Source organism: Carassius carassius, chromosome 41 (assembly GCF_963082965.1).
Source record: "Carassius carassius chromosome 41, fCarCar2.1, whole genome shotgun sequence".
NCBI lineage: Eukaryota > Metazoa > Chordata > Actinopteri > Cypriniformes > Cyprinidae > Carassius > Carassius carassius.
Genome location: NC_081795.1, coordinates 14,155,792 through 14,210,653, shown reverse-complemented (window position 1 = coordinate 14,210,653; position 54,862 = coordinate 14,155,792). Strand labels below are relative to the sequence as shown.

Genomic DNA, 54,862 nt, shown 5'->3' with positions numbered 1-54,862 from the left:
CCTTGACCCTTACGCACAGAGATTGTTCTTGATTCTCTGAATCTGAATTCTCTGTCCCAACTTTTTTGGAATGTGTAGCTCTCATGAAATCCAAAATGAGCTAATATTTGGCATGACATTTCAAAATGTCTCACTTTCAACATTTGATATGTTATCTATATTCTATTGTGAACATAATATAAGTTTATGAGATTTGTAAATTATTCCATTCCTTTTTTTACTCCCAATTTGTACAGTGTCCCAACTTTTTGGAATTGGGTTTGTATAAGTAATAAAGACTAGTACATGATTAACCACCATGTTGTGCTGAAAAACTAATACTGACAATAAAACAAACATACTCAAGATTTGTGGAAGCTGCACTTTATTTGAAAAAGAGTTCACTAATTGTTCTTACGTCTTTTAAATACATAAACAAAAAAATGATCTGTGAGGACAGCAGAAATTATTCAGTAAAACTCAGGTCAAGTCCGATTTGATTGTTGCTTTCATATTTCAAACAATCCTTAGCCAACCCCTAGACAAACTGCTGACATGGTATATGTATATATACACAAAAGCACCGATCAACAGTGCTAGATCCATCTCCCCAGTCAGCATTTCTTATATTTTACAATAAAAATTTACAGTGATGTCAATAAACCCGTCTGTGACCAATAGCTAGAGGAGCGTCCAGCTCCCGTTCAGTATTCCTGAACTTTTAGAGAGCAGGGTGCTTAACTAGACAAGAAGTCTGAAACATGAGGGCAACTCTTAACATTCAGATCAGGGGCAGCCAGATCTAACGGTCCGTGTGAAAATGATGGCATGCCATGCATAATGCAGAACACCTCCCTTCCCAAGTGCAACACTTCACAGTCACGGAGGAAGTGCTTTTCTGCTCCAACAAATATCTCATTGCAAAACCCCTAAACAGTATAACAAACCATTCACTAATGATCACCCTCCCAATAGCCTTGGGCTGCAAACATTTCATCTATGGGAAGTTGTTCTAGACATACGACTTAGAGAATAGTTAGCGCTCTATCATTTAACTTACAGGTGTATTTTTCACATAATATCTATTTTAAAAGTCTAAACCTTCATTATACAATCCAACACCCATGAATAATGTTGAATTATTATTTATATCCCCTCCCCCCGCCCCTCCAGATGTACTTCGTAAACTCTCCTGTTTTATTTTTAGGCATAAATCATAAATAAATACAAACGACACGCAAGAAAGGTCTACTGGTGAATACAATTAAAGTCCAAACTAAAAGATAAAATGTAAAACAAAGTTACTGTTACTATTTCATAACACATACTATATCAGATGCTGAGTCATACTGCGATTTAGCTCGACGTCCGCCACAAAACCTCTCATCAGAAGCTCCCAGTGGAAGGAAAGTACTATAGCTTCTCAGAACACAAGATATCCAAGTCTCTCAATGCCCTTTCCTACCTTAACAGATTATTAAATGTATGAGGAATCCCTTTATGGGTTGAACAGCAGCATCACTTGACATCTTAAACAAATTACGAAATGATTGCAGTATGCTCCCAGTCTTTCAACACGTCGTTTTGACGTCGAGTATGTTGTGGGATCGATCCTCTGAAGAGCATCCCGGTGCAGAGGACGGAGCTTAAAGGTTTGACATCAGGGAGCAACTTCATTTTGTGTTACATAAACTGCATCTGGAGAAAGCAACAAATAAATGTACAATTAAAAAGGTACTTTAAACAACAGTGTGTTAAGTGTACAAGAAAGCGTTCGCGACCCATGTTACAGTATTAATGAAACCAGTGTAGACGGGGACTGGGAACTGATTGGATTGTGAATAGTCTCTGTATGACAGGTTGGAGGAGAGGAGGGTTCGATGTTAACCGAAAAGGAAAGACATTCTGGAGGTGTTACAGAAAGTTGCAGGGTTTCTACTTCATGACTTTTCCAGTTTGAGGTTACTGGAAAAGTATTTAAAAAATCATTTTAAAATGAAAAAGTGATGAAATATTTTGAAATATCTGTGCATAACTAGAAAAAATAAATATATAATCCATATATAAATATATTATCAAGCCTGAATATCAATTTTAAAGGTGAATTCAGTCTTTTATTCCTACTGTTATTCTACATATAATTAAATCACAATTGTTGAAAAATAAATTTAAATGTTTAATATATACTTAAAATTAAACCTATTCAGAAAGAATAGCATCATTTATAGTATTTCAAGTATTTTATTTTTAACTATAGCTATAACTATAACTATAGTGATCTCAAGCTGAACTTAATTGGTAGAATAAACTTGGTAAAGATGATTTGGCTTTCTAAGTTTATTTATTTGTTTCAATGTATTCCACTGACACCACCAAAAACCTTTTTTAAGGAAATAAATTCCATAATTACATCTTTCATTTGGGCTGGAAAAACCCCCAGAATAAAAAGAACTCTATTGTTTTGCTCTAAAGGGGAAGGAGGGTTAAACCTCCCTAATATGGAATTGTATCAGATAGCAGCTCAGATGTTTTATATTGATCGTATTATTAATAATACTAATGAAGACCCATGGCTGGTTATCGAAAATCATCAACTACAACCAAATAGTTTACTATCCATCTTGTTCTCCAAGAAAAAAGTAAAGACTGATAACTTTGTTGTCAATAGTACATTAAATATGTGGAAAAAAACTAAGCAGATTTTAGGGATGGAGATCGGCACTCCAACACATATTAAGATTTGGAAAAATCCGTCTGTTAGAATTCAAGGTACTAAATTAATGTGGAAAACTTGGATGAATGGAGGTATCGAAACATTATCAGATATTATTAGCTTAAATAATATATCCTCATTTGATACACTGAAAGATAAATTTAAATTAAAAGATTCAGAGATATTTAAATATATGCAGTTAAAAAACTGGGTCAAAGAGAACTGTGATATAGTGAATGATGTTCCTGAAAAGATAAAGACCCTTTGGGAAGAAAGTAAGAAAAAGAAAAAATTTATAAGTGTTATGTATGATTATCTCAATAATGTCGTAATCAATTGTAATCTGCTAAGCAAGATATATGAAGGATGGGATAGAGATATAAAGGACTTCAATGCTAAAACAAAATGGAAGGAGTGCTTAAATTTAACATATAAAGTCACATCCAACGAAAATCTTAGATTGATTCAATATAAGTTAATGACTAGAATTTATTATAGTAGGGACAGAATTCATAAGTTTGATGCATCTTCCCCCCCCCACCTGCTTAAAATGCGGTAGTAGTGATTATCTCACTCATTCATTTTGGTACTGTGAAAAAATAAAGAAAACCTGGTTTGATATTGAGAGATGGCTCTCTAACATCTGTAAGCAGAGATTTGTATTTACACCAGAGGCTTGTTTATTTCAAAATGTAACAAAAATGAAATATCCTATGGGATGGCAATTAATATTCTCCTCTTTAGTCTATAAGAAACTGTTGTTACAAAATTGGAAAAACACAGATACCCCAGGTTTGGATAAATGGAAAAATGTAATGAAATATTATCTAAACATCGAGAAAACTCTGTCAGTGGACAAAAATAAACAAAAAGAGTTTAATTCGGTGTGGAAACCAATATTCGATGCCCTGTAATTAGCCCAACGCTAACTTAATTTATTTTGTATTTTATTTTTATTTGTTTGTAAATTTAACATGGCAATGTTAAGTTATTTTTTCCTTTTTTTTCTCTCTCTCTCTCAACAGTTCACCCAAGGAGCACCACCAGTGTAATTTGTGTGTGTGTGTGTGTGTGTGTGTGTGTGTGTGTGTGTGTGTGTGTGTAAATGAGACATCATTATTATTATTGTTATTACTTTGGTTTGTTAGCTTGTTTTGTTTATGTTTGTTCAAATTTTTTAAAAAAGGGAGGGGGGAAGAGGGAAAGAAAAGTGCTGTATGTATAAAGTGAAGGGGAATGTGTATTGTGAATTATTTATTTATTTATGTATTTATTTTTTTTATTTTTATTTTTTATTCCCCCCCTATTGCACAGAGGATATTGTTTAGTATTGGTTAATACTTGGATAGACTTGGATGGAAAACCAGGTTGACAAGGTTGTTTATTGTTTTGTCTCTTTGTCTTTCTTTGCTCATGCATAATAAAAACAATTATAAAAAAAAAAAAAGTATTTTATTTTTATAAAATATTTTAACATTTAAAATACTTGATAAAAAATGATGAAATATTTTAAAACATCTGTTTAACTAGGGGAAAAAAAATTCCCCACAGTTGTTATTATTATTAATTTAATTAATAGTAACATGAAATATGTTTAAAATAATGTAAAATAAGGAATATGTAAAAATGTATTAATTTTATGTTAATTAAACAAGATGAAACTGAACATGAGTGCATGCAAGACCATCGGTGAGCACAAACACATGTGGTACCTAGACAAAAGACGAAGCTCTACAAGAAATCCTTGAGAGAGAGCTGTGCAAAGGGGTCTTGTCCTGGGGCTCTGAGAGGACTCTGACTGGAAGGGCTAGAGGCAGCGGAGGGCTAATGCAGAGAGAACAACACAGAGAGAGAAAGGAAAGAGCTTGGAGTGACAGGGAGAAGCACATGTGGAGGGGGAAAGGAATGAGCTGCAGTTTGGGAGGGAGTTCTCCGTCTCATGGCCCATCAGAACTCAATGAACCATGATTACGAAGAGTGTTAATAGAAAGCTATATTAATCACAAGAACAACATAACGTACATTAAAGTTTTAAGGACTGTACCTGTGCGCTGGACACTGATCCGAATGGATTGGATGGCCTCATGACCGGCTGTGTGTACATCATTGTGGGCTGTGTCATCATGCTCACAGAGGGCATCTGTGGAGCCTACAAAAATACAGCCATGAAGAATCATTTTGGTCACAATTTCAATAACCTCAATACTAGGAGCTGGTTTCACAGCAGGGTTATCAAAGTGAACTACAGTAGGTGGACAGCCTAAAGGCCCTTTTTACCGAAAGGCCCTTTTTACATTTTCACCGGAGGAAGAGATAAACGCTTAGAAACGTCCATATAGCTAGCATGATGCCTTCTATTTCTAGATGACAAAGACAACGTTTACCAGTTCTACGACACTATAACAAAGGTTACCGGTACTTATCTGAACTAACGTCATGATCACTGCCACTAGATATAAAGAAAACGTTGTTTTTTTTTTTCACTCGGTGCTACTCAATGACAGTAAAAAAAATAAAAATAAAAAAATAATATATATATATATATACGTGTGTGTGTGTATCGTTATTGTGCACTGCTGCTCGTAGACTAGCTCCAGTGCTCATTGCTGCGATGCTAAATGATAGCAACTCGCCAGGACACTTCACCAACTCTCCACTCATTCTCTTCGGACCATGCATTTAATTAGCTTGGACGGACATCAGTTCTTGGCAATTCCTCATTTGCCCTCTCACGTCTGGCAGGTTCGAAATTACACAGCTGCAGGTCATCATGTTTGCTCTTGCCACCTCTTCCTCATCCCAGTCAGTCGCTATAACGTTAGTTCTGATGCTGCGTTCCAGGCAGGTTTTTGAGCTCGTAATCACTATTTCATACCACGACTAACGACTTTGTACCGTTCCAGGCAAGTTACGCCAAACTTTCTGAACACAAGGAATTGTAACTAGATTATTTATTTTATTGCAACGTTACATTGACCTAAAATCGTTTTTCAATGTGTACCACTTGCATAAACACTGCATCCGTAGGCAGTATTATCCGTAGGGGCTGTCATTGTTGTTTCACGTGCTGTGTGACCTCGGAAATCGGAGTACATCGATCTAGTACGAGACACGAGTTCACGGGTGGGAAGTCACGAGTTTGATTGCCGTTCCAGTGCACTTTCACAGGTTTAAGGTTGGAAAAACACGGGTTACGGGTTGCCTGGAACGCGGCATCATACTATACTGAGGCTACCTTTCCTCGACTTCTCCCCAACGTGACGTCATCGCAGAGTTGCGTAAAAAAACGTTAATACCAAAAACTTAAAAAATAGGTCTTTAAGACCATTATTCCATTTTAAAAATGATATACATATCTTGAGTGATTTATGTACCCATTAATCGAAAGTGGTGGTTAACCTGCAACATGGCCTTTAAAGGGAGCCTTCTTTACTTATGCATATGGCCTAAAAAAAAAAATCCAATTTATAATTTAAATCGATTTTAAAATCAATATTCAAATAACAAAGATATTTTTATTTTTATCAAAACAAGTTTTAATATAGGTATAAATTTATAACTGAGACAAAAACTGTAATGTTATTACTTTAATGCTGGAAAGAACTTTATTTTATTTTATTTTTTTTTATTATTTGTTTATACTAGCCCATCATGCATCTAACCATCCACTCAGCTTTAAGAGCTGTTCAGATTAAAACTGGCAGATCAGCAGTGAGTCAGTGTCATGGACGGAGGACAGAGCAAGTGGAAATATATTTTCTAGTCTATATTTCCATCTCGTTATGCCGCTGGTTTAGGTTTTTTTGTTCTTATATAACCTATTTGTAAATAGAGCAGTCACTGCCTGTGTCTACCCCGGACGCGAGAGTTGTCATCCGTGCCCCACTGCGCTAAAGGTAAACTTGATGACATCACACTACAGTGTCAAATCATCTGAACGCAGTGTCAGAACATTTCGTCATAAACAGAACGAGCATCGGTTCACTGATGGGGATCGTGTCCAGTGTATCCATCACTGGGGCCTGTTGTCTTTTGTCAGATCACGCCACTCGTGTCCGGTGTAGACCTGGCGTGTGTTTTTTAATGGGTTATGTTACAGCCCTGCTTGTTTTTAATGTTTTTATTAAATATTTGTATTGACTGCATGGTCATATCATCGTATTATTTACGGCAGCAGAGTCTGTGAGAGTAGCTAGAGCAGCAACAACTTCCTTCCGCGCTCAGAGCATCAGCTCCGTGCGCACTGATACCAGAAACACCGCTCCGCCTTCAGTATGTTTGAAAAGTTATGTTCATAACGTAGCCTATATAAAAAATATTAACAAAAAAATAAAAATAACAGGAGTTTTATTTTTTTTTAAATTGGCTTAGGCTATTGTGTGTAAACTTTTTTTTCCCTATCACATGCCAAACTAATAACATTGTAAGCATTACATCTGTAATTGCTGCTTTCTGCTGTGAAAATTTTGTTTGTGGGGAAAATAACAGTACATTTTTGTCAGTTATTTTTTCTAAACAGATCGATGAATTTCTTCAAGATTTCGAAATCAGATAACTTGCTGATAATGTAGTAGCACTGTAAGATTACATTTGTTTGAATGCATTATTGCGAAAGCGATTGCGTGTGAATGTGCTGTATCTGTTTAAATCATGCTTTAACCCGAAAATAATCAGTAAAAGAAACGGACAAAACTCCTTTAACATCCCGCTCGACTCTTGCAGTCATTATAACCTGATCAAGCCATAGCTAAATATGTTTAACATGAATTCTTGCTGAAATGCAGTTATATTACGGGCTGTTGGTATGAATTGTACTCGTGATGGAGGCTCTTGGAGCGAGTGAAAACCATGACGCTCAGACTCTTAATATACTCTCCTCGATCCAGTCAGAATCACACAGCTCCTCTCATCATCTGCTCGGCAGCGTGTCTCTGTCAGACGCGCGGGGAGGGTTGAGCCACTCGGAACTACGGTAGCCTGAGTGGAGCGTCGGTGGACGTTAAAAAGAAAACAGATTTTCATTCAAACAAACCGATGTAAATTACAAATTCGAATTAATCGATAAAATCGATTTATCACCCAGCCCTACTTGCTTTCATATAATTTAAGAAATAAAAAAAATGCAGCTGCATTTAAATGCAGGTGTGTAAAATATGTGCAAGATTTGCACTGCACGTGTGATGGTAGATGTGCAGCATTTATTCTTATTTGTTTTATCTTCATTACAAATCTTGTTTGGTTTTATTTTGGATAATTGCATGTAAAAAAAATAATTTACGTTGTAATGCATAGGGAAAATTTGAATTAATATTCATATTCAAGTGTTTGTGCAAAAATTATTAATGCGCATTAATGACAGGGCGCATTAATATTCAACATTCAACAATCTGTGAATGTTGCATTTCTCTGTCGGAGAGAGCCAGCACTGTGAATTTCATCTTGATAATTAAAATGTCACATTTTTCACATTAGGCTACTTCTGCATGTGCTTTGTAGCAAACTTAATGCATGTGAACTTCTAGAACTAGAAAAATCTTACGTGGGGGCAGACCATTTTTTAGTCTATAACCAAAACAACAGTCCTATATAAACCAGTTCAGCAAGTGAAAGCCTCATAAGACACTGTCCATATGAAAGAGCAAGAGATTCACACCTTTATCTCGACCCCCACAAGTCATACATAACTACCCCCAAAAACCCAAGCCCCTCCAGCTGAACTGAACTCGGTCTGTGTTTTGGCTCTGAGGAACGGTGTGATACTGGGCTGAAACATGCCTGCACTCAGCAGCACTACTCTTTGTATTCATTATTTTTTCGCAGCCCATATTATTATTTTCACAAGACCATAATGATAATAACAAATTATCAATTAATAATTAATCATTATTTTACGAAAATCATTGTTATTTGTGATTGTGGATGTTTGCGGAAGGCTTTAAGACCAAGCGGAATCCTCTGTTCCCGCCTCACAGCGAGCGGGGCTCCACTTCACTGTCTGCGGTTTGACTTTACTGAATCAGATTGAGGCGAATACAACTTATTGATAATTTAGCAAGGCAGGAAAACATTCTAACTGAAGGAAGACGTATTTCATTGAGCTAATGCTGTTAAAGAGAGAGAGAAACTAGTCTAGGGCTACTATTAAACTTGGAGCTCATTATATTGAAGTACAAATCCAAGAGTGTGCAAAGCAGTAATCAAAGCAAAAGGTGGCTACTTTGAAGAACCTAGAATGAAACATATTTTCAGTTGTTTCACACTTTTTTGTTATGTATATAATTCCATATATAATTCCACATGTGTTAATTCATAGTTTTGATGCCTTCAGTGTGACTCTACAATTTTCATAGTCATGAAAATAAGAAAACTCTTTGAATGAGAAGGTGTGTCCAAACTCTTGGTCTGTACTGTATATATATATATATATATTTACTGTTTTATAACAATAGCATGCATATGATCCTTTGTGTAAAGGTCTTCTTTAAATTTCTGATGAGTAGACTGTAGCCTAAGACTATCCTACATTTTGAAATGAACTCACTGTAAATGTTTTAATATTTTTTAAAGATGTTACAATGTTATATCATAATGTTATTGTTGTTTTACTGCCTCCTTTTATCTCATTTTACAATTACATTCATTTCGCAATCCGTCCCTTTGCGCCACCTGGCAGTAGTTACGTGAATGATTTTAACACGCGACTGAATTACAGTTACCGCCGTGGCACTGCGGCGCCGGTACGCACTGCGGTAATGCCCACTTAGGCTGTCTACTTACTGTAACACCATTAAAAAAAAAGAAAACCTTTTTATTTGAAATAAATGTTAACTAAAATAAAATACAAAAACGCATTAATAACTAAAAAGGAACGTACAAAACTAAAAACAAATTAAAAAACTAAAAAACCTGGAATAGTATCTCAGGGATACTTTAATAAAACAGTTTCCCAGAAGTACTAACCATGCCATATCCCATCATTCCTGTAGGTGTTGTAGCAGGGAAAGCCATGATGGATGGTGGCTATAAAACAAAGAAAAACTAATGAGACACAAATTCATATGGGATTATTTTCATTAAAACATTTAAAAAAAACCTTAAGGCACCTTGTTTTAGCAGTATCCCAGAATGCATTTCTGTTAGTTCACTTACTAAATGGCGGGCAAGGAAAGAACATTTATTTCCAATACTGAGAAGGACTGATTAAAACAGTTTAATATAATACAAATTAATTATTTTAACCAATATTTGTGTGTTGCATATTTATGATTTTTAAAGTAGAGCTGATAGCTTTGTAACATGCTAATTTAGAGTACTTAAAGACTAAAATAAACTACAGATTTGCAGTCTAGGGGAGTTAATGATGATTACCAAAAGTAAGAGCCAGTCTGCAGATTTTGTACAGAGTTGACAATTTTGCAGAAAATCGCATAGTGTATATTGGGCACAGAATTATATGATTTTTTTGTTTCAGAGCGACATTTGCATTTGTCCCTAGTCTCCTAGCAATGGGGTGCTCATTTAGTGAATAATGCCCAGTTTTCTTGGCAAGAGTGTGATGCCTAGTATTTTAAAATCTGTTCAGATTCATGTGGTCATGTAGTGTTTTCCAGCCTTAAGAGGTTAGGATGCTTCTTTAGAAGGTAGCTGTCTATCTAGGCAGCTCACTGGATTTTGGGAGCGATTTTATCAATATAAAGTACAGTTGTACCATAGAGACAGGATTCCATGTAGTAGATGGAGCAGTTTTGGGTTGCCAGTTCATTCCACCAGTTAATTTTTTCTCTCCTGGTTGGCTCCAGTGGATATCACTGTGAAAACAGTTGGCTAATATTAACACCAACCAGAATATGTATTTACTGAGCATCAAGGATATACTACTGAGCATCATAAAGGGCAACATTCTTACTTTTTAGCTGTACCGTTTCCAATGCCCAGATCTGTAAGAGAGAAAATATAAAAGAGAACACATTGTTGCATTCCACTACACTGCTTTTCCATTGCTTCTCTGTAAACATGCATTATGTTTTCTTCACTGAACTGGCCTGCACGTCACGTTTTTACATGCAAAAAGGCATTTTGTGTGAAACGGCCCCTAAAGATGTTCTGACAAACAAATTGACACTTACTTCCAACAAGGTTGGCCAAGGAAGAATCCAGGTCGTCTGACACCAGTTTTTCTGGGAGCTGATTGGAGGACTGATTTGAACCGGCCACAGTAGGTTTCAAAATCCCTGCTGTTACATTCACAAATAAGACAGGTGAGAATATTTATATAGCATAACTAACACAAAGTGGTTATTCAGAGTGCTGTCCATTAGCATTATAAAGCAAATAAAAAACATACAAACATAAAAGCCAAGTTTAAAATCATTTAATACTGTCAGTTTAGAAACTTCTGATTACATGTTGATCTACTTTTACACGTTTTCATTTGATTTTAGGGCTGCACGAGGCGCATTTAGTCAGTAAAGCCGGTTCTGTAATTAGCAGTAAATCTCCATCACCTGCTTTCAGGTGGAGCAGCATTTACAGACGTGGCCAAAAGTTTTGAGAATTACATAGATATTAGTTTTCAAAAAGTTTGCTGCTAAACTGCTTTTTAGATCTTGGTTTCAGTTGTTTCTGTGATGTACTGAAATATAATTACAAGCACTTCATACGTTTCAAAGGCTTTTATCGACAATTACATGACATTTATGCAAAGAGTCAGTATTTGCAGTGTTGGCCCTTCTTTTTCAGGACCTCTGCAATTCGACTGGGCATGCTCTCAATCAACTTCTGGGCCAAATCCTGACTGATAGCAACCCATTCTTTCATAATCACTTCTTGGAGTTTGTCAGAATTATTGGGTTTTTGTTTGTCCACTCGCCTCTTGACCACAAGTTCTCAATGGGATTAAGATCTGGGGAGTTTCCAGGCCATGGACCCAAAATTTCAACATTCTGGTCCCCGAGCCACTTAGTTATCACTTTTGCCTTATGGCACGGTGCTCCATCGTGCTGGAAAAACCAAACTGTTGTTGGATTGTTGGAAGAAGTTGCTGTTGGAGGGTGTTTTGGTACCATTCTTTTTTCATGGCTGTGTTTTTGGGCAGAATTGTGAGTGAGCCCACTCCCTTGGATGAGAAGCAACCCCACACATGGATGCTTTACTGTTGGCATGACACAGGACTGATGGTAGTGCTCACCTTTTCTTCTCCGGACAAGCCTTTTTCCAGATGCCCCAAACAATCGGAAAGGGGCTTCATCGGAGAATATGACTTTGCCCCAGTCCTCAGCAGTCCATTCACTATACTTTCTGCAGAAGATCAATCTGTCCCTGATGGTTTTTGTGGAGAGAAGTGGCTTCTTTGCTGCCCTTCTTGACACCAGGCCATCTTCCAAAAGTCTTGGCCTCACTGTGCGTGAAGATGCGCTCACACCTGCCTGCTGCCATTCTTGAGCAAGCTCTGCACTGGTGGCACTCCGATCCCGCAGCTGAATCCTCTTTAGGAGATGATCCTGGCGCTTGCTGGACTTTCTTGGACGCCCTGAAGCCTTCTTTACAAGAATTGAACCTCTTTCCTTGAAGTTCTTGATGACCCTATAAATTGTTGATTTAGGTGCAATCTTAGTAGCCACAATATCCTTGCCTGTGAAGCCATTTTTATGCAACGCAATAATGGTCACCATGGTTAACAATGGAAGAACAATGATTTCAAGCATCACCGTCCTTTTAACATGTCAAGTCTGCCATTCTAACCCAATCAGCCTGACATAATGATCTCCAGCCTTGTGCTCGTCAACATTCTCACCTGAGTTAACAAGAAGATTACTGAAATGATCTCAGCAGGTCTTTTAATGACAGCAATGAAATGCAGTGGAAAGGTTTTTTTGGGATTAAGTTAATTTTCATGGCAAAGAAGCACTATGCAATTCATCTGATCACTCTTCATAACATTCTGGAGTATATGCAAATTGCTATTATAAAAACTTAATCAGCAACTTTTCCAATTCCCAATATTTATTTAATTCTCAAAACTTTTGGCCACGACTGTACTACACAGAGCCATAGTTCTCTGACAAGCTATGCAAAATCGCATTCATAATCGCAGACATCAAAAAAATCATTTGCAATAATGACAACGGTTTGCGTTAAACTACTCAGTGAACTACGGCTCTGTGTAGTAAATGTTGCTCCATCTGAGAGCACTACCACATTTAATAACATGTTTTAACACCAAATTCACTTCATAACATCAGTCAAGTGTTTAAAATAAATCCTTCTGTGAGATGATTTGGCTTCTTAAACAGAATAATTAAGGCACACAATATTTCATTGTTTTCTGAGCTGTGACAAAGGCTCAAAAATGTCGATTAGCATTTGATTATAGATGTCAATTATAATAAGAAGAAATCAGATAAAACATATACTGCTGTAGTCATCTGGAGCGATAGGCGTGCCCTCTGGCCTTCGGATAGAGATTTACTGCTGATCACAGAACCAAGGTTCACTGAAAGATACACATGACAATCACAGCTTCTGCCTATTCACAATTCATTACCGTTGCGATTTAATTTCAATTAATTGTGCATCCCTATTTGATTTAGATTAAAATTCCTTACCATCAGTATCTAGGTTGTTGGATGAGGCAGCTTTAGTACCGAAAACAGACTCAAAGTCAACACACAGCTCCCCTGAGCTCTGTGCAGGAGGGATTTGTGGAGCTCCGTATCCTTCAAAAGGCACAAAAAGCCATTTAAACCCTATTACAACACTCACAATACAGACTAGGACGCTGTCTGAAGAATAAACAAGTTAAAACAATGCCAGTATCAAACGTACTAAGTTCATGTGCTGTCAATAAGTGGACTAGTTTAGTCACGTCAAAGTTAGTGGAGGGTAAACTACAGTCAGGCACAAGACATCCTGAAAAACGGCAAGAGCCCCTTCATGTTTACAAGACCTGCATTAAAGTGATAGTCCACCAAAAATGAAAAACTCATCATTTACTCACCCTCATGTCATTCTAAATATCTTAATATCTACATATCTTATATACATAAAAGGTGATTTTTTTTTAAAGAACATGAAGAAAACTAATGAGTATTAAGGCTGTTAAGCTCCAAAATGCCCCATAAAAACAAAATGTGAATAAATGATAACAGAATTGTCATTTTGGGGGCTTCTGTCCCTTTAATGATCTGATTTGGAATGGTGTTTTACCATGTTAGATCAGACAACATTCGAGACAAAGGGAAACATATATCACAAAGGGGCGTAGCGCCAGACAAGGCAACCTCCAGCCACAGGCTCCCTACCTCTGAATAGGCCTGCTACAGTGGAGGGCTCAGACTGGAAGGGAGAGGGGTTTGGGAGATGCTGGGCCACAGACGGTTGACCAAACGAATCTGACAGGCAGGCGGGGAGAAGGAGAAACAACACGCCAAGCGTTACAGACATAAATACATTGAAGATTCAGAATGGATTAGTAAAGAGCATATTTAAACAGCAATATTAAGACAACCATGTGCAGAAGGCAAACAGCATCCAGCAGGGATAATCACAGGTTAGTCCCTGTACACTGCTTCAGTGCTCCTATGTTTCCAGACAGAGGGGAAACATAGGCGGGATGGTTTGCATCATGGTACCTGAGATTAAGTGCTCTATCCGCACAGTGCGTTTGTAATTGCTTGATACAGATGAACTTGAATCAATAAAGGGATTGTACTGATCTACAGTGGAAAAGGAAAAACAATCATTCACTTATAACTTTATAGTTTAACTACTAAACCTTTACAAAGCCAAGAAGGTGAAAACTGGAATGAAATGCGTGATTTCTGACAAACGTTTTCAGAATGTTTCAGAAAATATTATATATATTATGATTAGTTGCTTTCAAATGATTAAAATATTTATTTGTTATTGTTTTTGTATGAAAAATTCCAATCATGGCTTATATTTCACTTGTTGACCATTGATGATTATTAAAATTGCATCAGACAAAATACAAAAAGAGAGCATTAGATATTTTCCATTTGAAATATTTCTGTAATCGTATGCGTGTTAACCCCTTACATTTGACAGCCATCATTTTATGTACAGTATATTACCCTTAAAAAGTCTGGGTTCTGTAATTTGTATTTTTCCGAAATACATTAATACTTTTATTTGGCTAGGATAAATTAAATTGATCAAATGTGTCAGCAAATATATTTATAATGTTAGAAAAATCTATTTCAGAAAATGCTGTTCTTTTGTAATTCAAATAAAAATGTTTCCTAAGCATCAAATTGGTGTATTAGAATGATTTCTGAAGGATCATGTGACACTGAAGACTGGATTAATGGTAGATGAAAATTTAGTTTTGCATCTCAGATATAATTTACATTTTAAAACATCTTAAAATAGTTATCTTAAATTGTAGCAATAATATTTCACAATATTACTGTGTTCTTCATAAATGCAGCTTTGATGGGCATAAGAGACTTTCAAAACGAAATATTCTTACCAAAACCCAAACTTTTGTATGGTGGCGTATATTATTTATTTACCATATATATGATGGAAGTTGGGCTAAGCAATCTATTCAGAATGTAGATACACCCTCTTGTTTATTAGTCTTTCTATACAAGCATTTTTTCAGTTGTTTTTGTCTCACACTACCTACAACAGCTTTAATTTCAGCTTTAAATCAAGATAAAAACTGTAATTAATGAAACAGCGTCACTGTAACTAAGCCAAAACAAAGCTCTATGTGTACAAACATTATTTGAGGGTTATCTTTAGTACTGCCACCTACCCTCCATTTATTCTCCAATTACAGACTGCATTCTTACTAAGATGGCGAGCTGAACTGTAAGAATGATGCTACTGAACTTAATCAGAGGATCTCTGACACAACGGGATACTGTGCATGAGAAACAACAAGGGACTTTCAGCGACCTGAAAAGCTGAAACTAATAAAAACTTTGGATGAGTGGATGGCTGGGTTGGAAGAAAGAAACTAAAGCGTGTTTACCACCAAAAATCTCTTGACCTGACGTCCTAGAGGAGAAACTAACACCATCTGATGACATAACGGGTAGATGAGCACCATCAACAAGTTTGGTTAGGAAAGGGTTTAGGTTTGGAATGGAGTCATCTACAGCTTCAGAAGAAGAGAAAGGATCTGAGCAGGCATAAGGAGAAAGAGAAAGAGTCGAACAGGAGGACATTAGAACAAGACTCAAGTTAACACAGAGAAGGCTACAGCATGCTGAATCTAAGACGGTCACATGCGAAGGGTCTCACCTCCCCAAGCCGTGGCCACAGAGGCTCCGGGCTGCATGCTTGACTGAAAGTTAGTCGGCAAGTCGAAGAGGTCGCTCTCTATCTTTAGGGCACTGAAGATTAGAAAACAAAACAAAAATGTCTTAATCGCCAACCAATTTAACAAACAGAGTTTCATGTAGATGTAATATAAGATGAAGGGTTTTGCATGTCCAGAGATGTCACACTGTGAAGTGATTTGATTGGCTGACCCATTGGAGCAGCTGGGAGTGGAGAACAGGTCGATGGCAGGAGCTGTGCTGATGCATGCCGCTGTGGTGGAGACTGGAGAAGTGTCAGTCGTGCCAAACGAAGGCCTCTTGGAGAGCTCCTTCAGCCTCTGTTCCTGTTTACAAGAAGCCAAGAAACCTTTTAGACAGGAAGGAGCCATCTGATTGGCATGGAGAATAACCTTCCAACAACTTTTCATTCATTAGTGTGATGTTTAAAGGATACATTTGAAATGTCATACCAAGATCATTAAGATAATTGTTTTACAAATTGAATTGTAGCAGCACGGTAAGTTGTACACAAAGCTTTTTGATTAAAAAACCTGTGCACTCGGGACAGGTTTTTTAATCTGTTCAGACAAAGCCAGCCAATCAGATAAGAGTATCAATTGGAACACCATACTTGGCCACACATCACATCACTCACTTCTTAATTGCTGTTTTTATTTTCATAGCAAGATCTCTTAACGCTAATAAGTCAATTCACACCTGCTTCACGGGGATTTCTTGCATCGCGCATTCACATCTCTGATACACGCTTAAATACGCCATTAGCAACTAGCTGTTAAGTTTGTTTCCACACACATTGCGTAGAATTTCTATAAACAAGGTTGTAACTACCTGAATGGTGAAGTCAATTTGGTTGTAGAATGTGGTTGCTTTTGTAGGACACTATACGTTAAAAACTACCAGGACCGTTATTCTATATACTACATATATTTTTGAACCAAATTATTCATATTTCAATATTTAAACTACCTTGCAATAAAAATGCTATATTTAGCTTTACTGTAAAAATCAATGTAAGCATGTAAAATGCTAAAGTGCTACGCGTACCGGTAACTGTAATTCAGTCGCGTGTTAAAATCATTTGCGAAACTACTGCCAGGTGGCGCAAAGGGACAGATTGCGAAATGAATGTAATTGTAAAATGAGAAAAAAGAAGTAAGTAAAACAACAATAACATTATGATATAACATTGTAACATTTAAAAAAAACATTAAAAAATTTACAATTGTTAATTTTTAAAATGTAGGATAGTCTTAGGCTACAGTCTACTAAACAAAAATTAAAAGAAGACCTTTACAAAAATGATCATATGCATGCTATTTTTATTAAACAGTAAATAAATATAAGGCCTATGTATGTGTGTGTATATATATATATATATATATATATATATATAAGCTAAATGTTTTAATTTCATTTTCATTTCGGTTCATTCTTGGTTTAAAAAAAAAACTTCAGGTTCCATTTAAATGGGAATGGTCCAGCATTTAGCAATAATTAGTTATTAACTCTGTTATTATTCTTGATTTTTCAAACTACCAACACTTTGCATTTTTGAATTATGCCTTATGTGTGACCAAAAATTAAGTTATTATTTGTTTCAGCTGTTTGATCGCGCTGGTGCCTCGCGCACATATTCACTGGAAACAGCAGTCGTTCACCAGACATTCGGCGTGAGCACTTTGACATGTTGTTAATTATTTTTTTTCCATCGATACTGAAACGCGTGAACTACACAGCCTATTTACCTCATGAATAATAGTTACGCTTCAAATGGGCAACATCACGAATATGGAAACGTTTGGATTTCTCCCGAATGAGAGAATGAGAAAGCCCAACCTTACCTTATGCTTAGCTTTAAATTATTATTATTTTTTTATTTTTTTTTATTACTAAGCCTATATTATTATATACTGCAATTATATTTATCCATTAGAATTATATATTTTTCATTCTTGTTTTGTTTAAAATAAATTTAAATTTGTTAAATTTAAAGGATTTGTTGTAAAAATATCCTGTTGGTACATTATAACATTATTAGGCCAGCCGTTATTATTTCTAAATGTAATATAATGCAACTTATACCTGACTTATATTTTTTCCTCTCACAAACTCTGATTTATTTTTTAGCGTGTTTAAAAAAAAAACATGCAGCAAATGAAAATAATTAATAATTAATCCGTTAAAATTAAACCTATACACGACTCATATATTTTTTTCCTCTGACAAACTTAATTTATTTTTTAGTGTGTTTAAAAAATAAAAAATAAAGAAAACATTCAGCAAATGAAAATAGGCGATTAATCCGTTAAATTTTTTTACTCTGGGTTAACAGTAATTATAATTATTTTATACTTCAGAACAGAGCCTGGGACTAATCTAGGCTATCCAGGGTTTTTTTTTTCATTGCAGCTGAAAATGACTTTGTTCATTACATTCACTTCACGTGCTCTGGCGCAGATCAGCCTCCCGCGATGCTCAGCTGTGGACGATTTAAAAATGTTTGATATAAAGCAGTGGTTCTCAACCCGCGGCTCGTCACGAATTCGAATGCGGCCCGCACCACATTCTGAATAAAAAAAAAAAAAAACTATATCAGTTTGTAAAATTTTATTTTTTACATCAATTAAAAAAAATTATGCTACAAATGAAATATAAGCTATATCCTAATGTTTTTATGTGAATTTTTTTTCTTCATATATTATTTTCAGACATGAGCAGACCTACTCGCATAACGTTACGCATTTAACGAACACATACAAGCGCGCACTTTGGCAGAATTCAATTCAAATAGTCATCAACAGCCATTAGGTAAATTGCCTTTAAGGTAAAATTGCACATCAGAATGGACAAATTTGTTTTTTAAGGGAGAAAAAAAAGAAATTCAAAAAATGCCAGCGAATGAACATGTACAAACCAGGCTGCATCTTGAAGCCTGCATCTTAAAGCCTCTGTCAAACTTTCCGCGTTCGCGAGTCCGCTATGGACCGCTAAGTAGGCGTGACGTAAAAATCGTCAATGGAGATTGTGTGCCGAGGCTCTGAGCAGACGACCGCACGGACATGTGCGTGTGGTCAGTAGGCTTCAAAAGCACAATTGCACATGTGCAGGCAGAGTGAAGAAGCTCATTGCTACTCGAACCTGTGCAATCCGTCAGTAAAAGAATATAAAGACAGTCAGATGTGCAATAATTCTGGGCAATTGCAGAGCGGACCATCAGCGTACGCTTTCGGAAGTATAAATTGAAGAAGTCTGCGTCTGCGCTGGCCGTGTACGCGTCCGGATTGCTCATGCGGAAAGTATAACACAGGCGTTACAATCGCAACTTCTTTGTGCTACTCCTTTCAAGCTGAATCTCACAAAATTGGTCAGCTCCCGACAGCATCAGGTGTTTTATTTATGGGGAGAAGAATTATTTACTTCAATGAATGTAATAGATTATATATCACAATATTTAGGCTATAATATTATAAATCAGGTTGGTTTGTATTGGTGACGTAATATGTAAATTATATGTGTGCGGCCCGCGAGACTCGCACTTGGACCCTAGTGCGGCCCGCTGGAAAAAAAGCTTGAGAAACACTGATATAAAGGTTGCTGTCCCATTTTATACAGGAATTGTTCATTTATAAAAATTGAATTATATTGTTAGTTCTAATTATATTGTTAACACAAGTTTATATTAGTTTTTTACTTATAAACTCCTTGAGAATTTAAAGTTAGTTTAATAGTATTTAAATTCAAGTTTAAAAAAAGGTTTTAATTGCTTAAATTATTTTTATTAATTAATAATATGTTATGTTTATTATTGTAGAAAATACGTGTTTATTCCTTAAGAAAATAAGGGAAAATAAGGGAATATTTGTTTTGCTTTACCTATTTATGTAGGCTACAATTATTCAAAAAAATAAAATAAAATAATAATAAAATAATGTCATTAAAAAATACCATTGGCCTGAGTAATTTTGACCATTATAGAATTTTGACTTTAAAGATTAGTCATTTAGGTGGTAAAAATACTGTGAAATTAATAATGGCATGGATTTTAGAGCATAACAACTGAAGGTTTATGAAACATTAGCCAATAAAGCATTTTTTTTAAAACAACGGAACTTAAAGTTGTGAACTAAAATATTATTTCAACCATACAGCATGTGAATAAATAAGATGCATACTTTTCATAACACTTCATTATTTATAAAATGCATAACGTTTCTGGTGTTTGGATTTGTACTTCAATATAATGAGCTCCAAGTTTAAGAATAGCCCTAGACTAGTTTCTCTCTCCCTCTCTCTCTCTCTCTCTCTCTCTCTCTCTCTCTCTCTATTTAACAGCATTAGCTCAATGAAATACGTCTTCCTTCCGTTAGAATGAATGTTTTCCTGCCTTGCTAAATTATCAATAAGTTGTATTCGCCTCAATCTGATTCAGTAAAGTCAAACCGCAGACAGTGAAGTGGAGCCCCGCTCGCTGTGAGGCGGGAACAGAGGATTCCGCTTGGTCTTAATGCCTTCCGCAAACATCCACATCACAATCTATCACAAATAACAATGATTTTCGTAAAATAATGATTAATTATTAATTGATGATTTGTTATTATCATTATGGTCTTGTGAAAATAATAATATGGGCTGCGAGAAAATTATGAATACAAAGAGTAGTCCTGCTGAGTGCAGGCATGTTTCAGCCCAGTAACACACCGTTCCTCAGAGCCAAAACACAGATCGAATTCTGTTCAGCTGGAGGGGGTTGGGTTTTTTGGGTTAGTTATGTGTGGCTTGTGGGGGTCGAGATAAAGGTGTGAATTGCTCTTTCATATGGACAGTGTCTTATGAGGCTTTCACTTGCTGAACTGGTTTATATAGGACTGTTGTTTTGGTTTTAGACAAAAAAATGGTCTGCCCCCACGTAAGATTTTTCTAGTTCTAGTCGTTCGTTTGTTATATTCAACTAATCAGAGGTTTATATTAAATTTACATAATCAAATCCTAATATATCACGCGCTCAAGCACATGCATTAAGTTTGCAACATAGCACATGCAGAAGTAGCCTAATAATTGTGGAAAATGAGACATTTTAATTATTTATTAACAAATGTTTTCTTGTCGGCTGCAGGATGAAATTCACAGTGCTGGCTCTCTCCGACGAGAGAAATGCAACATTCACAGATTACACAATTCGTTTTCGTTTAAAAACATTTCAAGCTTTCTGTAGATATATTTTTAATGTATGTGAGACACCATGATATTATGTTAATTAAAAATTTATAAATTCATTATCATGAAAAAATTAAAGTGATGAGATGGCACCTCCCTGTCATTAATGCACATTAATAATTTTTGCACAAACACTTGAATATGAGCTTCGTGGTTTTCACCCGCTCCAAGAGTGCTCCATCACTAGTACAATTCATGCCAACAGCTATATAACTGCACATTCAGCAAGAATTCATGTTAAACATATTTAGCTTGATCAGAAGGTTACAATAACTGCAAGAGTCGAGCGGGATGTTAAGAGTTTGTCTGTTTCTTTTACTGATTATTTTCGGGTTAAAGCATGATTTAAACAGATTCACACTCAATCGCTTTCGTAATAATGCATTCAAACAAATGTAATCTTACAGTGCTACTACATTATCAGCATGCTATCTGATTTTGAATTCTTGAAGAAGTTAATCGATCTGTTTAGATAAAATAACTGACAAAGATGTACTGTTATTTTCATCACAAATAAAATTTTCACAGCAGAAAGCAGCAATCAAAGATGTAATGCTTACAATGTTATTAGTTTGGCATGTGATATAGGGAAAAAAGTTTACACAAAATAGCTTAAGCCACTTTGAAACTCTCCTTTTATTTATTATTATTATTATTTTATATGCTATGAACATAACATTTCAAACATACTGAAATACTTTATTCACGGAGTGAAGGCGGAGCGTATTTCTGGTATCAGTGAGCATGGAGGGGAAGTTGTTGCAGCTCACAGACTCTGCTGCGAGTGAGAGAGACGTTTCACCCGACGAAATGAAGACGACCGCGGGAGCACAAGCACAGCACATCTGCAAAAATCAACCTGCAGCAATGCTCGTTGCTCGACTCGCCAAGCTTTACTTTTGTAGGTCGCATGGCAGTAAATAATTCGATAATATGACCACGCAGTCAATACAGATATTTAATAAAAACATTAAAACAAGCAGGGCTGTAAAATAAAACAATAAAAAAACGCTTGCCAGGTCTACACCGGACACAAGTGGAGCAATCCAACAAAAGACAACAGACCCCAGTGATGGATAAACTGGACTCGATCCCCATCACTGAACTGATGCTCGTTCTGTTTATGACAAAATGTTCTGACACTGCGTTCAGATGATTTGACACTATAGTGTGATGTCATCAAGTTTAGACACACTTTTCGCTGTGGGGCACGGATGACAACTCTCGTGTCTGGTGTAGACAGACAGATAGTGTCTGCTCTATTTACAAATAAGTTCTAAAAAAAAACAAACAAAAAAACTAAACCAGCGGCATAACGAGATGCAAATATAAACTAGAAAATATATTAACAGGTCCTCCGTCCATGACACTGACTCACTGCGGAGCTGGCAGTTTTAATCTGAACAGCTCTTTAAGCTGAGTGGATGGTTAGATGCATGATGGACTAGTATTAAAAAATAAAAAAATAAAAATAAAGGTCTTTCCAGCATTAAGGTAATAACATTACTGTTTTTTTTAATCATCTTGTTGCAGTTATAAATTTGACTGCTAAATGAATGATAAAGAACTATGTTAAAACTTGTTTTGTAAAATTTTTTCGTCATTTGAATATTGATTTAAAAATCGGTTTAAATCATAAATCAGATTTTTTTTTTCTAAAATAAAAAAATTTAAAACTGGGATTTTTTTAGGCCATATGATATTGCCCTACTTTAAAAGCAAGTAAAGAAGATTCCCTTTAATATCACTTAAGTTGTCAATTACTAAAGCTTTTTTTTTTACATCGTGTGAATTTTGTTGATTATAATGAGAGAACTTGAGTTTAATCGTGAGGACGTTTTATTAATCTGTCCATTCTTTAGAATTTCAAAGATTTAATCGTGCCGGTTTAATTTATTCGTTTCTTGTTTTAGGCAAATAACAAAAATGCATGTTGTTTTATTAAAGGAAAAAATATATTTATATTTAAAATATAAATTAAAATATAGGCATAATATATGAAAATATTGACATTTTGCATATTAATCCATGTAGCCTACCCCCCTAAAATAGGCTACCACTTTTAATGCTCCGATGCAAAGTAAATAATATAACGCATAATTAATATAATATAAATAATACTGCACACCTTTTAAATGTGTCAAATCTAAAATATGGTTTAATACCATGTAGCTTAGAAATTATAAGCACAGACTCAGGCACAGGCTTGACATCCTGCTTGAATTCGTTCTAAGAAATGCACATAACTTCATAAATACCAAACTTTCATCTGTGAATATTAAATATTAAATATATTAAATATTTAAACTATAGTGTTTTTCTTTCATTTTCCGTGACTGAAGCAGTCAAATGTAACACATCAGCGAGGCAAAACTGACGTCTATTTGCAGAAATGTGCTTTGATGCGCTTGTGGTTAAAGCTGCAAATGCACTTTAACACAAAAAACACTGCGGTGGTAAAAAGGGCCTTTTGAATGGCTACTTACTGTATATATATCATTTATTTTTTTATTTTGGGGGGGGGGGGCGCTACTGATACCGATATTAGGGGGTATAAAAAAAACCTCTGCGTTGGTATTGTATCAGACATTATATGAAAATCAAGATCTATTTAACTATTTGATAATATCGGCAAAACAATATATCGGTCAGGCTCTAGTCCAAATATGTGCACATATAACTAGAAAACAGGAATAAACCAAAGAAAAATTAGCAAAATTGTACAGAAAATACTGGAAATTATTTTCCTCTGCCGGGTGAAATTATGTTATGTACCTTCAGAGCTTTCAATCGGGCCTGCTCCTCCTCCAGAGCTGCCTGCTTTTCCCTTTCATCCACTTTGGTGAAAGACATGCCGGTGTTGGCGAGCGATGAAACAGCATTGGAGAGTGTGCTTGCCCTACAAAAACATATTGGGCTTCCGTGAGTATGAAAGAGAAATTGATACCTTAGAGCATATAGAACTCCTGCATTACAAGCTCATATAAGAAAGAATCCATGAAGTCCTGTCAACATAATGCATCTGTTAGAACTTATTAATTTGTGTTCAGCTTTGAATGTGACATGACTGGCCCACCTGCTGGCTGCGGTGGAGTCCTTCACCTTCTTCCCTTCTAATGAAGCCAAGTGTTGCTCCAGGGCTTCCAAAAGACTGCTGGGGGCCTGAGGGAATGCACAAACATTTAGTCAGCAATACAGCACTGACTGCATCAAGTCAACAGTGAAAAGACAGTAAATAGCTTATTGGCAATAAGGATTAAACAGTGCAAAGGAGTGCAGAAAAGAGTCAGAAAAGTACTTACACACACTGTAAACTGAAGGTGGACAAAAGGTGGAAAGATAAAGGGAAATACAGAATATAAAGGTGGTCTTGGTCAGACATATAATGCATGAGTTTCAAATCTGCTCTTATATAAAGCTATGATGGCATTTGCATTGGATAATAATCTGTCATGACTCATGTTTACCATTTGCCATTATGACTTAGACTTTCATGTTACCATATAAACTAGGGCTGCACGATATTGGGAAAAAATGACATTGCGATATTTTATTTTTCTGCGATATATATTGCGATATTTTTTCTTACAAACAAAAATGGGGTGAGCACACTTACATTCTCATTTTAAATGATTTAAACATCGACACCATCGCGTCAATTGATTAATATGCGGGAGGAAGAGAGAGCAAGACAGCGCTCCTGTTGTTTGAAGACGGCTCGCTCTCTCTCTGTCTCTCTCGCACGCGCGCGCTCTCTCTCTCTCTGTCTCTCTCGCGCACGCTCTCTGTCTCTCTCGCGCGCTCTCTCTCTGTCTCTCTCGCGCGCTCTCTCTCTCTGTCTCTCTCGCGCGTGCTCTCTGTCTCTCGCTGTCTCTCTCGCGCGCGCTCTCTGTCTCTCTCTGTCTCTCTCGCGCACGCTCTCTGTCTCTCTCGCGCACGCTCTCTGTCTCTCTCGCGCACGCTCTCTGTCTCTCTCGCGCGCTCTCTCTCTGTCTCTCTCGCGCGCGCTCTCTGTCTCTCTCTGTCTCTCTCGCGCACGCTCTCTGTCTCTCTCTGTCTCTCTCGCGCACGCTCTCTGTCTCTCTCGCGCGCTCTCTCTCTCTGTCTCTCTCGCGCGCTCTCTCTCTCTGTCTCTCTCGCGCGCGCTCTCTGTCTCTCTCTGTCTCTCTCGCGCGCGCTCTCTGTCTCTCTCTGTCTCTCTTGCGCACGCTCTCTCTCTGTCTCTCTCGCGCGCGCGCTCTCTCTCCCTCTCTGTCTCTCTCGCGCTCTCTCTCTCTCTGCCCTGTTAAACTTGCATGTGTTTTTCAGTCCTGTCAATGAAAAAACTTTCACTCTATGATGGTTAAGCTGTGCAATTAATCTGCGAATCACATTCGTCAAGGGCCGGGGAGCAGCTGGCCCGTACAGTTAATGAATAACAGATCAACTATGACAGCCTACATCGCACATCCTGCGATGTGACTATCGTGGATTCGTACATCGCGATATCGATGCTTAAATGACACATCGTGCAGCCCTAATATACACTAAACCATTCTCACTCCCAAGATGTAAAATACTGTTTGGTTAAAAGCTCTGCATGTCACTATAGATGTCAATGGTGCATTAACATTATGACTATAATCATGAAACTAAACTCTCAAGAATATACTCAATTGTAATTAATACTGTAATTAATTAATACTGTAATTGTACTTTATATTCAGGTTTATTGTTCCTTTAAATCAATCATTTACACTGACTTTACCAATAAGAATACCAATAAAAATGATTTTATGGAGATTACATTTAGAGCAATTTCTAACCTCGGAAATATTTTAGAGCTGAGCATAAGAAGAAAATATACATTCGCTATAAAATCACAAGGTTTACATTTTTTTAATAATACTTTTATTTAGCAAGGATGCATTAAATTTATCAAAAATGACAGTAAAGGCATTTATGATGTTACGAAAGGTTTCTACTTCAAATTCATGCTGTTCTTTTGAACTTTCTATAGATTAAAGAATCCTGAAAAAATACATCATGTGTTCAACAAAAATACTGAGCAGCAAAAATTGATGATGATAATAATAATAATCGTCTCCAGGACAAAATCAGTAAATTAGAATGATTTCTGAAGGATCATGTGACACTGGAGTTATTGATGCTGAAGATTCAGCTTTGCCATCACAGGAATAAATTACATTTGATTAAGATAGAAAACAGATATTTTCAATTGGAAAAACAATTCACAATATTACTGTTTTGCTGTATTTTTGGTCAAGTAAGTGCAGCCTTGTTAACAAGAGATTTTAAAACATAAAAAGTTTACTCACCCCAAATTGACCCCAAACAGCATTGTATATTGGCATATAGTTTTCTTTAAAATTTACACATGGCACAAAATGGCTCAAACAGCTGTTCTTGAGTGAGAATCTATTGCATAGTCTGAATAAATATACTTGCCATAGCTGTGGAAGTCATGATTCTATTATCTCTATTATTATAAGTATTATTCTGAAATCTCCACTGAGCCCATTACACCTTTATTTGCTGTAGACAGGGAAAGGTTAAGACAGAAAAGCTGAGAAATCTTTAGTGACATGCGCATCCTAATAACCTGCATGCATCATTCAGTTAGAAATGCTTTTGTGCAAAGTAACTTAAGAGAGAAAGCATAACAGTTTCGGAAAATACTCGGGATAGTTAATAATGCAAGTGTTATAGTAAGAATAAAAAGTCGTACCTGAGACAGGTCAGGTATGTCCCCGCGGTCTATTCCCACCTGCTGTGAAGTGAGTAAAACAAATATGTTACAAAGCGCTCTTTTAATGAAGTCCCTTGCTACCCAGAAAAACACATGAGAATCTCACCTCTGCCACTTTGAGGAACTCCGAGATCCGGGTCATTCGAGTAAGGAATTTCTTGTAAAGGTCCAAACCCTCTTTGCACTGGACTTTTTTCATATCAAAATACTTTTCTGTAAGAGGTATGAATAAGTACCCATTACTAATCAGCACTATGCTGTTATCTTCATGCATTTCAATTAAAATACTGTTACAAACTATAGGAGTTCATTAAATAGATTAAATGATCCATTTTTTCATAAAAATTTGATCTGCAACTAGGATGAAAGAAAATAGCTATTGAATATGACATCTTCAAGTAATATATATTAGAGCTGTAGCTATCGAATATTTTAGTAAACGAGTATTCTACCAAAAATTCCATCAATTAATCGAGTAATCGGATAAAATGTGTTTTTGCTTAATTTAAGTGCAATATTAATTATGAGAGAAAATAAGACTCCTGTGTCTCTTAAAATGAACAACTAAGTTTCCTTTTTTAGAAAAAAAATATTTTTACTTTTTAAATGTATAGAATGCAATGCATACATCAAAAATAAACATTTAATTACTACCCATTGTTTCTCTGTCTGTACTTGTACTGTGAACAATGACAATAAAGTTGACAGATGAATTAAGTGCATTTAAGTGCCATTCAGTTGGGGTTTTAAATAAAGCATTTTCTGAAATGCACATTAAACATTAAACACATAAAACATTAATTTAATTTATCTTTTAATTATTGAAAATTAAGCAAACCTAACTTTTTGGTAAACAAAGGGAATCTACTATTAAAAAATAAAACTCATGGAAGAAATGTTGTGTGATTAAACCTTAAAAAAATGTTAGATTTTTTTTAGTAGTAGGCTTTGTACATTCTGCTGAACAATAGTAATACATCTCTGGCAAATACTTGATTTAAACTAAACCGGACTTTTATTTTGACGGGTTGACGTAACTTTACAGTTCTGTGTATGTGATGTGACGCTAGTTTTACTCAAATCAAGCGGTCAAATGCTCATGAAGTGACTGTCAGAGCAGTTCTGGAGATGTTGTTCATGTGTTCACGTCTTTATTTAGTGAGACAGCAGACGATGAAATTACCGCGATCGTCACGCGCGCTTCAGTGTGTGTGATAAAGGAAGATGTGCTTCTGCTCCATTCATTAACAGAGACACGCAGAACATGCAGGATTCATATTTAAATAGACTTTTCCGGCTTAATATTTACAGATATTAGTCCATATCGTGATTTGATGTAAGTGCAATGACCTATTTTTGATTAATCCATTCAAAATTTGGCAAATTCCCTGCCATTCCGCGTTAAACTGTAAAAATCAGTTTTTATGACTGGATTACGCGATTCACTCCACGTTTTCTGCATTGCGGAAATCATAGGGTCCTAGTTGTGGTATGCCAGCTCTATCTTGCAGTGGACACACGCCACGACGTTCTCTTTACGTTTGCCCGCGCCCTCAAATCAAAACACTGCTGACTCCTTGCAGTATGCGATTTCGGACGCAGCGCTTGTGTCTCCTTCCGCTTTGTGGGTGACGTAAACGCGTTGTGTCACATTAAAAAATTATTGCAAAAGAACCTGACGTGAGATTTAAAATAAATTAAAAGAGGCTTCGAGGCAGAGGAATTTGCCTCGATCATTTTTTTGTAATCGAGTTACTCGAGGAATCGTTTCAGCCCTAATATATATATTTATTTCTGAAATTTGTAGACTGGGGAAAGTATGGGAAAATAGAAGAAATGCAATTAGGACATAATGCAGAATGGATTTGAACCTGCATAACTGTGAGTACAACTTGTTGCGAGCATGTTATAGGAATAGCGCTTATAGGAATATTTAAAGAAAATGTACCCTGAGGCCATCCAAGATATAGATAAATCTGTTTCTTGTCTGAACAGATTTAGAGACATTTAGCATTACGTCACTTGCTCACCAACGAGCATGAAGGAAGCATTATTATAGATTATATACTCAAATTTTGACCAGAAGCAATGGTTTAAAGTTAAAATGCCTTGATCCGTTTGTTTCTTAATAGCACGCAGCTTTTTGCTACACAAGATGTTAACCATTCACTGCAGAGGTCCATTGGTGAGCATGTAATGTAATTCTAAATTTCTCCAAATTTGTCCTAAGGGTGAGTAGATTTTCAGCAATTTTTCATTTTTGGGTGAACTAATACCTTAAACTAATATTTACCTCTTATCTGTAAAATACATGTTTCATATAAGAGTTAAGAGAGTGTATTTCTAGAATATGTTGTTTATTTATTTAGAACTGAGACCCTGAAAGACCTACCCAGTAAGTTTATTATCCCTTCATTGTAAGCAGCAAAAAGACGGATGGAGTCTTTGAAGAGAAGCATGAAGGCTGCATTGATAACCCCATTGGTGAGTTCATTGGCATTGACCTGGACAAACACAAAACAAAACACATATTTTAAAATATATGCAACACATATGCTTTTATTCATTGCCTATATTCATAAGTCATCTTTTAGCAGTGAACACGCATGAATATAGATCAACCATCAGCTCTCTAACTTACATTGAAGTCTAGAAGAGCATCCATCTGGTTCTGTATAATAGGGATGGTCTTAAGAAGCTTCTCCGTGTTCATGGTTCTCATCACTCCGTCCACCCTTAAGGAAAAGATTTTAAAATATAGGCCAAATGACATTAGGGGGATCAGTGCATGGAGGTTTAGTGGATGATCGAGCGCAATGACTTCAAGCACTTAATGCAAACACTTCAAACCTAGAGCTGCACAAAACCCCCTCAAATGATTTAGAACAAAAACTACAGGTAAAAATCTTTAGCTGGTCAAATCTTTAGCTGGTCAAATGAATCAGTTTGAGTTACATAATGCACCTAATATAAAATTCAGCACACCAAAGTAAACAGGAACTAGAAAAAAACTTTATTTTTTAAAATGTATAAAAAATATCCTACCCACGCTTTACTTTCGTGAAGTCAAATGCCACTTGTCGATATGAAACCGCTTTCTCATTCAGATATCGACTATACCTCCGAATGAATGTTGACATATCGTAACCTAGGGAAATCACAGTTAAGAAATAAACGATTTTATTCATAAAAATGTTAAGGAGTAGTTGCTTTAAGGATCACAGAGAAAAAGTGCTACAATCAGAAAATAGGAATTTGAAATGTTAAATCAAATCTTTAAAAGTAAATGTTATAAATATTACAAAACAAATTACATGAATTGAAAAAGAAAAGATTGTTATTTTAACATATTATATATCTATTACTATGTTGTAAAATATTTAACAACTATTTAAATAATACATCCAAAGATGAGAACAGAAAAATAATGAAACCACTGTAGAGCCTGAAGTAATTGTGTGGAGTTCAATACTGTACCTTGTAGGCCACTTTTGTCCAGGAAATTACTGAGGTTGAATAGTGTGTTCCTGGAGGCCAAGTACTGAATAAATCGCTGTAACCAAAATCATTTAATGCATAGACTTATTTGCAGATATTCATTAGCACATGCATGGAAAAAAAATGATTAAAAAGTGGACAGGTCTCCCACGGTCACGCACCTCGTTCCCGTATACCATGAGGTGATGTGTTGTGATTAGAGACTTAAAGATCACCACCCAGCTGGTGTTGGTGGTCCTCTCGAACAGAGAGTCAGCCAGCTGAGGAATGTTCACATTCATCTCATTGGTACAGTGTATCAGGTCTACAACAGAAACAGAAATTTCATTTAACTACTGACATTAATAACTGGATGAACAGGCAAGAACTGAGTCTAGAGACTGCGCTGGTATAGAGCTTAAAATTTTATAAATTAAAGGATTATCATGCATTTATAGCATAAAACAGAAAAATAATACTCGCACACATATAAGCTAAGCTTTGCTTCATATAAAATGCACTTTATTCTGGATTATGTAACAGCCCACTACTAAAGGCTGGAATATACAACACTAAATCTGAACAGATTTTAAAACACTGGGCATCATACACTTACCGTCTTTGTAATAGTCACACAGGAAACACTGGCCATCATACCCCAAACCAGTGATTTTCAACCTTTTAAGACATGCGCGCGCCCCCGCCCCAAGTTTGTCTAATTTTCACTCACGCCCCCCCAAACCAACCCCTCCCCATATTCACACCTAATTACTTTATTAACATTAGCATAAATGCAAATATCCATTAAAGCAGCTAACATTTTTTTTTTTTGTTGCTCTTTTTCATTAACATTATTTACATAAGAAATGCACGGATCCGTTACACGCAAATTTGATATTTTCTTTACGGTTTACGTTCACCTAAAACAACCGACTGTGCTTACAAGGATACTTGTGAAGACAACCACTGTTATTCACCTGCTGTCTGAGAAGGCTAAGGCTATCTGTTTTAGCGTCTCACATGTGTGCGGGCGCAGTGTGGATAGAAATGATGGTGCTATTTCACTGACAAATGTCGAGAGCGCATTATTATAGTGCGAAAGCACATTAATACATTGCGAGAGCGCAAACCTCTCCACTCGCTCGCAGATTTACCTTGCTCTCAGGTTGAAAACCCCTGCCCTAAACGACTGAGGATTAGGGCTGCACGATAAATCACATGCCATTATCACACACATCTTATCAGTAAAGCTATGCAATATTGCGTTCATAATCGCAGTTGAATCGCCTTCGGCTATGAATGAGATATTGCATGGCTTGTCAGTGAACTACGGCTCTGTGTATTAAATGCCGCTCTGTCTGAGAGCATGTGATGGAGATTTACTACTAATCACAGAACCGGCTTTACTGATGAGATGCACATGACAATCGCATGCGATTTATCATGCACCCCTACTGAGTATCAACACTACCAGACATAATTATTCTCAATACAACAAACTCACGTAGACATGTGGATCTTGTTGCTAGGAGACACGTGACAAACGAAAACAATGTGTGTTCTAAAATCTTCTGAGTCTGTGAGAATCATACACTACGTGATTTTCTACTAAATCTGTCAACTCAAATCTGCAGATTGGCTCTTTCGGCAAATAGCATCGATTTATCTAAACTGTACATCGGCAGAAAACAGGGGCAAAAATCATGTAGTGTATTCCATCCTTAACTCTTCTAGCGAACATTCTAGATAAAATGTTCACTGCACTTCTGCAAATATGCTTTATGGGAGTGAAACAGTTGTGGTGTAGTCTTCATATAGACAGTGGTGTAGTGCAGTTTCTGATGAGCTGCTACTTTCTGAATGAATGAGGTTGACTTCGGTCGTGTGGTTGGTTGGTTGGTTTGGTGTAAGGCAGCTGCCTCCAGAACACTGCCAACTTTGATTCATCCAGTTATGTCACTCCTACTCCTGAGAAACAAAGCCCTCACCACAAAAGATGTCAATGGAAATGTTCATAATCAGATCGTGTCTGTTTCACAGCTACAGATATATCAGGCAAAAACAGTTAAACTTTTGGGGGTGAAAAGAACCACAAGTATCCACAATTTATGTGATATACTGTAACTTGAAGGGTTGGTTCAACCCAAAAACTGTAAGAGCTGCTGCAGAACATAAAAGAAGATGAAATGAAATGTCATTTTTTTTAAATGCTATTATAGTTGTATTAATATTTTTATTTTATTTTTATTTCCTGTTTTCATTTTCATTTTAAAGTCATAGTAATGATTGCTGTGTGTTTGTCACTTTATATATATATATGTCTATTGCTTATGTATTTATTTTTATTTCAGTTAAGTATATCAAGTTTGCCTTCATGGTCTCAGTTTCTGTTAACCTTTCTTCAGATTAGAATATATTATTCTATGTTCCACAGAAGAAAGACAGTCAGAGAGAATTGGAATTCCATGAGGGTAAGTAAATGATAGCAGAATTGTATTTCGTTTTTTTACTAAACTATCCCTTTTTTAAGGCTTAAAATTGTAAAGTTTACTTACATTCAAATAAACGGCTGATTAAAATTACCAAATGCATCTCTAGTCATCACAAAGTTTCAGATGAAGACATACTGACAAAAAAAATAAATAAAAAAAATACACAAGTTCCTCCCTGAACTAAGAGAACGAAGCTAGGGGCGTGTAAGGTGCATATAATTCTAGGGATCCATAAAACAATTTCTACATTCTATTTTCCTTTTCAAAAATCCTTACTATAGTCCTTCAAGCATGTCATAACTTGTCTTATAACGCTGTAAGAACTTAATGAAAGAGTAGTCAGGCCTGGCTGAATCAGACGTAAATAGAGATCTATTCTCAAGCACAGACTTACTAGACTGGCACTAGACCAGCACAAGGCTGCCTGAGGGACATGAGAATCAAATCAAAACTATTCAAACACACCCGAAACACCTTCCCAACAATAACCCATGCACAACAGCCTAAGAAAAATAATAGCATTAATCTACTTCTGCCCAATGAGCATTACAAGGAATTAACATTTAACCAGAATTTACTACTATGGAGGTTTCATAAACTCTATTAAAAAGCATTGATTATGGGATCAAACTTAATGACAATCCACTCATTCTTGCTTATAAAAAAATTGCAGTTTTGCACATGCACCGTCCTGCTTCAATACAGTTGAAAGTGATGCATGTCATTTTATCATAAATATAGTAAAAGAAATCTAACTAATAATATTACATAGGCGCCTGTCTAAGCACATTAGCTTTAGCACAACCAGGGCCTGCCCATTGTACAACAGCCTAAAACCGTAGCCATAACAATCAAAGCAACAGCTCTACACACGTTCATCTTCGCAGATTCATATTAAACACGCAGCTGATAATACTTACAGTCCAAATGCTTCTTTTTAGGGCCCATTATTTCGTGCGTTGTTGCCTTGCACACTGTTTTGGACACGGCTGATCCAGTAACGCTGTGCTGAGCAGCGGTTATCCTGTCTGTAATGCTCTGCCCAGACATCTTCAAAGCTTTCCAGCGACCGACAATCAAATAATAAGTTTGAATGTTGAAATTCAGGCTGCTACTAAATAGAGTTCACAGTTCCCGAACGACCTCCTGTCGTACGATACGAGAAAACGGGGAGACAAAGATTGGTCGGACAAGAGGAGGCAGATGGGAAGCCTTGCAGTTATCCGCTGCGAGAGACGATGATGAATCCACAAATGATGTTAGAGAATATTCCGTGCCGAATTGTTACATTGTTACAGGTTTTACTCGCGCGCTGTAAAGGCTCGTGACTCATCTCTCGTGTCCCGACACTAATCCCGCCGTTCAGCCGCCGTCTGTCTTATTTCTGTGAGCCCGCAGGATTGAAGAGCAGCGAAGGCATTCAGTGTAATGGCGGGCCTGTGCTGTTCCATGGGAGCTGGAGGAATATGGGACACTGGCCGCTGATCCTGGATCAGCCAGACGCCTTCATTACAAATGCGCCTTGAATAAAGGGATAATCAAGAATAAGTTCAGATATATTTTGACATGGTTGAATTTTTGATTAGATAGATTGATATTGTATTATCTTTATATATATATAATATATCATCATGAAGTTATATTTTTTTGTTTGTTTGTTTTTATTTTTTATTAATATTATTATTATTATTAGAAATCTCAGTATGACTGAATGCTTGAACAAATAGCAATAAAAGTCAACAGTTTACACGTTTCAGATTTCAAGTGATAATACAGGTCTTCTACACAATTATTTAACAGCACGTTGTCAATTTTTTTTAAAGGGGTGTTTTTAGGATGTTCTTAAATGTCCTATTGGCATATATATATATATAGGAAGCTTCCTGTGTCCTCCTAAACCAAATGGCTTTTTAAACGTAGGCTACTAAACGGTATTTATTTATTTATTTATTTATTATTATTATTATTATTATATTTGAACCAATATGAGAGTGTGTGTGTGTGTGTGTGCGTGTGTGTGTGTGTGTGTGTGTGTGTGTGTGTGTGTGTGATATCTGTCTTGTTTTTATATTTCATATATAGTTAAGTACAATTAATGTCCACTGTCATTCAGTACACTATGGGTCAAACGTTGGGAATAAAATTTCTTATGCTTATCAAAGCATTTATTTGTTTAAAATACAGTAAAAACTCTAAAATTTTTCACAATATAACCTTCTTTCCTCTGTGGAAAAGTTATTTTGAAGAAGGGTCATTATTTTAAAGGTTATTATTCAAAAAAAGAATATTACTTTCATTCAGCAAGGATGCATTAAATTGATTTTAAGAAAATGACATTACAGTTAAAGACATTTATAATGATACACAAATGTCTGTTTCAAATAAATGTTTTTCTTCTGAACTTTGTTCATCAAAGAAACCTGAAAAAAGCATGTATGTATGTATCTTTTTGTATATATATATATATATATATTTTAAGTTACTTTAAATTGGAGCAATACTTCACAATATTACTGTTTTTACTGTATCTTTAAGCAACTAGCCTACATGCAGCCTTGGTGACCATAAGAGACCTTTTTCAAAAACGTAAAAAAAAAAAAAATTATAGATAAAATTAAAGTGAAAGAATTATGGAAATACAAAGAATGTTGAATGTTAAAGACTATGTTTAAAGAGGAATGACTTCATGAAATCTGATTCAATTCACCTCAATCGATAGTTGCAACAGTTGATCTTCTGAATAACAATTCAGAGCAATTCTGAACAATAGTACTAGTCCCTATCAATATTTTGAGATTACAAATTTGTCCCCACCAATATTTAGCAAGCTCATTTGTACTGGTATTTGGATCTTTGCACTGCTATTTGGATCGATTCTAACGGCCAGGACGACGACAGTACAAAAAATTGGCGGCGGGGTATCTGACAGACTACACGCGCGGGCCGGGACTACTTTTGTGCTTGCACTAGCAGCAAGCGGGTGGTGGTGTGCGTGTGTGCGCGCGCGCTTGTTGACGACGCCGACGGTAAGTTACCAGGGCTGTCTTTCTGCCACATACAAAGGCCAGAGTAAAAACATTTTAATATTCCGCTTTTTTTTGCCCCTTTTTGTAATTTGGAGATGCCACCCAAGAAGAAAAAAGGGGACATAAGAAGCTTTTTCATAAAGCAGAGTCAGAGTGTAAGTAGGCAAAACAACTAACGTTAGCTAGCCACATAAATAAACTAGCAGTATTGACTGGCTAGGCTTTCAAATGAAGATTCTACTGTGGAAAATAGTATTAACTGGTGATAGTGTGTGTTACCCAGGATGATAGAATGCTACGTTAGCAAGTAACTGAATGTCAATTAGCCTGTGACGTTACCTTAACTTAGAATCTTGCAGTCAACATAAACGTGAGTGTACTGGAGGGTAAATGGTGTTTATAATAGAAAAAGGTTATTATATTTATTTAGATTTGTTTCCTTGTTGCAGAGTATTTTTTGTTAGTGTAAATACTAATGTACATAATTATTTTTGTTAATAAAACGTTTGGTTGTTCAGCATTACACAGTCTCAGGTGTTTTTCTTTTTTTTTTCTTTTGAGAGTGCATTTTTGAGATTATACAGTTATACTAGCTCTTTAGGGACAGTATACAGGATGGTATATCGAGGTTAGGATACAATATAATGAGATGAAGTAGATTCAATTCTGTACTGTAATATTCTGTATTGCCAACAGTCTAAAATAAAAAAGGAAATCACCATTAAATCACTGGTATCTTACAACAAAAGAATTCCGGGGGGGGGGGGTTGTCCCCACCAAAGCTGAGACCAAACCTACGCCCATGGCTATATGTAAGCAGCACTATGACTTTTGAAGTTAATGTGAGTGACGTAAGACTGTGCTCCACCTGATATGAACACTAGAGGGCGCGGTCGAGTTATGCCGATGGCACCGAGATGCGCCTGTGATGCTGCAGATAAACATCATTTTCTCTCCCTTTCATGTGGGAGATAAAACATACTTATGTTTAACTAATAATTAGTTTAAAACATCCAGATCTAATGAACGTTTCTTTTATTTAAATGACTAAACTCATGCGATTTAATCATATAGGCTAGCCCAAGGAGCAACAAAACAGTTCTTGTTTTCTCTCCATCTGAGCACCAGCTGGTGAGGGCATCTAATTAATTAATTCAATACATTTACATTTAATTTAAACAAAATCACATTCTGATTTCTCAAAAAAAAAAAAAAATAATTATGAAAACAGCTTAAATTCACACCCACACGATTTTCCCCTCTTACTGAGAAATATGATGTGATTTATTTTAATATGGAGCATAACAAAAGAAAATTATCTTTTGCTTTAGAAAAAAAAAAGTAATAACGGGGGGGGGGGGGGGGGGTATTTGGATGGTGCACCCTGAAATGTTAGCTGACATCTCTTGTCCTCCATTGAAACTAGTCACATTTCCAAGGTTTTATTATTCATACAAACAAAGCATGTATTCTGAAAGTCCCTTACTATCAGTTGTTTCGGATAGTTTTCACACTGGTTGGGTGGGCAAAGTAAAAGTACATAACTTACTTAAAAACAGATATAGCCTGTACCGTGTTGGATATTCACGATATATTTTTCACCAATAAAACAAGTTGTATTAATACAAAATAAACGAATAAGTCATAATTGGAGTATTTTCTTGATTTGCTAGTGGCAAAAACTGTAAAATGTTTTTTGTCAAATTAACAGTAACTTAATCTAGTAGTTGCTGTATTTTTGCATTAAAGTAAAATTACTGTAAAGTACAGTAGTTTAAATAGTACTGTAAGCTTTACTGGGAAAGTGAACAAGTTAAATTAAAATAATATGTGCAAGACTATGAAAAAGGTGCATACATATGTTTTAACATATAGGTCTACTGATTTAACATACTCTTAGTCTTCACGACGGCTATCCCTTCCTGTCTGCAGGGACGCTGTGGGAAGAAAAGGCCAGTTAACATAGCTTGACTTATCTTATCTTGCAAATAACATCAGAATAAAAGTGATTCAAAAGTTGAAAGTGTAACCTAAAGTTAAAACTTAACCTACCATAGCCTATCCTCTCTTATTAAGTCTGTCACAGATCCGTTAAAGGGCTCTGTGTGGAAAATTAATGTTGTTAATAATAAGTATTGACTTTCATGTTGATTGGACTCTGATGTTGATAAACACATCTGAGGAAATGTGAACTATATTGGAGTATGGTGTATGCTTATATTTTACAGCTGTCTAAATTTAACTCTAGAGTTAAGGGGTTAACCCTGAAAATGGTGATTGTATGATAAACTGTTCCTCAAGATAAACCAAGAAGGACTGTGTGAGAATGTACTGTCCTCACAGCTCTGATCTCACCAGCTGCTCTCAGCACAGTGATCACTAAAAACAGATGAATGTCACGTAATCCTTCAGAACGAATCACCTGACAGTACATCTGGGTCATTTCATGGGTGGGTGTTGTAAAGTACAGTAGATGGTTGTTGTTTACGGATTTATTGTGTATTCATTTCAGGAGAAGGAGGCCATTTGATCCCATTAACTGTAGTTTGAATAGCAGCCCTGTCAAAAGTTCAACATTTTTTGATTTTATTGATTTGATTTCAAGTTAAAGATTCTTCAAAAGCAGCTAGTCTCTCCCCTAATAAACCATTTGATTAGCATCCCAACAAAATCAATATTGTCTATGACTCATAATTAGAGTATTCTCACTAACCTGTAGAATGTAAGCAATGATACACGTAGTGTTGAAAAGTTCGGGGTCAGTAAGATTTTGTTGTTTTTTTCTGAAATAAATGAATAGTTTTATTCAGCAAGGACACATTAAATTGATCAAAGTTTTAAAGGTAAAGATATTTCCATTTTAAATCAGTGTTATTCTTTTCCAAAAAAAAAAAAAAGAAATAATTTGTGCAAAAAAAAAAAAAGTTTTCAACACTGATAATTTTATGTTTCTGGATCATCAAATTTGCATATTAGAAGGATTCATGTTCTTGAGGCATCATAGTAAATTTATATATAAAGATCTGTTTTTCTGCTTTAAAAAGGTAGTTATTACTGCATATTAACACGTTACTATAAACTGATTAAATCTGAGTATTAGATATGACAGCAATTATCTGCTATTATCTATTAGCTTTAGTATTTAATGCCAAAAAGGGTAGTTTGTGATCGTATCTTCAGCTGGTTTCTGGTTGAGATAATTGTGAGGAACCGGGAGGCCACAGAGACAATAACAGCACACTCACTATCAACCCGTATGGACTGACGGAGAGAATAGGCCCTTTACTCACTTCAGCCGCCGATGAAAACATAATTCCTGCCTTCAGTCCCACACTGAGCTCAGACATTACTGAGCAATGACTGAGTCAGATCAAGCTATGAGGAGACGAGTGGGAAATTGTAAAAGCTGCTCATGTTTCTGGCTCCATAAAAAAAGATTTGTTCAGCGCATTGAGATTGTGATGGATTTTCCCATGTTGTCCTGGACAGCTCTTTTTGTTTCAGGCTTCTGAAAATGGCTCATTGTTTTGGCGGCGGTAGAGGCCCGTGGTGCAGGAGGCCCTGTGGAGATGCCAGGCTGCCCATTCACTCACCGGCAGCTGGCCGAAACGCATGGAGCGCAGCTCACCTGCATCAGGGGACTGAGGTGAGAGAGGGATCTCAGCACTTTACATGCAACTGTGTTGTCAAAAAATATTACTGTTATGCCAGTAATTGTTTGAATTTATTTTTTCTAATTTTTGTTCTCCTTCCTTTCCAGGTGTTGAAATGGAGTGGATATGTGTTCCCCTTCTGCTTTTAAGTGGGATTCATTTCGGTTTTACACAGTTCAGTGGATTCAACTGTGATCCAAACTACCACAGCAGATTCCCTGGTAAGAAGAGCCAAATAAACAGTAATACATTACAGTTCATAAGTGGGTAAGATCTGTGTTTGTTTGATTCATGACAGAAAAGGCACTCAAAATGTTAAAACAGATTTCTGTTTCAAATAAAATGCTGTTCTTTTGCAAAAAGAAAAATTTAATTATTTGCAAAACAATGTGTCATGGTTTCCACAAAATTTTAAGCATTAATAATATATTTCTTAAGCAGCAAATCAGCATATTAGAATGATTTCTAGATCATGTGACACTGAAGACTGAAATAATGTCTGCTGAAAATTCAGCTTTGCCATCACAGGAATGAATTGCAATTTAAAAATAATAAAGTTATTTTAAATTGTAATAATAGTTCACAATATCAACGACAACTGATTATTATTAGAAATTGTATTATTATTATTATTATTATTAATTTGACTCTATTTTATTTATTTATTATTATTATTATTTATTTTATTATAAATAAAAATGCTACCAACCCAAAACCTTTGAACAGAAATGTAAACAAATCTATTTAGATAATAAATAATTTAGTAATCTTTAAAAAAAAATATATAAATGCTTGTTTTTCCATTTGAATGTCCCTATACTAGAGAAAATGATTATATATAGAGAGGTCCAAAAGTTTAAGTCTGAAAATCTAGAATTTACAATTTACAAGATCTGCTGTCAGAGGACTAAAACATTTTGAAATTAATAATAATATTTTTAGTCATAGTAATACTTTGCACTTACATTATCACACTGATATAATTTGTAATGAAAAGCGTGTAAAAAGAATTCTAAACTGATGCAGTTCCTCTATTTGACTCCACTGTATTTTATTGTAAGTTCATGTTTAGTAAAGAATGCTGTCTCCAATAGTGACACATGTTATGAGGATTCATTTATTTATATTGTTTTGTTTTATTCCTCAAGGTGAGAGAGATATCAGTGTATACTGTGGCATTCAGACAATCACACTAAAGATTAACCTCTGTCCTGTGCTGTACTCTGGATACACTGATTCTGACTTGGCCCTGAACGGTCATCATGCAGATGTCCAGTGCCGAGGCTTCATAAACAACAACACATTCCCCACGGCTGTGCTCTTCAGTATCAGCCTGAGCACACTGGAGTCCTGTGGAAACACGCTGGAGGTGAGGGATGCATTCACTTACACACAAGTGCTATGGTATTCTTATAGTTTTTAGACATGTGGGAATACTGTATATCTTAACTTGCATTAGCTTCACTTTTTGCAAAAAATTTACTTCCAGGCCATCTAAGCAGTAGATGAGATTGTTTTTTCATTGGAACAGATTTAGAGAAATGTAGCATTGCATCACTTGCTCACCAATGGATGCTCTGCAGTGGATGGGTGCCGTCAGAATGAGAGTCCAAACAGCTGATAAAAAACATCCTAATAATACACAATAAATAAACCACACGTCTCCAATCCATCAGTTAACATCTTGTGAACATATGCGTAAATCCGTAAAGACAGGACCCCCCCATCTGAGGGTTGGTCACCCCTAAAATTATTATTAAAAATCACGCTGTGTATTGTAAATAATAATGTTTTATACTTTAAATAATTGTGTAATAATAAATGTTTTAGTCTCTCCTCCCTTGCCTCACAGTGCTTTGGTCCAAATGCCTGTTTTGCTCTTTTACATCACCCCCACACACACACACACACACACACACACACACAGACAAGTCCGGTGAGAGAGACGTCAATAGTTGAGGAACTCCAGTAAGTTAGGTTGTCGGCTATTTTATTCACTTAAAAATCTCTTGAAGTGATTATTTTCTCTTTAATACGTGATGCCAATGTATTTTTCAATGAGTCAGCTATGTTAGTAATAGTACGTTACCTGTTTGACGGAAAGGGTTGCCAGGTGTTTACAACAAAACTAGCCCAAACTAACCGTGTTTCGAGTGGGGTCCCTCGGTGAAAATCGCATTCTTGGTGCTAAAATAACATTATTGTGGTCGCTTCAACTCTTGGCGTGTACATGAAAAACATTCTGCGGCAACAGCCATAAAGTAGCCCAATTCCACGGGAAAACCATACACTTTGACTTCGCAACACTGTGACGGATAGTAATGTCTACAACGAACACAGAGTGCTGTCTCAGCGCGACCACAACAGCTTGAAGTTATCTAATGTGGCACAGTCTCCTGCTGCACTTATAGTAGTACGGCTTTCCCCTGTGTATACGTATCCTGAAAAATTTGATGTTTATTGTACTCCTCTCCCGATAATGTTAGACGAAATTTATGCCCCTGCTTTTGAAGCGAAAAGCTGTAAGAAACAAGTCCATCAACAAGACATTTTTAACTTTAAACCATTGTTTCTGGTTAAACTGCCAATCCATAATTTATAATATGGATTTTTCCCCCAGTGAAAAAGTCCATTCCCTGTTGTCCTCTCAAATCAAAATCTTCAGATATATTTTTATGGATTGGTTTGATGTTTTTATCAGCTGTTTGGACAAATCTGTTGCGATGAGCAAACAAACTCATCTAATTCATGGATGGCCTGAGGGTGAGTACATTTTCAGCAAATTTTCATTTTTGGATGAACAGTTTTCTTTAACAGTGTATTACGTAACATAACTGATATGGGATTTTAAAGAACAAATCTGATTATACAATATATAAAAAAAAACTATTTTTTTCTCTCTAATCAGGTTTCTACTTCTCAAAGCTTTAATGCCTATGGGAACATCTCCATGGTACAGATGGGTAATATATCGGGCTACATTGACACCCCTGACCCTCCAACTGTTATCAGCTACCTGCCAGGTCTGGTGTATAAATTCAGCTGCAGTTATCCTCTGGAGTACCTGCTCAACAACAGCCAGCTGGCAGCGTGAGTCTGTTTTCTGATGTAGCAACCTACTTCTACAACTATTTTAGTCAAAGAACTGTGCTGCATTTATCAGAATAATCAATGCTTTGCTGTAAACAGCCATAATATCTTGTTTTAATCTCAACCTCCTTTACCAGCTCATCTGCTACAATATCAGTGAAGGAAAATAATGGCACTTTCCTGAGCACTCTCAGTTTGGTGCTTTACAATGTGAGTGATCTCTGTAGTTCATCAAATAAAATGCATTTTAAAGTATGGCTGTGTAATGCAACACAATACATTCATACATTTTCTATACCATTTTTTATTACATGTTGTTGTTGTTATTATTAAAAGTTCTTCACAAAAAGATCCACAATATTCATAAAAATACATACAATTTCTTAAAATTTCAAAAACAAATGTATATAAAAAATGTACTGTATTAATTTAAAATTCATTATTATTAGATATTTGTTTGAGAAATTAATTAACTTAGAATTGCAAATTAAATTGGACTTATTGACTTAAAGGGGTCATATGATGAGATTTCCTTTCTCTTTGGAGTGTTACAAACTCTTAGTGCATAATGAAGATCTGTACAGTTGCAAAGACTAAAATATCAAATCCAAAGAGATATTTGCTAGTTTTGCGCGTTGTGTCTGTCATGTCACTCTGTTCCTCTTTCATGCTTGAACTGATGGTAAAACTAAGGACATTATTAACTTTTAATAATTAACTTTTAATAATTAACATTATTAAATGTCTTTACATTTATTTTGAAAAATAAAGATCACTATTAATGAAAGGAGCATTACATTTCCAACGAGTGCTTGCAGTGTTCGGCCAACCACAATGCACTGGGTCAGTTGGCCAATCAGAGCAGACTGCACTTGTCGGAAGGAGGGGCTTTGTTGAGAGAGGCGGGACATAGTGGACCTATAATAATGTACAGTTTTTGAAAAAGAATGTGTTTTTTGAACATTAAAGCATGTCAACATATTCTGTTACACCAAATAATGATCTTTAAAAAAGCATCATATGACCCCTTTAATTATAAATGATTTCTCCTTAGGATCAATTATCAATTTCATGTTGTGGATGTGTACAAAAATGTGAAAGTAGTTCTCAAACTTGGCAAAATGGCATGTTGCAATGAAGACTGGCTTAGACCACCATCACAGCACCTCATTTTCTTTGTCTCATATTTGACAGGACTCAACCTTCAGTCAGCTGATCTCTATACCAATGTCCGGCCTGTCCTTGAAGACTCGTGTGTTTGCTGCAGTCAAGGCTACAAATCTGGACAGGAGGTATATATCATACAGAGAAATGGATGTTTTATTATAAACTCATTATTGAAACACTTCATAGTATTTTACGTTTGTGAAGGCAGATTACAATAAACTATGACAATTTACTAGTATAAATAATATTTGGGTAAATCTAATAGAGGGTAGAATAGAGGGTAGATCTTGAGCCCCTATTAACTTCTTTTCTTTTTTACTTGCGATTAGAGGATTTGATTCCCATTAATAGCAGAAATGACTGTTTTCCCCCACAGGTGGAATGTTCTGATGGATCACTGTTACGCAACCCCCTCTGGGAACCCTAATGATGGGATACGCTATGACCTTTTCTTTGGGTAATTTAGTATTTTCTGAAATTATGTGCGCATTAACTCGGAGAGTCCTCATTACCTGCTCAACAATGCACAAAGGCCTTTTAGAAGAAATCATTTGTGTGTGCGGGTGTGTGCGTGCACGGTTGCAATTTTGTTTGGGTATGACTGAAGATAATTAATTTTTCTGTAGGTTTAAGCAGATCTATAGAGGCTTTATTTTTGTGGGGGTTTAAATAGGTGCTACAAGGATCCACAGACGACTGTATTCGAGAACGGAAAAAGTCAAATGGGCCGCTTTGCGTTTGAAGTTTTCCGTTTTGTGAAACATAAGAACCAGAAGATGTCCACCGTGTTTCTGCACTGTATCACAAAGCTGTGTCGAGCAGATGACTGCACAATACTAATTCCGGTAAAACATCATAATGTTGAAATATTTGATGGTTATTTATATATGTACGAACTGAACGAGAGCGCTGACTGTTATATCTCTCATGGCAGATCTGTGGAAAACGCAGGAGGAGAGACACTGTGGATGAACATGTGGTATCAGGTTCATCCTCAGGGGATGCCGTCATAACCGCAGGGCCTATAATCACTAGGAGTGGTGAGAGCCATCCTCAGCTTTATAGTCCATTAAATGCACTGAAGAAAAAGACAAATGAAATTGAATTTCCTTCAAAAGTTGTTACACAGTTTTTGGTTTTTAAAAAATTTGGTAGTATAATGGTAGTAAAGTAAATGATCCCTCAGAATCATTCTAATATGCTGATTTGCTGCTGAAGAAACATTTCTTCTTATCAATGTTGAAAACAAGTTCTGCCGCTTAATATTTTTGTGGAAACCATGATACATTTTTTCATTCTTTGATGACTAGAAAGTTTTTATTTGAAACAGAAATCTTTTCTAACATTATAAGATCAATTTAATGCATCCTTGCCGAATAAATGTATTAAATTCTTTAAAAAAATCTTACTAAATGTGTGTTTGTGTATACATAGAAATGTTAAATAGTCATATTTTAAACAACCATACAATCCATATTTTCATTTCTGTGAGACAACATCACCCTGTGATATATAATATGATTTTCAGATATATTAAGAAACGAGTTGTAGTTGATCTCACAGACCTCACACACCTCTTGGTACACAGTATGATCATGATAACAATCAATGGCTAGTTTCAGTAAAACAGTAAAACAAGGCAAACTTATTCATTATTCATGTCCCAGTGTATGTAATGTTAAGAAGATTTTATGTATTTTGTTGTACCTTTGAGAGTGAATTTTAGTAAATTTTTACATACCTTTTAATTAAATTCAAATGTAGAATTTGCTTAATATTTTCAATATAATGCTTGAGATGTAATTGATGTAATTCAATCTTTACCACAAAAACATCTAAAATCACATACATCTTGCTTGTTTTCTGCAGATGAATCTCCAGTCAACAATTCACAACTTGGTAAGATGTTTCTTAAGAGGGCAAAAAAAGATTAAGTAGCCTGCAAGATGTTCTTCATTAGTAGACACCCCAAATACCCCAACCCCCCTCGCAGTGTCCTTTCTGTGAGACATCAGCTCTGTTTTCACATTGAAACAATGGACAACAGTATCAAGTTCTGCAAATGAGATTAATGACAACTGTGGTTTACAGAACTATCCTGTCTGATTTTGACCCCATTCTCCCCCACAATCCTGTGCTGACCCCCGCTCCCCCCTCTCTGTGCCCCTGCAGTGAGCGGATCCTCGCAGCATCTGAATGCTGTAACCAGTGCCTTGATATCAGGTGTGGCTGTGTTAGGTGTGACGTGCCTGGGCCTCTTCGTCCTCTCTCTCAGGCTGCTCAGGAAGCCCAGCCCTTCTGGTCTGACAGGGGTCTTGAACCCTAGCTTCAGATGACCATGACGTCCCAATCCAGAGTGCCCTGAAATACACCACAAAATTGGCATTGGGCAGCTTTGTCAAACAAGTTTTCTCATTTGAACTTATATTAATCTGATAGTCCCTTTTAAAATACCTCAGTTTGTTACTATCCGTTTCAGGGTCTGTGATCCTTTATGTCTTGAAGTGCAGAGCACAAAACAAATGTAGATTGTTCACATATAGATGTCAGATTATTTGCTTGATGAATTATTGTTGATCTTTTAAACTGTGTATGTATGTGATGTATATGTGCAATGAGATAAGCAATGAATAAACATAAGAAAAATGAAACCGAGGCCTTCCAAATTAAATATTAGTTGACAGCAACTGATTAGATTGAATACCACAGAAAATACCGCCTAATAAACAGTGATTTGTAATGCATTTTTGTTTAGTTTTACAAATGTAGGGGCAAATCACAATTATTTTTGATGGTAATAAACAGCACGCCACAGATGCTGTTAACCTGGACTATTTTTTATTTTTATTTTTTTTAATTTGCATGATATAGTTTTAAATAGTGTCATTAAATTGGTATGCTCTTATCATTTTTATTTTATTTTATTATTCATTATAAATATCTACAACCTGATGTTTTTCCAAACAGATTTTGTCAGCTGCACATAATTGAATGTTTTATTATAAAAATTTATCAAAATCAATGTCTGATTTCACTAATTGTATTATATATTTGCATTTGTATCAGTTTTATAGATAATTTTCAACATATTTGTATCTAAAATCAAACTCTAACAATCTATTTGTTGACACTGAAAGTACAACAAGGACACAAAGCACCCATTTAAATCTGCATCTTTTCTCTACATAATCCCAGATTACTGCAGGGCCTGCAGCGAGGTCAAAACTTAATAAAATCTGTTTATCTCCCTCTCATTTCTTATGTTCGCTTTGATCTTATGAAGTGTTGTTTTGCTACAATATTGAACTGAATACGTCATGGCCGGCAGCATCATATTATGATGAGTTCCATAACATTTTCCATGGTTTTATGTCCTTGACAATAGAAGAAGGCCAACTCCCAACCCCTGATTTGACCCTAATTAGAAAGTGTTGTCCTTCCCAGGTAGCTCAGCTGACAGGTTCATATTACAACTCCATTGGTATTTTCTGCGAATTTGTACTTCATTTTTACAGATTTCACCTCATTAGCTGTTGATATGCTGTAGATAAGAAGCACAGGAAGAACTCAAAACTCTTGCATTTTTATGGAAACTTTACTATTCGGAAAGCTTCAAAATTACTAAATTGTGGCTTACTTTCAAATGGATAGTTAGTTCACCCAAAAACTAACAGTTTTCCATCATTTACTTGCCCTCATGTCATTCCAGACCTGAATGACTTACTTTCTTCTTTGAAACAGTTTAAAATATAATGAAAGACAGTGAAGTCCAGTGTTGTTTTAGATTGCTTTGCCTTTCAAAATATGGACAAAAAACACTGAGACATTATTCCAAATATCTTCTTTTGTGTTCTACAATGAATCGCTTCAGCATATCCCTTTGACAATCATTATCACAACTGCCAACCAGGTGTGTACAAACCGTCTCTAAATGTGCGATTTTATGCAAGGACCATCAAGATTTTAAGGTAGCAAACCTCCTAAAAGGCATCCAAGGTCAGAGGTCAGACTTGTACTCTTATGTCCAAAGAGAAGATGGGACCTCCCACATATTGTGCACTTCTTCAAAAAGAGCTTCGTACCTAGTTTATTAAATTACATGTTAATATGTTACAGGATGTATAAGGTGACAAAGACAGTGGTCATTGTTTATGGTCTAACTTTAAAGGTGATGTGTAAGGTTTCAAGGTTTGCCTCAAGGTAATGGTACATTATCCACAAAAGTGAATTGTTCTTGAGAACTAAAGCAAGCATACCAAATGGCAAATGACCTTGTTTTGGCCCAATCCTGAGGAAGTACTCTAATTAACTTCTTCTTCACACACATATGTATATAAATAACAGACTGAAGCCTGTCCGAGTCAATCCAACAGAGACTTTAAGAAGATAAAGGATCTTAAACAGCAAGGATACCTTCAGAAGCGCTTCGAGATTTTCTCTAGGGAGTCATTTAATGGTCATTTTTGAACACTGATAAAGAGCAGATAGCTGACATGGTTTTACTCAGTCTGTTGATTTTGGGTGTGCTGGTTAAAGGCCACCTGGCTCTTACTCCTAATGATTGTGGGACTTCCTACAGGCGTCCAGGTAGGCCTATTGTCCTGCATGGTTATTCTCCAATAATTATTGTAACTGCTTTTAAAACCAAAATAACTGATCAATTGTATAGGGAAGACATCAGGGGTCTTGTTTTTGTCTTACAGCGTACACCGACATCGCAGTGTATTGCGGGACCGAGTCTATTAGTTTGGCCATCCAGGTGTGCCCGGTCATTTACACTGGATACAACGCGAGTTTGTTGATTCTCAATCGAGTCGCAAGTGACCCGTCGTGTCAGGGAACGCTGGATGAGACCGCAAATCCCCCGGTTGTGCGCTTCAACTTCCCCCTGAGACAATTAGACTCCTGCGGCAGTGTCTTCCGCGTGAGTATTAGTATATTTACATTAAATATTGAAATATTCTCTAGGCTACTTAAAAACACCAAACTGATCCCGCTGTCTGGCGAGTTGAAAAGTGCCCAAAGCCAGCAAACTAGCAAGGCTACCAAGAAGGGTCAGGTGTTTCTCTTACATACGCCACTCAATGACAGTGTGTCAATATAGATTATTAGGCCTAGTTCCTTTCATTGGTTCTGTATTTTGATTTCTCTATCTCGCTCTTCAAGTCTAATTCAATTCATTGTCTTCATTTGTAGACCACCAGCGCTCCAGGGACCGGCATCTTCTCGGACTTCTCTAACATCCAGACGGTTAACATCAGTGGGGTGGTCAGATCTTTCGACCCCACAATAGGAACAGTGACCTACAACGCCGAGCTGAGCTATTTTTACTCCTGTGCATATCCTCTCGAGTACCTGATCAACAATACACAAGTTGATGTGTAAGCTCCTTTAACTCTCTTAATAGATTATAGATGCTGCCTGAAATAATAATAATAATACATCTTAAACCAGCCTAAGCTGGTCTCTCAGTCTAGTCAGAGTTTTAGTGAACTTTGGGACTGGCCCATGTTCTGGCTTACTCTTGTTAATCAACGAGGATGCATTCAATTGGTCGAAAGTGAGTGTAAAGAGTGTTTTTACTTTATAGTCATAAAAGAGTCTGTAATGAAAAATGAAAAATGTATCACGATTTCAACTAAAATATTAAACTGTTTAAACTGTTTTCATTGATAACAATAAAAGTTTCTTGAGCACCAAATCAGTGTATTAGAATGATTTCTGAAGGATCACGTGACACCGAAGAATCACGTGACACTGTGAAATTCAGCTTTGCCAAACAAAGGAATAAATTACATTTTAAAATATATTAAACTAGAGAAATTATCATTTTAAATTGCAATAATGTTTCAAAATGTCACTGATTTACTGTATTTTTGATAGATGCAGCTTTGGTGAGCATAATAGACTTTAAAAAAATAAAAATAAATAACAAAACAGGAGTGTAGGCTGCAGTATTAAACATGCAGCCTGCTGACATTTTTAACTGAGTAGTGAATCATTATTTTCAAGGGCTCTAGCTATGCATCACTTGTAATCTCTAAACTTTACCTCCCTCTTCAGGTCATCCTCCTCCATTGCAGTGATTGACAACAATGGTAGCTTCATCAGCACTTTAAGCATGCGGCTCTTCAAAGTAAATACCCCATGGGGGGAAAAGTTTCCCAAATCTATAGTCTTTTCTATGCTATGTCATACTGTGTCCATAACTTCATACTTTAATTGTGTCTCTAGGATATAAACTACACAACTCCACTCGTTATCCCTGCTCTTGGTGTTGAGCTCAGAACCAGAATCTACGTGCAAGTCATTGCAGCAAACTTGACTTCACAGTGAGGAACATTTGCTCATGTTTCTTCTAAGATATGCCTCCGTTAGTTAATGTAGAAATCGACTGATTCTGTCCTCCTCCTCCACAGGTATCATGTTCTGCTGGATCGTTGTTATGCTTCTATCTCAGCCTTACCCACCAATTCAACCTTTTTCAACCTATTCGTCCCGTAAGTCTAAAAAAATGTCAAGGAATTTTGAGAGAAGTCATGTTAAAAATAGCATTTATAATATAATTTATTTTACTTGTTTATTATATATTATTCTTATAAATTATATAAAATTAATGTTCATATATATATATATATATATATATATATATATATATATATATATATATATATATATATATATATATATATATATAAATTCATTTATTTAATAAAATAAAATTGTAAGAATATATCACAATAAGAAATTCTTTATAAGATTATTTTTAAAAACTTATTTTATATATCCCACATTTATAATAAATATTATAAATCAATAATATAACAAAAAATATTATTTAAAAGAATATTTCATTAATTTAAATGGTTGTTTTGGTCTCTATAAAACTTTTAATAATTTAATAATTAAATTATAAATTTAATAATTTATAATTTTATAATTTTAATAATTAAATTTGTATAATTTATTTAAAAAAATATATATATATTTTTTTATGACAAAAATAAAATTGAATTTAAAAAAAATTATTGACATAACATTTCATCAATTAGAAATTACATGAGTCAGAAACAAAGCCACAAAGCCATGGAAATTCATGGGTCAACTAGTTCTGTAACATACTTGAAATGTTCTCCTTTTCTTAAAGGTGCTCGCAGGATCAGATGACCACTATGTTGGAGAATGGAAACAGTCAGAAGGCTCGCTTTAGCTTCCCGGCCTTCCGCTTTGTCGAGCAGCAGAACCAGACCATTTCCACCTACTACCTCCACTGCATCACCAGACTTTGTGAAACCAGCACCTGCGCCCAGTTCAAGGTACTGTACCACACGTTCTTCAAACTGGCCTATAAGACTACAAAAATTGGGGTCTTAACTGAAACATCAGATAAATGTGTCCTGCTTTATTGTTTAACCCTCATCCATTTCCATTAATCAGCAATGCAACAGGAGGAGGAGACGAGAAATACAGACAACGACAATAAAAGATGGCGTCTCGGACACCACCCTCATCACCTCAGGACCTATTAGGACTCAAGCAGACACATGTATGGATCTCTTCTACCTCACTGTCCTTGTCATAATATATAATAGTAATAGAAAAAAGCATTTTATACAGAAGTTATTTTAAGACACATAAATGTGGCTAAATAATAATAACTGCAAACTGTTGTTTGTTTCAGCTATTACCACTAAGGAAGCAGGTAAGCCTCTCTCGTTAATTTGATTCATTTACAGAAGAAAGGTAATTTTTGGTAATGACATGCTGTCTCTTGTATTCTTGTACAGCCCTTAGCAGCGCACAGAAGGACAGTGGTAATGGGGCATCTGTAGGACTGGGCATTGCTCTGGCAGTTCTCGTCATTGTGGGCACCGTTGCTGCCCTCATGGCCGTATCATTTTACCGCAAACTCAAGATGCTGCGTTAACTTTCCGTGATCCCAGAGCTCTTTTCATGTAGGATCAATACAACAGCACTGGTGGAGGTGGGAACTGGGGATCCATTTCATTAATATCTGACTTTTTAAATTAAAAAGCTTTGTCGGCATAGCAGACAACACGATTGTCATTTGAAATGCAAATATTGCAACCAAAAAAATATATATATTATATAATAACTTATATACTTAAGACACAAAGTTTAAATGAGCTACATTTCATTTTAAAACAAACATGTACAGACATGCATTTGGTGTGAGAAGGAGAATTACGAAGGCAGCAAAGGTTTTAAAAGGATTTAAAAAGATTTAAAAGGACAGATAAATAATTTTAGCCATTTAAAACTGTTCAGTGTAATGGATCTGTGCTCAAGTTGTGCTACATTAAAGCAAGATCCAAGGCTTTAGGATTGACAGCTTAAAAAGAACAGGTGACAAAAAATAAATTAATAAAGTCATTATAACAGCTGCATGAAGAGCCTTGCTTTGATTTGAGCAAACTTGTTATTATCAAGGAAGGAAAGTTTCATTTTGGAAAAGGAATTATGCATATGCGATGTGTTACGAAATCAGAGAGTTGTCTTGTGAAACATGTTTGTTTTTATTTGTTGAGTTTTTACTTTTATTGCATGCAATGTCATTAATAAAGGCTTGTAGGATTGTGAGAACAGTCCGAGTTCCTTTCCTGTTAAAACGCAGCACCACTAGAGGGAGGCTCACCTTTGTTTGAAAAAACTCATTGGCTAGAAACCCTGGTTTAGTCTTGATGCAAAAGTGGGGTTTCTTTATGGTTGTCTTAGTTTATTTTACAAAACACTGTTTAAGGGTATTTTTATATAGTTTTACTTCCACCCCACTCCAAAGAGTCCAAATTAAAGTGGAGTCTCAAAGTACAGTACATTATCTTTATGTACATATAGGGCCTACATACTTTATATAAATTAGTTTTTTAGTGGTTTGAAATGTTTCAGTAACTACAAAAGTTACAAGCTATTCAATATTTGCATTTTATTCTTCTATTGTCTTTATTTTGGATACATTATTTTGCAATGTGGAACAAGGATGCCATCTTTTACGCATTCAGCTTGAGACTCATGCAATTGTTCTCATGCCATACATTTAAAAATAAAAGGGCAAAGAGTCTGTTAATGCGCCGACAGACAAAATGAGGCATACGATCAGTCGTTTCCAAAAAAGAAATATAAAAAGACTACATACAGTATTTTGTAATATTGTATAATTATAAAATAACTATTAAAATAAATCAGAAATAAACAATAAATGCCCCACCCCCCTCAGAATTTGGCATTCCTGTCGTGGAAATAAGCTATTTTCTGTAGGCTAATTCAGAGAGAGTTCATAATTGCAGTAAAGTATTTGCGTTAAAAACCAGTGTTTTTCTGATTATAACAATGAATTTAAAAATAATAAAGGAAGTAATACTAAAACAGCAAAAAAAACTAGAAGAGGAAATTCAAAATAAATAAATAAATATATAAATATATATATATATTATATATTTATAAAACAAACTGGCTTTCCTAATATGTCCTGCAGTGCTATACCAGTGCACACAGTACCAGCTCTCTATTCACTCTGGATAAACAGGTAAATTAGACTAATGTTTGTTCATACAACATGACCCCTCAAATTAATTTAGCACGTTAAGATATATTAGAGTGATATTAAGGATGCCTTGCTGTAATGTCAGAACCACTGCAAATTAAAAATTTACATGGTCATGATAAATGCACAGAAAAATGACTTTCATTATATGGTGATGAGGATAGTTAATGCACGAGAATACTATATGAGGAGGGACAGTGGGATATGAAATGAAAATAAATATGCCAGTCCTCCATTGGGTAAATCTCTAATTGTGTGTGAGGTTGTCATCAGGAGCAATACCTGAGAAACATCTGCTGGGATGAGACGGGGCAGAGGATCTTCAGAGGATGCCGGTGTGACCTTATTAGTTAGAAAGATGACTTCATTTCAGTTGCAACGCAATGCACTAATTACAATGGCTAAAAGTAATATGTGAGCGGTGATTTATTGTGTTGTAATGGAATTCTCTATAATGCGATTTGATGTAATGTTTAATTGCATGGCAGGGTTAAGCTAATTAATGGAGAAGATATATTTAAAATAGACAAGCAGTGTCATTTTGAGAGATGGAGTTTGCGAGAAATTACCAGACAGGAAAGGAATCATGAAACATTGATGCACTGTACCATATCCAGACAGATGGGCCTATCTGCTGCTGTCCATCTCTGGAGACTGTGTGAATCGAAACACTAAGTCTGTTAGATACTGTGCAATATTGCTTTGAGGTGTGTGTTTTTTTTTTTTTGCAAGATAATGGCAATTGTTTTGTTCTGAGTATGAGGAAATTTTGAAAATCAGCTGCTGGAAAATTAATATGTTTTAACCAAACAAAACATTAAGGGCAAAATCCCCAGACGAAGAGCCCTAGACTGAATAACAATGTGAATGAAGAGTCCTCACTGAAAACAGCCTGTAATTTAAGACCAGAGTTAATGTCTGAGAAACTGATTTCACAGTTTACCAACTTTTAAAACACGCTGTTTTTATATTTTGGTTTCGTGTTTGACAATTTTATTTTATTTTTTACTTTTTTTTTCCTTACCAAAGACTCTTTTTCTTTGTTTTTCCTGTTAAATGCGCATGCTCCACTTGTTGTTCTGCTCAAATGATGAATCAGAGTAACTCTTGAAGTAGATTTTGTGAGAACAGAAGCTTTAAACTTTGTTGTCATGACAGACCATATACATAAATTTATTTATTTTTAATCTCACATTTCCATTGATGTTTAAGTTTCTGAGTGCATATATATATATATATATATTATGTTTGTTTTATGACATTACTGTTCTTTAAGTTCAGTTACTGTTCAGTAAGATTTTTTTTTAAATGTTTTAAAGTCTCTTATTCTGCATTTATTTGATAAAAAAAATAGTAATATTGTGAAATAAATTTACTATTTAAAAATAACTGTTTACTATTGTAATGTTTTATGTGTATTAAATATA

The 54,862-nt window shown here is 35.8% G+C and overlaps 3 protein-coding genes across 8 annotated transcripts; 2 read left to right on the top strand and 1 right to left on the bottom strand.

The window, feature by feature from the left end:
* Positions 1-347: 347 nt before the first annotated feature.
* LOC132122807 (phosphatidylinositol-binding clathrin assembly protein-like) lies at positions 348-34,415 on the bottom strand. Of its 6 annotated transcripts, XM_059533229.1 has the most exons (23): positions 33,858-34,415; positions 30,628-30,770; positions 30,446-30,521; positions 30,014-30,116; positions 29,610-29,703; positions 29,361-29,472; positions 27,075-27,181; positions 26,948-26,989; positions 24,296-24,381; positions 23,995-24,118; positions 16,195-16,328; positions 15,965-16,056; positions 15,693-15,842; positions 14,323-14,406; positions 13,993-14,082; positions 13,297-13,407; positions 10,819-10,926; positions 10,599-10,629; positions 10,401-10,500; positions 9,653-9,712; positions 4,737-4,841; positions 4,405-4,516; positions 348-1,677 (listed from the first exon to the last, which is right to left on the bottom strand). In XM_059533229.1, exons 1-22 carry the CDS (start codon positions 33,985-33,987, stop codon positions 4,424-4,426), a joined length of 2,175 nt encoding a protein of 724 aa, XP_059389212.1. In that variant the 5' UTR covers positions 33,988-34,415; the 3' UTR covers positions 348-1,677; positions 4,405-4,423. The 6 variants fall into 6 exon arrangements, with proteins under 6 accessions (XP_059389212.1, XP_059389213.1, XP_059389215.1 ...); XM_059533230.1 differs by lacking the exon at positions 4,405-4,516; XM_059533232.1 differs by lacking the exon at positions 13,993-14,082.
* A 6,265-nt stretch (positions 34,416-40,680) lies between these two features.
* On the top strand, positions 40,681-46,660 carry LOC132123097 (zona pellucida-like domain-containing protein 1). Its single transcript, XM_059533637.1, has 10 exons — positions 40,681-40,687; positions 40,765-40,985; positions 42,525-42,706; positions 42,844-42,916; positions 43,901-43,998; positions 44,250-44,330; positions 44,547-44,718; positions 44,808-44,913; positions 45,743-45,772; positions 46,046-46,660. The coding sequence occupies exons 1-10, from the start codon at positions 40,681-40,683 to the stop codon at positions 46,207-46,209; spliced, it is 1,134 nt and encodes a 377-aa protein (XP_059389620.1). The 3' UTR covers positions 46,210-46,660.
* Positions 46,661-48,078: 1,418 nt separating this feature from the next.
* LOC132123276 (zona pellucida-like domain-containing protein 1) lies at positions 48,079-52,473 on the top strand. The gene is made up of 10 exons (XM_059533835.1): positions 48,079-48,460; positions 48,577-48,797; positions 49,070-49,254; positions 49,937-50,009; positions 50,108-50,205; positions 50,293-50,373; positions 51,021-51,189; positions 51,311-51,419; positions 51,555-51,575; positions 51,661-52,473. The coding sequence occupies exons 1-10, from the start codon at positions 48,367-48,369 to the stop codon at positions 51,798-51,800; spliced, it is 1,191 nt and encodes a 396-aa protein (XP_059389818.1). The 5' UTR covers positions 48,079-48,366; the 3' UTR covers positions 51,801-52,473.
* Positions 52,474-54,862: the final 2,389 nt, after the last annotated feature.

Coding starts and splice junctions, on each gene's coding strand:
- LOC132123276 (XM_059533835.1), top strand. CDS start 48,367: ATGGTTTTACTCAGTCTGTTGATTTTGGGTGTGCTGGTTAAAGGCCAC. Junction 49,255..49,936: donor AACAATACACAAGTTGATGT/GTAAGCTCCTTT, acceptor CTCCCTCTTCAG/GTCATCCTCCTCCATTGCAG. Junction 50,374..51,020: donor TTTTTCAACCTATTCGTCCC/GTAAGTCTAAAA, acceptor CTTTTCTTAAAG/GTGCTCGCAGGATCAGATGA.
- LOC132123097 (XM_059533637.1), top strand. Junction 43,999..44,249: donor GCTACAAATCTGGACAGGAG/GTATATATCATA, acceptor TTTCCCCCACAG/GTGGAATGTTCTGATGGATC. Junction 44,914..45,742: donor GCCTATAATCACTAGGAGTG/GTGAGAGCCATC, acceptor TGTTTTCTGCAG/ATGAATCTCCAGTCAACAAT.
- LOC132122807 (XM_059533229.1), bottom strand. CDS start 33,987: ATGTCTGGGCAGAGCATTACAGACAGGATAACCGCTGCTCAGCACAGC. Junction 9,713..10,400: donor CATGGAATCCTGTCTCTATG/GTACAACTGTAC, acceptor TTTGTTTTATAG/CCACCATCCATCATGGCTTT. Junction 4,842..9,652: donor GAATGATGGGATATGGCATG/GTTAGTACTTCT, acceptor GTATTTTTGTAG/GCTCCACAGATGCCCTCTGT.